Genomic DNA, 72,089 nt, shown 5'->3' with positions numbered 1-72,089 from the left:
AGTAGAGATTTTTATGGTCAGTGAATACTTGGAAGATATCTCCACTCACAAAAGGCCAATTTCATTACTAGCAACTCCCTGTCCCCAATGGAATAATTTTTCTCCACTGGTGAGAAGGTCTTGGAGAAAAAGAAGCAAGGATGCTTCTGACCTTGAGCATCCTTCTGAAAGAGGAAGTCTCCAGCACTGAAGGAAGAAGCATCCACCTCCATGATAAAGGGTTTATTGACATCGGGGCAATGTAAAATAGGAGCGCTAGTGAAATGTGACTTTATAGACAGAAAGGCCTTGGAGACCTCCTCCTACCATAATTTGGGGTTAGCTCCCTTCTGTCATGATCCAGGCGTGGATCTGTCAGATTAAATGGACAAAGTGAACGTTTTTTCCTTTGGCAAGGTGACGTGATTGCCCCCGGTGGCCATTGGAATTATCACATGTGGTGTCATTCATTCTGAGTTGCCCCGGTGGTGGTTAGTGGTATCGCACGATAGTTTGGGTTTAATATGTACGTAATTATGAATCAGGTGTGGGGCTCTATAAATGAGTCTCAGGGTGTGCAATCACTGCTGGTGATATTCATTCATTTGACAAGGAAGCCTGGGTGAACATGAGTCCTGCGCAGTCAGCCAGAGGGGATGAGTGGCAGCTAATGGTGTCTGCAGGAATTGCTGGCATGACGTGGAGGAGTCGCAGTTTATGGTGTCGGCGGGAAGTGCGTGCATGGCTTGGTGGAGTGGCGACTATGGAGAGAGTTGCACTTGGCATGCTCGACTTGGTTGCTGAGAGCAGGACTCAAGCATGCTTAGATTCTTGGCAGAGGCTGACTCATCCTTGGGACTCTGTTACAGGACTGCTGCAATTGGTGGTGGAATCTGCTCCAAGGCTGCACTACGGTGAAGGATCCAAGATGGTGATGGATCCGGGTGGAGGAGAAGATGCACGCAGGTGGTGGGCTCTGTTGCTAGGAGCGTACGCAACAGAGCAAAGCTAAGTGGTGTTTCCCCTGTATTGTCCTCTTTCCTCATGTGTGTTGTTAGTGCAGTGGTGGGATTAGTTTCTGCACCGACCAATTCCCTAGTGAGGGTTTAGGGTCAGGGCGAGCAAGGGCTGTGAGGTACGCGTGCCGCGCCCGGTGCGGAACCGGCATAGGGAACGTTAGGAGTGCAGGGACACTGGCTCAGGGGAGCTCAGGAGGTCTCCACTTCCCTATTCCTTATTGCAGGGCCCACCATTGTTAATGTTACCCAGGTCCCCCTTATTATTTAATTCACCTTACTGGAGGCGGGGTTTCCAGAATGTATGTATATCGTGTAATTCCTAAATTCGCTAGGTGGAGGCGGTGTATCCATCTGCACGTTTTATTATTTAAATTCGCCCCACTGGAGGCGCTGTATCCTGGGTCACGTGTGTTATGGGTTCACCTTGCGGTAACCTCTGTGTCCAGACACACGTGGCCGTGACACCTTCTTGGTGAGGGCAACCAGGGGAGCTACCAAAGCTGAAAAGTGGGGAATGAAATGGCGATAGTAGTTCATGATCCCCATAAAGCGCTGCACTGCTTTAAGAGAATGGGGTTCTTGCCATTTCATTACAGACTCCAGTTTGGCAGGATCCATGGCCAATTACTGGGCCGAGATGATATAGCCCAGGAAAGGCAAGGATTCCTGCTCAAAGACACACTTCTCAAGCTTTGCGTAGAGGGAGTTAGCCTGTAGGAGGTCGAAGACTTTGCAGACATCTCTTCGGTGGGAGTCAATATCTGGAGAGTAGATGAGAATATCATCCAGATAGACTACGACCGAGGTAGATAACAGATCCCAGAAGATGTCGTTAATAAAGTATTGGAAAACGGCAGAAGCATTACAGAGCCTGAAGGGCATCACTAGATACTCATAATGACTGTCCCTAGTGTTGAATGCCATCTTCCACTCGTCCCCTTACGGATGCGTATCAGGCTATAAGTGCCCCACAGATCTAATTTTGTAAATACCCTCACTCCCCACAACTAATCGAAGAGCTCAGAGATTACAGGCAGAGGGTATTTATTTTTGATGGTTATAACATTGAGACCACTGTAGTCTATGCATGGACGTAACTCCACGTTCTTCTTCTGCCAGACCCTGCAGGTGACACTGACTTCCTAATGAATCTTCTTCCAGGTTCTCCTTGATGTACTGAGACATTTTCTTCATCTCCTGGAGAGATGACGGATAGACTCGACCCCGGGGAGGTTCAGCACCAGGCAAGAGATCAATAGGACAGCCAAAGTGGAGGTGAGGCGGAAGGGTCTCCGCAGCTATCTTGGAGAATACGTCTGCATATTACCAATAGTGTTTGGGGAGAGAGGATAGATCTGCGGGCACTGCTGTAGAGGTCACTTGAACGCACTCCCTCTGACATCTACCCTCACAAGACTCCCTCCACCCCAATATTCTCCCAGATGACAACTCAATATGAGGAGAATGGTAGCGTAACCAAGGTACCTCTAATAAGACTTCATCAATATCTTCGGGTATGACTAATAGGGAGATTATCTCCTGGTGGGCTGGAGACGTGGTGAGAGTAAGTGGGATGGTCTGGTGTGTGATCTGTGAAGGCAAAGTTGACCCATTTACCACTCGGACGGTCACTGGCTTGGTGATCATCACCAGGGGTATTGCGTGCCATTGGGCGAAGGCTGAAGACATGAAAAATTGCCCTCCACCCTAGAATCCATACAAACCTCTACCGCATGAGTGGATGGGCCTATTGTGAGTGTCCCCTTGAAGGACAATTTGGAAGAAAAGGCCGCTGTGTCTAGTGAGCCTCCTCCAATAACCACTAGACGTGGACGCTTTCCAGACCGCTGAGAACATCTGGAGGCAAAATGTCCAGACTGCCGACAGACATGGCAGACCATGACAGAACAAGCGGTCCAAGACTTAGATCCTGCTCGTGACACCTCCATGGCCTCCTGAGGGTCTGACGCTTGGACCGGAGATTCTAGAGGCTCGGAGAAGCTATGAGTCAACTGAATCCTCTGCTGACACTGGGCTCACTCCAACCTTCGCTCAGAGATTCGAAGGTCGATGCGAGTAGAGACTGTTGTGGCCAGAATCTCCCTTGTTGCCAGAGCATCTTTCACATGGTCAGCCAGCCCCCTCCAATAGACCGGGATGAGGACTTTATCCGGCCACTCCAGCTCAGATGATAAAGTCTGGAAGTGGACAGCAAAGAGACTGACCATGGATGAGCCCTGTGACAATGCTAGCAGTTGGAGCGCCGTATCATGGATGACCCGTGGTTCCAAGAAGACTTGCTTCAGAGTGCTCAAAAACTACAGGGCACTCTGCAACACATGATTGTCGCGCTCCCACAGCGGCATAGCCCACTCCAACGCCCTGTCTGACAGCAGTGAAATAATAAACCCTACTTTAGTCCATTCTGAGGGGAAAGTGCAGCCAGTAGCTCCCGGTGTATCGCACACTAGTTCTCGAATCCCCTACACGACGAGGTGGGATAAGGTCGGAACAGGGGTGGCAGCGGACATACGGTCTGCAGCCTCACTAGCTGCCTGAACAGCTACTGCAGTCACATCCACAGCTAAGGTTGTACACTCAAGAGCTGACAACCTGCCCTCCAACTGCTGAATGTACTGCTGTAGTCGCTGTTTGTCTGCCATTACTAACCAGAACCTGGAGCTAGTATAATGTTAGGGCTGGCGGAATGCACCAAATAATATAAAGATGGTAATAAGGTGTGTTTGCAGCCCGGGGTCCACCTTGAAGAGATGTTAACTGCTGCTCGGTAATGGCGGACACAAAATGGTGGTATCGCACTGGACACACATGGGTTTAACACCTCCCAGGGTGCAGTTGCGGCAAGCTCTGTTACTTCACAGAGTCACGGAACTGCAGAGCTCAGATACCGTACCCTGTCAACTGTCACAGGGCACAGTTGAATCAGCACTAGTGTTCGGTCTGAAGACTCAGCCCCAAGGACACGGAATGAGAGCCTCTCTTGACCCACTAAGTGCACGGTGGAACCAAACGCATAGCATTAGCCTGAGCAAGATACTGGGACTGATGTCTCTGCTGAGCAGGAACCTCTGGGGCTGAAGAAGATAGAGATTGCAGAGGACATGGCTTGAGATTCCCCCTGTGTAGGAGCGGGAACTCGATGCCTAACAGTAAGGGCCCTGCTTGTAATCGTACAATCTATAAGGAAATAAAGTGTTAGGCGTTGGGTTCCTGCCTCTGCAGAGGAGGAATCCCGAGCCTTGCCTTTTGCGGTCTCCCATTCAGTCCTGACTGCAGAGGAGGCTGCTCAGCAAAGGCGTCTTTCCCGGCGTCTTCCTCAAGCTAGTGCTGTCAGGTTGGCTGCTGCTGCCACCTCTGGTTCAGCTTTAGCAATCCGCACTAGCCAGCATCGAGCAGCTTCAGAGGCTAAGTCCTTTTTGCAGCCTACTGAGCATGCCCGTGGGATGACCTCTCATTGGAGGTCGAGGTCACATGCTCAGGTTCTCAAGCAGCTCGGATTGGACCATCAGGAAGGTCCCGGAAGGATGCTGCTATAAAAGGTTCACATGGCCACTCAGCCATGCCCTAGTATAGACTTTTTATGCTACTTGTGTGAATGATGATGGATGCATGAAACTGGTGACTGACTCATTATAACACCCCTCTCTTGGATACACATGTTTGTAGGGTTTAGGTTTTAGAGTCAGCACCTAGTAGTGGCATTGTCTATGCGTCACTGTGCACCAGTACTCTGCACACACTAGCGTCTGATGGTGTCACCCACTGCAGGGCACTATCATACCGTGGCAAGTGGCAGTGACCACCTGTGCAGCGCCGTGTGCAAACCTGTGCGCTTATCTGGCCCAAACCTTGGCGATTAGTGGCGTCCGCCTGAGCGGCACTGTGCACACTTGCATGATTGTCTGCAATTCTATCCCTTGCTGGCACTGCAGTCGCGGCACTGAGCGTTGATTGTCTAGACTCTAGAGGGACTCTATCCCTTGTCTCTGGGGCAGAGTCCTGTGACCATTTAGCAGCGCTCCGTCTGTCGGGTCCTGTGAAGTTGACAGGCTCCGGTGTTTATTTCTTTGGCTCTGTGAGGTAACAGAGTTCGTTTCTGTACACACCGGGTCAGTGGTTACCCCGCCGGTGTTCAGTTAGTGCTCCGCCATTACTGAGCAGCAGTTTTCCATCTCTGCACAGTGGACCATGGGTTGTGATCGCACTTCCTTATATTTTATATTTAGTGCAATCCGCAACCCTAACTTTAAGGGGGACATAATAGGTAAAAACTCCTTGTCGTGCATGGTGCAGCCATCATTCTAAATAGGAGAAATAGCGTTGCTCTGCTGGGAACTCCATCAGAGTGCATGCAATTTTCCAGCCTGAGCTCTGTTGGAGACAGCGCACGTAGCATCTATTGCTGCATATACTGTAGATTAAAAAACGGCAGCTTTGCTGGATAGAGATTCTGGATTAGGTGAGCGTAAGATTGTTTTTGTTTGTGTTTACTATACCTGGGTTGTAGGAATTTAACAAGAGGGGGCTAGCTATAGGAAAATTGCAAGAGTGGCTGTGAGGGCCATCATATTGTATTGGAGACTTTGGGGGACATTATACTGGGGGCTGAGGGGGATCATACTGTATAGGTGTCATTGTTCTGGGTTTGACCCCTTGAGTCTTTGCTTTGTTGTCAGCTTCTATGACAGCCGAGCTACAGCACATAAAGTGGCATGACAAAGTTTGTGCACCCCTGGTCAAAATTACCGTTATTGTGAACAGTTAAGCAAGTTGAAGATGAAATGATCTCTAAGAGGCCTAAAGTTAAAGATGACACATTTCCTTTGTATTTTAGACAAAACAAAATAGTTTAGGCAACTTTGGAGATTTGTGTGCTCAGACAACTTTGACCAAAGTTTCAGACCTTAGTTACGCTGTTAGGGTTATGGCTTGTTCACTATCATCGTTAGGAAATGCCAAGTGACAGAAATTTTACAACTTTATAAAAACCAGTCCTCCTCTAACCTTGTGCTAAAAATCAGCATCCATGGGTTCTTCTAAGCAGCTGGCTAGAACTCTGAAAATGAAAATGGTGGAAGCACACAAAGCAGGAGAAGGCTATAAGAAGACAGCAAAGCATTTTCAAGTAGCACTTTACTCAGTTTGTAATGTAATTAAGAAATGGCAGTTAATAGGGACAATGAAGGTCAAGAGAAGGTCTGAAAGACCATGCAAAATTTCAGTGAAAGCTGTTTGTAGGATTGCTAGAGAGGCAATTCAGAACCCCTGCTTGACTGCAAAAGACCTTCACAAATATTTAGCACACTGTAGAGTTGTGGTACATTGTTTTACTATTCAGAGACACCTGCACAAATATGGCCTTCAAGGAAGAGTCATCAGAAGAAAACCTCTCCTGCCTCCTTATCATAATATTCAGCATCAGAAGTATGCAAAAGAACATCTAAACAAGCCTGATGCATTTGGGAAACAAGTCCTGAGCACCGATGAGGTTAAAATAGAACTCTTTTGCCACAATGATCATTGCCAACCATTAAGCATGGGGGTGGATCAATCATGCTTTGGGGTTGTGTTGCAGCCAATGGCCCAGGAAACATTTCACAGGTAGATGAAAGAATAGTTTCAATTAAATTTCCTCAAATTCTTGATGTAAAGATAAGACAATCTATAAAAAAAGCTGAAGTTTAAAAGAGAATGACTTCTACAAATGTATAATAATCATAAACACACATCAAAATTCTCAGTAGACTAACTTAAAAGGAGCAAGCGGAAGGTTTTACAATGGCCCTCAGAGTTCCCTGATCTGAACTTCATTGGAAATCTTTGACAAGACCTCAAAATAGCAGTGCATGCAAGATGACCCAGGAATCTCACAGAACTGGAAGAATTTTCCAAGGCAGAATGGATTTTCTAACTAGAGATGAAAGACTATTGGCTGGTTGCAAAAAGTATTTACAAGCTGTGATACTTTCAAAATGGGATGCTACTAGTTACTAATCATGCAGAGTGCCTAAACTTTTGCTGTGGCCCTTTTTCCTTTTTGTAATTTTTAAACTGTAAAATGTGAAAATATACTGTACACTTTTTTTTTGCCTAAAATACCAAGGGAATGTGTCATCTTTACCTTTAGGCCTTTTAGAGATCATTTAATTTTCAGCTTGCTTAACTGTTCACAATATGTGTCCCAAATTTTCTATTTTGTAGTTTGTTTTACTCACTCTGGAATCTCTTTCTATTTGAGCATAGTTTTCCCTTCTGTAGGTAACTTGCCCTCTGCTCTTCCATCCAGTTCTTACCTCCAGTTCTAGTCTGTTGTTAGGGCTATCTCAGCTCACACAGAAACCACTTGTCGGGACTCAAACCCAGAACCTTTTGTGCACCAGGTGTCAACTTTTCTCTCTGCACTATTCAGCTTGCTAGACAGTTTCTTGCTAACCCAAATAATAGTACCTGTGTTGTTTCTGATTGTCTACACCCTGAGTTTGTGATTGTCTCCACCTTGAGTTCCTGATTGGCTCCACCCTACTGAAACCTGGCATTCCTGACTAGGCTCCCTGCCAATGCTGACTCTACTAGTTGCAAATAGAGATGGGCGAACCTGAAAGTAAAATTCGGCCTCTGTACCGAACACCTACTGTTCGGGCATGGACACTGAACATGGACTTCACCAAGTAGTCAGTGTTACTGTTACTTAACACCGGGTGTTCAGGGGAGGCGAACATATACATAACAGCGTGGCCATCACTGCTTATGATCGGTAGTAAAATCATCACTGCCGGTCAGACAGCTGTGGTTCCCATGCTGTCAAATGACAGGGTTAGCCAACAGCAGTGAGCGGAGGTATAAAGTTTCTCTGGTCACTGGCATAGGCTAATGGAACTACTGCTTCCATCATCTGACACCTGTTGCCACTAATAACAGTGAGAGCAGGAGCAGCTGATGGGAGTATTCACCAGCCAGTGCCTGCTCTGTAAAAGAATAATAAAAAAATGGCTCGGATTCCCCTGTATTTTTGATAACCAGCAAGGCAGAACTCACAGCTGGGGGCTTCAACCCTCAACTGTCAGCTTCAGCAAGGTTGGCTAGCAAGAATAGAGGAGTCCCCACACCATATTTTTAAATAATTTAAATAAATAATAAAATAAAATGAAGTGGAATCCCTCATCTTTGAGAACCAGCCTTACTAAAGCAGGCAGCTGGGGGCTGGTATTCTCAGGCTGGTAAGGGGCCATGGATATAGCCCCCAGCCTAAAAATAGTGGACCTCTGTTACCCAGAAAAAGCGCATCTATTAGATGCACCAATTCTGGCACTTTGCCCGACTCTTTCCACTTGCCCTGTAGCGGTCGCGAGTGGGGTTCTTATTTGTGGGGTTGATGTGAAATTTGTATTGTCAGGTGACATCAAGCCCACAAATTACTAATGGAAAGACTTCTATAAGAGACCTATAATCCTATAGTTATATGGTAAATAAAGACACAGCCAGAATAAAGTATTTTATAAAGTATTTTATTTAAAAACAGGGAGGAAATGGTTGAGGAGGTAAAAGTGGCTGGGACCCTAGGAGGTAGCGACCATGCTATTTTAGAATTTTGGATAACTAGAGGAGGAAGACCTGTGAAGACTCAGACGTCAAGGTTAGATTTCAGAAAGGTAGATTTTAAGGGATTCAGAAAGAGAATTGGAGGGATCCAATGGCTGGATATCCTTAAGGACAAAAATGTCCAGGAAGGATGAAATTCTCAAAGCACAATTGTTAACAATTCCGAAAAGAGGGAAGAATAGGAAGCATTTAAGGAAACCAGGATGGATGAACACAGAACTTAAGCACATGCTAAAAAGGAAGAAAGAAATGTTTATAAAATGGAAAGAGGGAGGCATATCTAAAGAAGAATATAATGCTGTCTGCAGAACTTGCAAGGCACAAATCAGATTACTAAAGCTGACAATGAATTGAGGCTTCTAAGAGACGTCAAAAGCAATAATAAAGGATTTTGGGGATATGTCAAAAGTAAAAGAAAAGTCAAAGATGCTATAGGATTTTTACAGAATGAAAATGATGAAATGGTAAGACAGGATGTTGAGCAGGCCGAACTTTTAAATTTCTATTTTGCATCTGTTTTCTCTCAGAAAGAAAATGTAACATCAACTGTTCTTCACTGTCCTATTTAGGGAATAGAATAATCCAGGATATCTATAAACAGAAAGATAGTGAGGAAACACTTAGCTAACCTAAATGAATTCAAGTCTCCAGGTCCAGATGAATTACACCTCAGAGTACTGAAGGAGATAGCAGAAGAAATTTGTGAACCACTCTCTATAATCTTTGAAAATTCTTGGAGAACAGGAGAAGTCCCAGAAGACTGGAGAATAGCAAACATTGTTCCTATCTTCAAAAAGGGGAAGAAGGTGGACCCAGGATACTATAGGCCAGTGAGTCTGACTCTATACCAGGAAAGATCTTTGAACAATTTATTAAACAACATGTATGTAAGTAACTGGATAAGAATGAAGTGATTAAACAGAGTCAGCATGGGTTTGTAACTAATAAGTCATGTCAGACTAACTTAATTTCCTTCTATGACAGAATCACTGATTGGGTGGATCAGGGAAATGCTGTAGATATAGTATATCTTGACTTCAGCAACTAGTATTGTGAGGAAAGAGGGAGACACAAGCGCAATATAGGGTCTTATCCCACAAATAAAGTAAACGGTTTGACAAAAAACTGCTCACCTGGTAGTAGGTATTCAAAGCATGTATAGATAAGGGCGGCTGCAGATTCACAAGTCGGTCACCGACTATCTGAAACAGAACTCTGCAAAGGAATACGTGGATTTCGTCCGTGCTGCCCAAATGATGAAATTCCAGAAGGTTAATAAGGTTTGACAGTGGTTTATTCTACGCGTTTCAAGGTTTTTTGCAACTTCCTCTTCAGGAAATACCACCACCGTAGAATAAACCACTGTCAAACCTTATTAACCTTCTGGAATTTCATCATTTGGGCAGCGCGGACGAAATCCACGTATTCCTTTGCAGAGTTTTGACTTCAGCAAAGCATTTGACAAAGTATCTCACACAATCCTTATTGAAACAATGGCAAAGCATGTAATGGACAAGGCAACTGTTAGGTGGATTCATAACTGGCTTAGTGATCGGACCCAAAGAGTGGTTGTAAATGGCCGCACATCCAGTTGGAAGAATGTCTCAAGTGGGGTACCACAGGGCTCTGTCCTGGGCCCTGTATTGTTCAACATCTTTATCAACGATTTAGATGAAGGAATTGAGGGTAAACTGATTAAATTTGGTGATGACACAAAGTTAGGAGGGATAGCTAATACTATGGAAGAGAGAGAGAGATTCAAAAAGATATAAATAAACTGGAGCAGTGGACAGCAACTAACAGAATGGTTTTTAACAGGGAAAAATGCAAAGTACTACATCTGGGCAATAAAAATGAAAAAAGCATATACAGAATGGGAGGAATAGGGCTAAGCAACCGCACATGTAAAAAAGACTTGGGTATACTAATAGATCACAGACTGAATATGAGTCAACAGTGTGATGCAGCAGCAAAAAAGGCAAATGCAATTCTAGGATGTATTAACAGAAGCATACAGTCTAGATCACGTGAAGTCATTATTGCCCTCTACTCCTCTTTGGTCAGACCTCATCTGGAATACTGTGTCCAGTTTTGGGCACCACATTTTAAAAAATGCATCAACAAACTGGAGCAAGTTCATAAAAGAGCGACCAGAATGGTGACCGGTCTACAAACCCTGTCGTATAAGGAAAGGTTGCAGGATTTGGGAATGTTTAGCTTGCATAAGAGAATACTGAGAGGAGACTTACTAGCTGTCTACAAATATCTCAAGGACTGTCACATTGTAGAAGGATCATCTTTATTCTCATTTGCACAAGGAAAGACTAGAAGCAATGGGATGAAACTGAATGGGAGGAGACACAATAGATTTTAGAAAAAACTTTTTGACAGTTAGAGTGATCAATGAGTGGAACAGGCTGCCACGGGAGGTGGTGAGTTCTCCTTCAATAGAAGTCTTCAAACAGAGGCTAGACAGACATCTGTCTGGGATGATTTAGCGAATCCTGCTTTGAGCAGGGGGTTGGACCAGATGGCCCAGGAGGTCCCTTCCAACTCTACGATTCTATGATTCTAAAACAAAATGCTTTTACTTTTTATTTAAAAATAATGCCTAATTCCACTGAATACCTCGTCTCTTGTAATAAAACAAAAATAAAAAACAACAATATCCCTCAACTGTCCATTATTCTGTCCCACACCATAATCCATATCTGGGGAATAAACAGTTTTGAACCTGGACGGTGCCAAAATGCAACCATCCAGGCTGAGAACTACTGGTGAATGAGCTGCTGTGAGCGCAGCATCAGTGACTAATGGTGACATCTTCGAGGTTCAAATTCACCGAAGTGAAATTCTCCCGGTGAATTCACCTTTGCACCATGAGACTTTCTCACAGTGCTAGTGGGGATCTCATCGAGGTCACCGCATTTTAGCCTGGTTGGGAATGCAGCTCAGTGACCGGAAGTAACCTCAATGACGTCATCGCTAGTCACTGACAGAGGGCATTTTAATCTAAATGCCACTGGTGCAGAGGTGAGCTCACTGCAGTTTACTGGGAGAATTTCACTGCGGTGAATTTGATCAGCGGTGAACGTGCCTCTGCACCGTGCGACTTTCAGAAGGGATCTCATCTCTAATAGATGCGTCTTTTCTGAGTGGGTGTGGGTTACTATTTTTAGGCTGGGGGGCCAATAGCCATGGCCCCTTACCAGCCTGAGAATACCAGCCCTCAGCTGTCTGCTTTAGCAAGGCTCGTTGTCAAAAATGGGAGGACCTCACGCAGTTTTTTTAAATTATTCATTTAAATAATTAAAAAACACGGCACGGGGACCCCACTATTCTTGAAAACCAGCCTTGCAGGGTTGCAACCTCCAGCTGAAAGTTTTGCCTGGCTAGTTATCAAAAATAAAGGGGAACTCATGCCGTCTTTTAAAAAAAATATTAAAATATTTATTTACAGCACAGGCGCCGGCTGATGAATACTCCAATCAGCCGCTCCTGCTTTTACTGTTATTAATGGTAGCAGGCGTAGGCTGATGGGAGCAGTAGTCCCATTATATGACTCCAATGAACAGAGGTAAACTTTATACCTTTGATCATTTCTGTGTGCTCACGCTGTCATTTGACAGCATGAGAACCACGTCTATCTGATCAGCTGTGATGATTTTACTGCAGATTAGAAGCAGTGTTTGCTGCACTATCATGCATATGACAGCGCGATAAACACCCGACCAGTAGCATGGAAGTCCGTGTTTGGTGTCCATTTGGTGAACTTTACTGTTTGGGATCGCCCATCTCCATCCATGAACCTAATTTAAGATCCAGTCCTGAATCAATGAAGTTGGCAGCAGACTCACAGTCAATGAATGCAAAGGCAGATAACCACAGGTTCTGGAAACATAGTACCACGTTCCATGTGTAACAGCATTTTATCAGATGAGTAAAAAAGTGCCTGTACGTCTGGGTGACCTCTTTAACAATCACCCAGACTTAGGCATTCTCTGCCACCTTGATTGTTTGAGGGCGTATAGAGCAGTCTCAAAGAAAATGTTCAGCATCACCACAGCAAAAGCAGATTCCAAGATTGCGCTGATTTCTTATCTCAACAACTTGAGGACTGGCAGCTCCAACTTCCATCTGTTCCTCCTCAGGTAATTGGAAAGTTTCGGGATTAATGACTGAACCCCCTCTCACTAGGTGTCTGGTACGAACTCGAACTTTACCGTTCAGGATCGGTCATCCATAGTTCTGAAACAATCAGAAATTTTAGATTTAGCAATGCAGCAGGGCTGAAAAAGCTACCTCCTTCCACACCAGGCTCTGTATGTACACTGCCTATAAACAGTTAGCTGCTTATCAGAGGAGAGGGCAGAGTCAGAAAAGAGCTGGCATGCCATCCAGTCACTGCAATGATAAACACCATTGATAAAACCCTCAGTCTAAGTAAACAACACACAGTGTGACATTACACATTGTTGAATTTTGTGTTTTAAACCCTACCTCATGCTGTCTTCATATTAGATAGCAAAAACCTGCTGACAGATTCCCTTTAAAAATTAATGAACCTCGTGGATTTGTGAATTATTTTGATTGGGCACCAGTATAGATGTGTAGAGGCTTTGAATTGCCTAAACATGAGAGACACACTCAAAGTGACCTCATTTTGGAAATTACTGTCCTCAAGGAATATACGTAGGGGTGTAATGAGTATTTGATCCCACAGGTGTATCATAGAATTAGGAACAAATGGGCAGTGAAAAACATATATTTTATTTGCATTAGCTCCAAATTTCACCTCACAAAGGGTAATTCGAGAAAGCATCCAAAAAATTGTTACAATAACGGCAATACACCATGGGTTTTCATAAACTGCTGTTTGGTGGCACAGCAGAGCTCAGAAGGTAAGGAGCAATATGTGACTTGTGGAGCACAGATTATGCTGGAATTTATTTCAGAGGCTTTGTTGCATTTGCAGAGCCCCAGAGTCACCCCATTTCCAAATCTGCACCACTCAGAAAATTAATTTAGAGGTGTAGTGAATACTTTAACTCCATAGATGTTTGACAGTCAGGGCCGGACTGGCCATCTGGCAATTCTGGCAAATGAAAGAAGAGCCTGTCTGGTCATGGGCTGTCTTGTCTGATATGTTGCTAACAGAATATGTGTTCTCAAGATACCCATACTGTTAAGAGTAGTGATGGAGCACAAAGTTGCTGACTCCGTCACTCACCCCAGCAGGCCACGGGTATCATTAGAAATATTGGTCTTGTAGAAAATCTTCCTTTCCTCCATCCAGGGTAATATTAGTAATAAATCCCATTTGGTTCATGGAGACGGGGACAACATGGGCCTGTGTTATTTCAAATGCCAGGGCTGAATTTCAGCCCCAGTCCGTACCTGTTTACCGTGTTATGGGCTCGCCTGATCAGGTAGATTTGCTAAGCCAAAGGTTAGGGTGAGCAGCATTGACCGGAGGTGTTGATACTGCAGCACTGGATATGCAAAACACGTGGAACAGAAGTGATTTCAACACAGGAATTGGAATGTGAAGCAGGATTTTCTGGAAGGCACGTTGTATTGCCAGTAACAGTAGAGTTTGATTTGTGAACAAGAACCATGAAACAGCAGAATCATGCACACAGGCAGGCTCAATGATACAATAGAGCCAAATGCTCAAACAACACCTAGGAATAGTTGAGTTGTGTAGAAAAGGCACTTGAATGCAGCAGAGCCAAATGTGCAGCTAGCACCTTGTAATATCTCAGTCATGTAGATGATCAGGTAGCTTGATAGAGAGTCAAGAGTGCAGACAGCACCCAGGAAAACCAGAGCTGAACTGGCAGAAAGGAACCTTGAAGTAGCAAAGCCAAGTATACAGACCGCAACCAGGAACAGCAAAGTTGAGTATGCAGTCAGGCACTTAAAGTAGCAGAGTTGAGTGTTCTATGAGCATGCAAGAACAGCAGAGCTGAATTGGCAGACAGGTATCGTGAAGTAGCAGAGCTAAGTGTGTAAAAAGCACTGAGGAATAGTAATTGTAGTAACAATGCTAAATGCCCAGACAGCTACCAGGAATGACAAGCAGCCAAATAACTTGAAGTAAGAAACATGGTGTGTTGACAGGCAAAGTTGTGGTTGTCACATGGCACTCTTTGGGACAAGTGAAGCAGAGACCAGTGAAAAGCATAGCTGGGTTAGGCTGGTTTCACATTTGCGTCTGTGTGTGCAGCGTTTTATCCGCATAGATTCCCATGTGTTATGCATACATATATTTAATATGGTGCACGCAGGGACCTGCGTTTGCATGCTTTTGCGTACGCATGAGTCATTTCGCAGTGCACGGCTAACGCAACATGCTGCATTTTTTGTGGCGTCAAGAATCCGTCAAATATGCGCAAGAATGCTCATGCAGATGAGTGCGTAAAAAAAACGCATTACTGTCTATGGGACTGCATAAATATGCAATGACATGCATACGCATGCGTTCCATATGCATGCATACTTCAGAATGAGCTGCCGTTTGTCCTGGTGCTGATGTCTCTCCTGATGCTGACATCTGTCCTGGTGCTGCTGTCTCTGCTGGTGCTGACGTCTGTCCTGGTGCTGCCATCCTGGTGAGGACAACACTGTCTATGTAAGTGTAGGATTCAGCCAGGACAGTAGTCCCGGCCGAGGACACCAGGGCCCAGGTGTCCTGGCCTCCTCCCACAGAAAAATTGCAGCTTCTGCCAGCATGCCTCTTTGGGGTTCTGGTTCACCATCAGGGATCCCACTGCGGTACTGCACCGCTCCTTTACACTCAGTTTCGGTGCATAGGGTGGAAAGAACGGACACAGAAACCGGTTGTTGCCAAACCAACGTCTTTACTTTTCAATGGTTCCAGGCACATTAGTGGCATTACAGTCCACATAGCATTCCTCCTGCACTTTCCTTTTCCTCAATTCTTTGTCCTCATGCACATCACTCGTTACTAGCGCCCTAGGCGGTACCGTAGCATCAGTTCTGTATTCTGTAGGACCTCAAAACACAGGGGATCACGCTCATCCATTTTGCTGCAGACTTACGGGCTTCAGCCCTATTCAAGATCTGCCACATTGTGACTATTCTGTGCCCTGCACGACTTTTGGACCTTGTCATTCTCTCCTTCACTCGCTGCTGTAATAAACCGTAACTGCCAGGGTGCTCCGGTCTCATCCAGCACCCGTCTGACTGTGCCTGTGCTGTTTTTGTTTAAGAACGTTATGTCGCTGCTATGTCATCCTGGGCCTAGAGCCCTTGTGGACTCTTCGGGCGTGCTCGCCCTTCTAACCTGTTCCTATATATTACACTCACTTATCCCATAGCAGCTCCTCCTATGTGGTTAACCCCTACCTAACTCTTGTTACAGACTATAACAAGTATAAACTAGAATACCCACCATCTAGTGTCCACCCATTAGAAGTACACTCTCCCTATGCAACACGGTAATACAAAGGTTCGCATATTTTGGTAATACATCTTAGGATGCAGCAGTACTAGTCAGACAAACAATGGTAATACACTATAAGTGTAGCAGTGCCATAGAATAATTACATCTGTACATTATTTCAACATATTTACATTAGGACTTCTTAGGCTAAGTGCACACGTACCGGAACTCTCGCGGAAATTACCGCGAGAATACCGGAATTCCATTCCGCGGGAAAATCGCATTTTAAATTCCTGCGATTTTCCCGCGGAAAAACTAGCATTTTGCAAGCGTATTTAGCTTGCAAAATGCTAGCGTTTTCCAAGCGATCTGTAGCATCGCTTGGAGAACTGATTGACAGGTTGGTCACACTCGTCATACACAGTGTTTGACGAGTGTGACCAACTTTTTACTACTGAGGCCGCCTATGCGGCATCAGTAGTAAAAGATAGAATGTAAAAAAAATAAAAAATGGTGTTATTCTCACCTTCCGACGTCCCGCGCATCCGTTCCCAGTAATCCTTTGCGAAAATGCCCGCGATGACGTCCGTTCTCGCGGGATCGCGATGTCTCACGTTAATTCGCGATGACGTCGCGCGAATGACCGCGAGACTTCGCGATCCCGCCAGAACGGACGCCATCGCGGGCATTTTCGCAAAGGCTTACTGGGACCAGAAGCGTGGAGAGAAGCGGGAATGCTGCGCGGGACGCCGGAAGGTGAGAATAACAATATTTTTTATTTTAAATTCTATTTTTTACAGGGATATGGTACCCAAAGCCCAGAGGACAGTCTCCTCTCCTCCGGACCATGGGTACCATCCGCAATTGTTCTGCTTACTTAACGCATGTTGTGCACAGCCACATGCGGGAAGTAAGTGGAACAATGCATTCCTATGGGTGCGGGATCGCCGCGATTCCGCAAATTAATGAGCATGCTGCGTTTTTTACCACGAAGCGATTCCGCCGCGGTAAAAACCGCAGCATTAGCACAGCATTGCGGAATCCCATAGGAATGCGTGGGATGCTTATTTTTCGCGGCAAAATCACGCGGTTAAAACCGCCGCGGAAACGCGAAAAAAACGCCACGTGTGAACTCAGCCTTAAGAGGGGGGTGACATTAAAGGGCATCTTCCTTCAATCCTCTTCATAAGTATAGAAGCTTTGAAAATGTCTGTCTCTCTTAATTTTTTTTTCTGTTCCTTTTAGACTGGTTGTCTCCTGGTGCTGTCATCTCTCCTGGTGCTGCTGTCTCTCCTGGTGCTGCCGTCTCTCCTGGTGCTGCCGTCTCTCCTGGTGCTGCCATCTCTCCTGGTGCTGCCCTCTGTCGCTGTCCTGTGCTGACTGCTGTGCTGTTGGACTACTGCCTGTAATGTAAGTATTGGTGTCCATTGTTTTTTTTGTTGTTTTTTTTTTGCCTACATTGTGTTTGGCTCTTAACAAGTTTAATTTTTGTTATCTTTTTTTCTGTAGTGTTTCACTTTACTGCTGCCTGCTCTTCAACCATGTCCTCAAGTGAAGAACTGATTTCTTCCCAGGGTGGACACGACAAAGATTATGTAATCACATTTGCCATACTGATTGGTATGTAGTGACTGGCAATACTATACATGTGTTAAATCATGTAATTTCTTTACAGGTACCTTCCACTGATGAAGAGCAGGAGCAGTTGAGTGGAAATGATTATTCCCAGGGTTTTCGGGCTCATGTGTCTCAGGAGGAAAGGCAGGGTGTAAGTATTCTTTTCATCAAAGTTGTAATTAAATTTTTTTTCAGTTTTACATAAAATTGTTTTGTTTTATTTGATCTATAGGTTCTACAATGGGAAGAAGCCAAACAGGACATTGACAACGATCAACTCATTAACCTTGTGCAAGAACGAGTACCGTTGTGGGACACCTGTGATCGTTAGCACTCCAACACTGTTGTGATTCAACGACTATGGGAAAAAGTGGCCAGATTGCTGTTGCATGATAGGGAACGTGCTACACCACGTACCATAAAAGATTTTTGAAAGTATTGCAATGTGGTGTGACGTGCCATTGAAACTGTAAATGTAGGTGCAGTTTAAGAATTATTTTTTTCCTTTTTTCCCCTTTCACAGTTAAGAGAATAAGAGTCCATTGGTGCTCGATGAAGGATCACTTCAAGAAGGACATGGGACAGGAGAACCAGGTTAAAAGTGGTGCTGCTCAAAGGATAATAAGAAAATACAAATACCACTGTAACCTTGCTTTTCTGAGGCCTGCACTTGCTCAGCGAATGTGAGTATATTTTGTGTTGTCTTACTGTTGTTTAACCTTTTTTTTTTTACTAATGTTTTTCTTTTAATTTCACCACAGAACCTGGTGCAGCACAGCACAACCTGGATCATCCTCTGTTGAAGCGGCCTCTCATCGACCAGACAAGGAATAGACACAGTCCCAATCATCCATCAGTGATGTAGCAACCTGTCAGGCCTCACAGGCTGAGGAACAGACAGCCGCCGGTCCATCAGGTTTTCCTCTCTCCCAGCCCTCTGTCGCTGCTTTTGTTGGGTCTTCTCGTCAGCGGCAGAGGGCCTGGGAGAGGTCACTCATGCCCGAGTTTATGCACTTAAGCTCGGTCTTCCAGGATGGGATTAAGGTGCTTGGTGAAAGATAGAAGAGTGGGTTCAACCAACTGAACACACTTATACAAAATCCATGCAAAGAGAAAAGGTCGCAGTCATCGAGATGGAAGTTTCACTGATTTCTTGACATATCATGAACATGTCAAGTCGGGGGAGTGACATAAGGAGTGCAAGAAAGGCTGACAACGGCCGTTTCGCGCTGCTCGAGCACTTCAACGGGTCAAACAGTGGGGGGAAGTGCCGGGTTCATATGGAAATCACATCACTCCGTACCTCCTCCCTCCACAGCTGCTGTCTAAGTGACATTAGTGAATTAAAAACATGCTGAGATGCATTACAACATACAAAAGCATAAATACAACTTGCTGCACAAGCAGAAAAATGGTTACATCGAGAGATAAATTACAATGCATATTCATATATCAAAGACTACTGTTATTTTCATATGTCGAAAACTACTATTTTTTTCCTTTTTTCTTTTTCTTATGGAAAACATCTACAATCATATGTATCCAGAGACCAAACTGTCTCACTATTATTGAACTATTAATATACTCACAGGAAGAGAAAAAAAAAAATGTCACTTAGACAGCAGCTGTGGAGGGAGGAGGTACGGAGTGATGTGATTTCCATATGAACCCGGCACTTCCCCCCCACTGTTTGACCCGTTGAAGCGCTCGAGCAGCGCGAAACGGCCGTTGTCAGCCTTTCTTGCACTCCTTATGTCACTCCCCCGACTTGACATGTTCATGATATGTCAATAAATCAGTGAAACTTCCATCTCGATGAGTGCGACCTTTTCTCTTTGCATGGATTCCCAGGATTGACTGTTTCCAGGTCTGGACCCAAGATTCCCAGCTGCTGGGCTTCTGTATGCCGCACATCATTTGAAGTCAGACGGTAACAGCGGTGCTGTCCGCTTTTTATCTTGAGTTTTTTGACACTTATACAAAATGTCAACAAACACCTTGACCGTCTGGAAACCGAACTTGAGAGACCGCCGCAACATATTTTTCAGCAGTAGAGCGGGAAATGTCAGAAAACCTTATGCCTCAATTCCAGCTCAGTGTCATGCAGGCCTGCCAGGCTGCTTACAGCCACATATTGCAGCAGCAGCAGTAGCAGTCCCAAAGCTACAATCCACAAGCCGGAGGATTTTACCAGCAGCCGAACATATACTTTACAACTCCCACAGCACCGAACTATCCTCCGCCACCACCGCCTCCAGTTCAGAGATCCACCACGCTGCCGACTTCATCATCCCTGCAGCCAGCAGCATCCACAATGCTTCTAAGTTCATCATTCCTGCAGCCAGCAGCATCTACTACTCTCCCAAGTTCATCATCCCTGCAGCCAGCAGTATCCCCCACGCTCCCAAGTTCAGCACCCCTACCGCCAGCAGCATCCACCACGCTGCCCAGTCCAGCAGCACTCCAGAAGACTGCTACAGAGGCCACCACTCCCACTCGACCAAGAAAACAATGGACAAAAAAAAACAGATTACCACCAGTACGAAGACCCGGAGGCAAAAAACCCTGCCAAAATTATACCCACCACCTCCCCCCTCACCTAGCAATGTGTCTCTGTTGTAAAATGTGTCACTACCTTCCCTTGTGTCTGTACCTTCCGGTTTGTCTATCCATTCCCATGATTCCATCCATGATCCAATCCTTCAATTTGTTGCCCCTTCCCCTGTAACCCCTTCCTCATCAACTACCATCCAATCCTCACAACTCCACACCCCCAAGGTCCACCCCATCTCACCCTCAGATAGACCCCAATCCTAAACCCAATTATTTTTTTGCTAAATAAAATTTTTATTTTTGTTGCAATATCTGTGTTTTCTGTCTCTTTAAGCGCCGCCGCAAACACACACATGTAAAAGAGAAATACCCTAAAGCATAGAATCCAGAGAATTAATTATCAGACAAGGGATGTATTCAAATAAAATATATATTTTTATTTATATACATATTCAATAGAGTTGAAGTATATTAAAAACAAGTGCCTGTGCACGGATAAACAAAATTGTAGCAATAAATATATTTTATAAATGCATCAATGGTGGCGCAAAAAAAGAGAATAAAAAGTCTTTCATATATAAATATATATGCCACCAATGGTATTATATAAACCAGGTGAAAATATCAAGGCTTAAAATCAATGTGAAAACAAAAAAATAATATTTATATTCCAGTGCAAATTTTAAGAGGAGGAACGCATCAATATAAAAAGATGATAATAAAGTGCCACAGTGCAAAAAAGTATGTATATGGCAAATAGCCTAAGCCATAAAGTTCAGGGTGCTAAGAAAGTGTACAATGTTAATACCAGGTGGGTATACCTTTAAGGGTCCGTCAATGTGCCAGCACAGCGCACTCCCCATTGCACTTTTTCTCTCTGTGTTATCAGTGGTCTCACCTAGGTCACGACAGTTAAGGGGTCATGGAATGCAGCCTCAGCGACTGGTGAAAACCTCAATGATGTCACTGCTAGTCATTGATGCTAAGCTTGCATCAGCTTATTCCTCAGTGGTTCTCAGCTGGGAAGGTGGCATCTTGGCACCATCTAGGTTGAAAACTGTTTATTTCCACATTCGGCATGGGACAGAATGACGGACAGGTAAGGGATATGGTTGTTTTTCATTTTTGTTTTATTACAGGAGACTATGGCTTCAATTAAATGGGTGATGTGAGTATGGTTAACAATAGAAGTCTGTGTTATTCTTTCAATTAAAGGACTTTATACTGGCTGTGTGTTTATTAATAATATAACAGTAAACAGTAATGGATAGTCGTCTTATAGGCTTGATGTCACTGGAGAATACAAAGGTGACATCAACCCCACAAATTTGAACCCCAGCTGCAACTGCCGAAGAGCCGGGCAAAGCGCCAATATTTTCTGGAGCAGCTGTGGGCTGGTATTGTTAGGCTTGGGTGGGCAATATCCATGGCCCCTTACCAGCCTGAGAATACCATCCCTCAGCTGTCAGCTTTAGCTTGGCTGGCTGTCAAAAATGGGGGGACTGCATGCTTTTTGTTTAATTATTTATTTAAATAATTTAAATAATTTACTGATGACAGACAGCTGCACTCAGCACTTTCTGCAGGGCCACTCCCATTCCAGGCCTCTCCACCCATTTTCAGGCATTAGATGGGAAAGGGCGAACGTCCGTCTGTACATACCACTCCTTCCAGGGGCAGACCCGACATTGTTGACAGCTCACGTTTGGCACCATCCAGATGCTGGCAAGCCCACAAAGTGCACCTTGTTAACAGGGACAGTCCTTTATGGTGCCACAGCTCTCCATTTTGGTGGTCGCCATCTTGGGGTCCACAGGATCACTCTCCAGCTCTTCCTTAGTAAAATCCGGTTTCTTAATCACATTCACTTTCACTTGCCCATCGCCAGAGTCTTCAACTTGTACTCTACAGGGCACTGCCAACACTTTCACTTTTTCTTCTTCCTTCACCGCCGCTGCGGTTTCACCACCATATGGGGCAGTGAGATCCTGCCGACTACTCCACTTGTAATAATATGCCCGGTGGGTAGACACATCAGCACAATCTGTACTCACTGTGCTGGCAGCTGCTTCTTCCCTGGTGCATCCCACATTCTTCCTGGAGTTCAAAGGACTGGAGACAGAGCCCAGGATAACTTCAAACAATAAAGATTTATTCTTTTCAGGACACAGCACATCCAATACAACTTTAGCACACTTGACACGGTACCAGCAATACATCTTCATCAGCTTTCCCTAGCTTCGTCAGTTACACCAGAATGGACCACAAAGTCACTACGGGATGAGGAGCCCAGCCAGTGAAAACTGTACTTTGACCTATCTCCCTGGAACCGACTTCAGTCCAGACACGGAAACAATCATCTACTAGGTCGTCCACCCACTTTTGGTTATCCTGCCCGAGTACTCGCTGGTGGCCCACTCGACTACTTCATCACCCAGACTTCATCAGTGACTCCTTCACTGACCTCTTCACTACGTTGCTGAAGGTACCATACTCCACTTCACACATTTGTGTGGCAGCTAAACAGCTCAGGAACAGGAACAGGAACATCTGAGCAGCACCATGGGCTACCCCCGACTCACTATAACCAGGAAATCTCTCCAGCTAATTCCCAGTTACCACTCCTACAATTAACCTCTAAAGTGTCCTATAACTGTGCTCTATTATGCAGTGTACTCAGTGCCCCATCTAGTCTCCTTTCTACTAACTGTACTGTTCCTATATATCATGCACAGATACGTACATACATCACAATAATATATATACATGACATATACAAATATGGCAATCATATACAGGTCACTAGTAGCAACAACATTTACAGGGCTATGCCCTGACCCTCTTACAGTAGTCTGACAAGGAAACATTTTGGAAGATGGTAATTCCTCTGTGCCATACAGCTATTGAGTATCCAAGCTGGATGGACACCTAGCATGAACTGGCCCTCTATGTCTTGGAGGTGCTGTCCTGACCTGCCTCTATCATTTTGTCACAGCAGGTTTTTATTGCCGCCAGGAGCATAATACCTCATAGGCGCATCCACTAGCCAACGGAAAATGCTGACAGGCTGACTTACCAAAATGAACAAGGCCTGGATTGGCCCAGACTTTTCAATCCCACCGGATGACAGCAGTGGAACATGAAGCCAATTCAAATGATAATTTTTCCTTTGGTGTATTCCTATGCATCCCTTCCAACCCAGAAAGGTATATGGTTCATGGTTTCTTTTTCTTATCCTCCTTCTCCTCCTCCTCCACCACCATATCAACAAGGTCACCAGGCAGCCCTCGCTCCAATTTATTACAGGGTCATCATGTGGGCCTCGCTCCCAATTTTTAGAGCACCATCATGCAGCCCTCGCTCCAAATTTCTACAGGACTATCATGCGGCCCTCACTCACATGTTAGCTACCCAATCAAATTATATATCCCGGACAACCCATTTAACCCATAACTACCCTAGGCCACCATGCATAAAAAAAGCAATGACTAACATATCATCCTAAACCAGCAGAGATGGCCTAACTATGTAGGAACTGTTAACCATTACAAAGGACTAAAAGTAATGGAGAAACAACATCTCTTACCGTGTTACTACTCTATACAAAAATGTGTATTGTAATGCATGTAGAAATCTGACCAAGTGAGTATATTTAGATGATGTATGCTATCTATGTCATGTACACTGAAATATATTGGAATGTAGTGATAGCAGAGCTGTAGCTATGGTTTTGGTTCAGGGGAGGCGAAACTTCTCAGTGGGCCCCTAACCATTATAATAACTCAGTGACGCACCATAATAGTGGATGTAGGAGAACCTCAGCAGATGACTACACTGTTACTGAAAATAATCTCTATATAAAGACCAACATGGATATTACTGCCATGTGGTCAGTGGTAGATACCAGTCATATGGAACATGTAAAAGATTATAGCACAGTTATAGATGGTGACTTACAGCTGATGTTCTGATGGAATTGTTCACTTTTCCCATCTTTTCCCTCTGGCCCAGACCAATATGAAAACTTCTTTGAGCCAGGACTTGGCTGCATAGTTTACAACAAAGACACATTTCACGTCTCAGCACAAACTCCTCATCCTGCTGGTACCCCAATGTTGCTGCTGTATGTGTCTCCATTACTGTGCCCTCTAAATTCTAAATCAACACTTTAGAACATAGTAATGCCAGATGCAAGAGCCCTTGAAAACAGTGCCCACATTTCATCCCCTAGAATGTGATAATGCCTTCTGTGTACCCCTTTCACTGTCACAGTAACCCGAGTTCCCCTATAACATTAAGGTCCCACTTTACATTTAATAATGTCCCAAGTCTCCTCCTATACTGCTCCCCTTTATGCAGTATTATGCTCTCTTATACACAGTATAATGCACCCTCACCCTCACATATATATATATATATATATATATATATATACTAAGCTCTTAGTATCCCTCAAACTGTTTTTTGGCTCCAACACTGCATGATGGCCCCATCACTGTAATCTCCACTCTGTATGATGGCCCCCTAGAAAGCTTCCATATAGTATAATGCACCAGATAGTCCTCAATATAGTATAATGCACTCCCCAGGCCCATAGGCCTCCATATAGTATAACACACTCCTCATAGACCTCTATAGTATAATGCATTCCCCATAGGCAGACTCTATATAGTATAATGCACTCCCCATAGGCCTTCATATAGTATAAGGTACTCCCCATAGGCAGAATATATTGTATAATACATTCCCCATAGGCAGACTCTATAATGTATAATGCACCCCCCATGAGCGGACTCTATAGTATAATGCACCCTCCATATGCAGACTCTATAATATAATGCACTCCCAATAGGCCTCCATATAGTATAATGTACTCCCCATAGGCTTCCATATAGTATAATGCACTAGATAGTCCTCAATATGGTATAATGCACTCCCCATAGGCCTCCATATAGTATAATGTACTCTCCATATGCCTCCATATATTATAATGCACCTTATAGACCTCATTATAGTATAATGCACTCCTTGTAGGTATACTCTATATAGTGTAATGCACTCCCCATAGGTAGACTGTAATATAATGCAGCCCTCCATAGGAATACTCTAATATACTGTAATGCAATCCCCCATAGGCAGACTCCAATAGAATTCAGACCCGCATAGGCATAGTCTAGTAGAATGCAGCCCCCTATTGGCAGACTCTAATAGAATGCAGCCCCCCATTGGCAGTCTCTAATAGAATGCAGACCCCCATAGGCTGACACTAATAAAATACAGCCTCATAGGCAGACTCTGATTAAATGAACCCCCCATAGGCAGACACTAATAAAGTGCAGCCCCCCCTAGGCAGACTCTAATAAAAAGCAGCCCACCATAGGCAGACCCTATGTTATATAATGCAGCCCCTGATAGGCAGACTTTTCAATAATGCACTCCCTTAAGCGTCTATGGTAAATTGCACCTCCCTAAAAGAAATAATTCCAATACTCACCTTTCTTCCTCCTGCTGCTCCGACTGCCCACACACCTCCAGACAGTAGGTGCCGAGTAGTGACGTCATTGCTCCCGCTGTCAGTGTCTGAGTCAGGGACGTCAGACGCTGACAGGGGTAACGCTCCTTCTCTCATCAATGCGGTCACCTGTATCGGCATCCAACCGATACAGTTGAAAATGTGATGACAGGCAGGGGGCCACTGCTGCCACGGGGGACCCACTGCTGGCACCGAGCCCCTTCACCTGCTCAGGGGCCCCATGGTGGCCGGGTGGCAGAGCAGGGAGATCGATTCTCCCTGCTTCGCCGCAGAATGTAATGTGATATGGCTACAATAGCCTAGCGTGCGGGGCCTGGGCCGACCGCCCCCTCTGCCCCCCCGGTAGTTATGCTACTGAGTGATAGATAACTTTTACCCCTAATTTAACTATCAAGACCATCTATTCAGTTAAATCTTTGTAGATTCTTGAGACTGATAAACATTGATATAAAGAATCATAACACAAAGGTAAAATTTATCATCAAATCTAATATAAAAGTGCAATTTAATGTGTTCAATGGTCATCACACTTGGAGCCTGGATGGCTGTGAGACAAACCACACTAAGTTAGACACAGCTTTTCATAGACACTTTATTTTAATACTCTCATTATTTTTTTTGAAGGGCTACAGCTCTTCCTGCACAAGTATGTAGTTATAACCACCATGTGAATGACTGTGTGCATGCCAACATTTTCAGGCAACATAAATGGATCTAATATATTTACCTAGTGTAATTTAATTATGAGTTGGTGCCACAATTGACTAAGAGTAACATATTATGTACTAGAGCAGTTGAAAAAAAAAGGGGCAGACCACAGGATACTGTATATAAAAAGTTATATGTCTTCCTTTAAAAAAAAGACATTTGGCACATTTTGTAAATGCTTGCACTGTGTTTTCATTGACCAACAATTCAGAGAGTAGTTTTGCAGAAGTCCTTATAATTGAAGCTCTCTATATAAAAAGGTGATATTCAGGTTATTTAAGAACTGCTGCTCTGTGCGGTAGGAGAAACTAACTGTACCATGTTTCACACATAATCAAATTATATATTAGTCTGTAAGGAGCCAAGTTAATATGTGTATTAAATATACCTCTTATGATACATAAGCATGTAAGACTGGCACAAATCAATGTCTAACCAGGTTCACATACCAGTTCCATACAGATATGTTACAATAAAACTATGTTGGTTGGTATAAACATCAGTTCAACTCATGAACTCCTTTTCCAGATGTGTTAAGAAGGAAATTATAGCAATAAAGCACATCTCTACATGGGAAGTTCCCTGGACAAAACATCTATCTAAAATATTACTTTTCATTTAAGAGACAACTGCCATATAAAAGATATTCTAGAGCTACTGTTCAACTAGTAGGGGTGGTGTTAGGAATTGGATGTTTTGGGAATTTGAACCCCAAGACTAAACTAAAAACAATCTTTCTTATTTAGCTGTGTTAGTTATTAAAATTTTTATTAAGACGTTGTTTTAGGCTGTGTGCACACAGTGCGATTTTGATGTATTTTCGCAGCGTTTTTCTGCACGGAAATGAACCAAAAGCACTATGGAATCCTTATGCAAGCTAATTCAATGACAATCCTGAAGTGTTGTGTACATACAGTAATCTGTAAATTTCCTTTGAGTATTTGAAGTGCATTTTTTTCTGCAGCATGTCAATTCTTTCTGCGTTAATGCAGCGTTTTTCACATATTGACTTCAATTGAGTCAGTCAAATACGCAGCAAAAACGCAGGTATAAAAATGTTTGCAGATCTGCTGAGTTTTTGTTTGTGTTTTTACGGGCTTCCTGTGATGTTTCCCACACAGTCATCTCTGTGACAGCATGGGAAAATCGGCACGGTAGTTCTTACTGGGGGTAACACTACTGCTGGTAAGACCTTCGGTCAGAGCACTGTGGGGTCATGATGTCAGATGTCAGCGTGACCCCACAGCTGTGACTGTGACCTGCAGCGGTGACCACCGGTAAAATGATTATTGCAGATCAGTAGATGTAGGCTGATGACACAACTGCTCCTATCGGGCTACGTCTGCTGTCACTCATAACAGTGACAGCAGGTGCCGCTGATGAGAGGTGTAGGCCGGCAGATGAGACTATGTCTCCCATCAGCAGCACCTACTGTGACTGTTATCAGTAACAGCAGACGTAGCCCGATGGGAACAGAATTCTCATCAGCCTGTGCTCACAGTTAAAAAAAAAAGTAAATAATTGCATACATATTCACATAAAAATAAAAAAAAATTATACTCACCTAACACTAAATCCCTGATGCCTTCATCTCCTAGAAATAATGCAAAATAAAAAAACACCATATACTCACCTCCTGTCCACTGTAGTCCACATATTTCCGAGTGTCCCATGGTGATTTTACGTGTAGAACAGCCACATCGTGAGTTGTGACTGCTTAACCGGCTGCCATCAATACACTGACAGGAGGTAATCCCTCCCATAGTGTATCACTGAGCTGCCATGACAGAGTTCACTGGAATTCATCAGCTGATCAGCTCCTATGCGGTCACAGCACTGCTGGGTGAGAACTTTCTCACGGCAGCTCAGTGATATACTGCGGGAACAATTACCTCCTGTCAGTCTATCGCTGGCTGTCTTTGAGAGTAGCCACTGATGTGACTGTGCTCAAAGTAATCAGAATCGTTGTGAGACTTTATGAATTATATTCTCTGTGGACAGGTGAGGAATATTGTAGTTTACTATTTTATTTTTGTTGCAAAAGACATCGGAGTCAATGGATTTGGTGTTCAGTAAGCATGGTTTAATTAAGATTCATTAAAGGAGTCTGTGTCATTATTTCAATTATAGGACTTTATTCTGGGTGTGTGTTTTTCATATAATATCACTATGGGGTTCCTAATGGATAGGTGTCTTATAGACGCCTCTCCATTACTAATACAATAATAATTATAAATGCAAAGGTGACATCCACTCCACAAATATGAACCACACTTGCCACTGCTACAGGGCAAGTGGGAAGAGCAAGGTTATGCACCAGATTTGGCACATCTTATAGATGTGGCTATTTTGGGATGGCTGAGAGCTGATGCTTTTAGTCTGGGATGGGGCCAATATCCATGGCCCCTTCCTAGGCTATTAATATTAGCCCACAGCTGTCTTCCTAACATTTGCTGGTTAGATTTTATAGGGGAACCCTATTTCAATTTTTTTCTGGGGCCCCCCTGTAAACTAGCCAGTAAAGGCTAAGCTGACAGCTGTGAGCTGATATTAATACCCTGGAAACCTTTATTGCTATTGGCTCCTTACAGAATGTTAACATCAGCCCTCAGCTGTCGGCTTTCCCTCTGCAGGTTATTAAAATTACATGGAAGCCCACACAATTTTTTTTTCTTTTTTTATTCTTTAAAATTAACAGTTGCTGTTTGGTTACAGCCTATGTACGTTCGTTCTGCTATCGCTCCTACATGGGCTGGTGACAATGTGTGTGTGTTTGTGTGTGTGTTTTGTGTTTACTTATCGGCTTAGTAATGAGGGTGTCATGTTGACACCTTTTCATTACTAAGCCTAGGGCTAGGTGTCAATGACAGCTGCTAACAGTGTGGCACTTCTTTGTCCAAAATCCTACTGATGAGGCAAAGGTTACCTGTAAGAAGTGCGGAAAGACCTTTAGCCGAGGTAAACAACTCAGAAATTTGAATACCAGTTTCATGCTTAGGCCTCTTTCACACATCAGGTTTTCGCCTTCAGGCGCGATCCGGCGCTTTTGACAGAAACCGGATCCGGCGAAATGCAATGCCGGATCCGGTTTCCCCCCCCATTGACTTGCATTTGCGCCGGATCGCGCCGGATGGCCATGCGTTTCATCCGGTTTGCGCCGGATCCGGCAATGTGTCGCAATGTGTCGCGATCCGGCGTCTGGAAAAAACGTCTACTGTAACGTTTTTTGTCTCCGGCGAAAAAGCCTGACACGCCGGATCCGGCGCGTCCGGCTTTTTCACACAATGAAAGCCTATGAGCGCCGCAATGTGCCGGATCCGGCAAAAGCCGGATCCGGCGGCCGGATCCGGTTTTTTGGTCTGAGCATGCTCAGTAGCTCTGCCCACAAGACATATATAAAAGCAAGACAGTGGGACCCACAGCCACACCCAACATGCCACCCAAGACAGCAACCAGGCGCAGGAGAAGGCAGGAGACATCTGCAGCAGCACCATCAGCACCACCCCAATTGGAGCAGCATGCTGAACAACGGGAGGGGAGTCCAGCAGCAGATGAGAGACGGTAATTATCAAATCACCCATTCCTCCAAACTAGGGCTATTGAATATCAAGATATTCATTGGCCCTTTGTTTCTCTTTATTCAACAGCCGCCCAATAGATGCAGCAGCAGCAGCAGCTGGAACACCACCCACAGGCATGGAGTGTGGCCACCAGGAAGACAGCACATCATCTTCTGGGAGCCCTCCCTCGCATCGTCAGCGTTTGACGGTAAGTTTTTATTTCCAAAATCCATCTTCTCTGTAATATATGTCTATTCATGGCCTTTTATTTCAAAACAGGAATCACAAGATGAAGAGGAGCTCCCAGAAGAAGAAGGAAGGGGTGGACAGACACCTGGAGTGGGCTCACAATTGGTAAGTTTTTTGCATCAAACGCAGAAACACAACATCACACTACACATAGAAAACAATGTTCTGCAGACCACACACAGCAAACAAATGCCTACATCCAAAGACATAACTTTTTTTGTTTTCTTCTCTAGTCTTCCCAATCTGGTGCTTGGCCAAGAGGTCCTCGCAGTGCCTCCCAGGGTCGTCGGCGACAGCAACGCGGCGGTCACCAGCGTGTAAGTATAAATATTTTTGCTTTTTTTTTTTGCACTTATTTCATTTCTTTTGTGGAGGCTAATTATGTTATTTTTGTCTTTTTCTTTAACAGCCTTCACAGCGTGCTCCCGACTCTGACGTTGAGGATGGAGGGATTGATGTGGACCGCCTCATCGATCTCGTCAGAGAAAGGGAGCCGCTCTGGAATATGGCTGACCGCCGCCACGCTGACCTGATCGTTACCCGACGACTCTGGGAGGAAATCTGTTCGCTCCTTGTGGGACGCTGGGAGGACCTCGATGTTCGGGCCCAGATTACAGAGCGTAAGTATATACAGTACCGGTTGCTTGATTTAAACCAGTGTTTCCCGAACTCCAGTCCTCGTGGTCCCCACGGATCATGTGTTCAGGATTTCTATTTACTATGGAAATCCTGAAAACATGACCCCTGGGGACCATGAGGACTGGAGTTTGGGAAACACTGATGTTGTATACTAACCACTCCTTTCTCGTTTCAGGGAACAGAATTGTGAATCGGTGGCGGTCTGTGAGAGATCGTTTCAAGAAGGAGTTCAATAAAGAGATGCGGGCCCCAAGTGGATCTGGAGGACGCAGGAGCAAGTACAAGTACGCAGAAGCCCTGTCGTTCCTCCGGGAAACAATGGTCACCAGAAGGTAAATATTACACACCACATGTGAAAAAAAATGTTAGATGTAAATTTTTTTTTCAGCCAGGGCCATACCATGTCAGTATTTTAATTGTTTTTTTTTCTCTTTATTCCACAGCACGGTGAGCAGCACTCGGGAGCCGGCACGATTGGACCCTTCTGAGGCGATCCCTGAGGAGACCAGCACCGAGGGACACTTCGACCGCCCCGGTACATCTGCACCTTCCCAGCCTTCCAACACATTCGACCCATCTGTCCCATCCACCAGCACAGGAGCATCGTGGCCGCCTACATTACATGAAGCTGCTGGTGAGGAGATCGCTTTCCCTTTACCCCACCCTTCTGCCCCTGCCACCTCTAGTACACCTGCGGGTACTGGGCGGCAGCGGCAGAGGGGTCAGGAAAAGACTTATGCGCCAGAGTTCTTGCATCTGAATGCATCTTTCCAGAACTGTCTAAAAGTCTTGTCAGAGCAAATCTCCGCAGGCTATCAGCAGATCAACTCCAGCATTCTGGAGGTGAAGACACTTCTGCAAACCATGCATTCAGAAGCAAGATCTTCGCCAAACCACACCTTTTTCAGGTCTGTTGTGGAGCGCATGGAAACGCTCTCTCCTGCCCAGCAGATGCATGTAATGCATTCATGCCACGCTGCTCTCCAGCAAGTTACCTCCCAACCTCCTCCTCCCACCACAGTAGTTCCTCCACCTGCACCCCCTCCAGCCACTTTCCATCCTCCCCCTCCTATTACATCTACACCCCCTCCAGCCACTTTCCATCCTCCCCCTCCTATTACATCTACACCCCCTCCAGCCACTTTCCATCCTCCCCCTCCTATTACATCTACACCCCCTCCAGCCACTTTCCATCCTCCCCCTCCTATTACATACCATCCACCTCCAGCCACTTTCCATCCTCCCCCTCCTATTACATACCATCCACCTCCCCAGCACCATCCACCTCCCCAGCACCATCCACCTCCCCAGCACCATCCACCTCCCCAGCACCATCCACCTCCCCAGCACCAGCAACCTCCACAGTACCTGCAAACTCCCCAGTACCAGCAACCTCCCCAGTACCAGACATCTCCCCACTTCCAGCAACCTGCCCCGTACCAGACATCTCCCCACTTCCAGCAACCTGCCCCATACCAGACATCTCCCCACTTCCAGCAACCTGCCCCATACCAGACATCTCCCCACTTCCAGCAACCTGCCCCGTACCAAACTCCTTCCCCATACAACTTGCCATCAACATCATCTGCTCCTACAGTCCCTGCCCAACCCTCCACTCCACCACCCACCACCTCTTCTGCTTCCCACATGTCCACCCATTCTGTAGTTTTTTCCACACCTTCACCTCTAACTGTTCCTTCCCCACCACGATCCCAGTCCTCTCTCCACACTCCCAGTGTCGAAGTGTCCCGCAGCCCCTACAGCAGTATTTCCACCACACACTACACAGAATTATAATGTGTGTATTTAAATAAAAATGACCAGTTTTATGGTTTCAGTTTTATAGTTTCAAATTTTTATTAAACATGTTTATTAACATTTTAAAAAAGTTTACTAAAAAAAACATTTTTCAATAAAAGTTAAATTATTTTACACTGGTTGTCTGTCATTTCTTTCTGCGGCGAAAAAGGTTAAATACAGGTTATTTAAAAGGTGAAATGGTATTCAAAACTAGGTATATAACTGTGGGTAAATTTTAGCTTTTTGCCACAGTTGTGTTCCTGGTTGTGTTTGAAGCAAAGTATTTCACCTAAAAAGTTGTGTTTATTGTTGGTGATTTCCTAACAATGTACACAACTTTTGTTAAAAGGTGAAATACTTTGCATAAAACACAACCAGGTACACACCTGTGGCCTAAAGCTAAAAATAGAGACCATGACAAGATAGCCAACTTTGGTTGGCAAAGGTATATACTGTTGGTACAGAAGGTACACAAGTTTGGTTAGGGCACAAATCTTTTACACTCTGTCATCCTGCCAGTGTACTCTGCCTTGAGGTGACATAAAGTATAGTGCAAAATTGTCCCTCATTACTGAAACCGTCACAGAACTTCTAGTGGTAATGTCATGGTAATCTTGCAAGGTGGTTTCTTCAGAGGTGTCCTCAATGGAAATGGGTTCCTTGCAGATAACAAAATTGTGGAGTACCACGCACGCTTTGATCACCTCATCCACAGTTTCTGTCTTGAGGTTGATCGCAGTCAATAGGACCCGCCATTTGGCTGTCAGAATACCAAAGGTACATTCAACCATTCTTCTTGCTCTTGTGAGGCGGTAATTAAAAATGCGTTTTGGTCTTGTCAATCCTCTGCTAGAGTACGGTTTCAAAAGGTGTTCTGACAGCTGGAAGGCTTCATCCCCTACACAGACAAATGGCATAGGTGGACCAGATGTTTGCGGCAGTGGTCTAGGTGGTGGGAACTGGAAGGTGTTTCCATACAGTTTACGCCCCATGGCAGACAGTTTGAAAACTTGAGAGTCATTGGAGCGGCCATAGGCCCCAATATCAACCGCAATAAATTTGTATTCCGCGTCAGCGATGGCCATGAGGACAATTGAAAAATATTTCTTGTAATTGAAATATTCCGATCCCGATCCAGCTGGCTTTACAATGCGGATATGTTTCCCGTCCACAGCGCCCAAGCAGTTTGGAAACTGACATATCTGTTGAAACTTGTCAGCAATTTCAATCCACCTCTCTGTTGTGGGCTCTGGTAAAAACTCTTCAGCTAAGGAGTCCCACAGTGCACGGCATGTGTACTTCACAATTCCAGATATGGTGGAAATCCCGAGTCTGTACTGGAAATGCAGTGACGAAAGGGATTCTCCAGTTGCAAGAAATCTGTGGGGAATTAACAAACAATAAATTAGTTTTAAATCACAGCATTACATACCAAAACTGACCTATAACACTTGGAGATACAAATTACCACCAACAAGATTGCAGTGAAAGTGTGCTCTGATGCGATCACATCCAATAAATGTGGCTTACCTTAAAGTCACCATCAGACGCTCTGCGGGTGAAACAGAGAAGCGGCAATAGGTGTCCGCTTTTCTTATGCGGTGTGCAATGCGCTCCACCAAGTAATCAAAATTCTCCATTTTCATCCTAACATATCCAAAAAATTTATCCGGGTTTCATCGAAGGTCCATGCAGAGTGTAGAATAGACCCCACGCGTCATTCTCTTGGCTGTGATGGGGTGGATCCACAAACGTCATCTACGATGCCTGATGCGCTGCTGTCTCGCTCTCTCCTTCTCCAGAACAATCACCCTCAAACGATTTGCCTCCGCTATAAAATCCGCCAAATTCTTCAAAATATTTCCAATGACAACATCCATCTTCGCCAGTAACTTGCTCTTATCTCCAACCTGCACTCTCTCCTCTACAACCTGTCAAAGAAGGGCTGTAGGAACATGCTATATATAGTTTTCCAGTAGCCAATCCCGTTCGGAAGGCCACAAGGGTCAATTTTAAAAACCGGATCCGGCGTAATCCGTCGAAAAACGGATAGAAAAACGGATGAACCGGATGAGACGGATCCGGTTTTGTCTGTCAAGAAAAAGACGGATCCGGCAGAAAACCGGATCCGGCACATCAGGTTTTACTAAACATTTGCCGGATCCGGCGTTCCGGCACGACGCCGGATCGCGCCTGACGCCGAAAACCTGATGTGTGAAAGTAGCCTTAGACATTTAATCAACATGCACTTGCAAGCGAGGACGGACTACAAAACCTCAGGTTCCACATGTGCACCTGCTGCGACTGAAGGTAGCCAGCAACGCTCCATCGCTTCCTCCACTGTAAGGCCCCCCGCCACCGTTAAGCACACCACCAGCACTAAATGTGGAGGTGTCATCGCAATGCCAAAGCACTCAGGGAATCACAATGGTTTTGCAACACAACATTGAATCTAGGCCATCACCACCAATACCATCACCAACCCCCTCTCACTCCGTCTGGTCCAACGCTACCTTCCCCCATATGCAGCTCTCCAGTCCAGCTCACCCTACCAGACACTCTGAGTAGGACAAGTACTCATCTTCTCATCCGCGTACACTGTGTTTGAGCGCCTACATTGCCAAACTAATCTCATTAGAGATGATGCCCTACCGTTAGGTTGAAAGCAAAGCTTTCCACGAGCTCATGGCCTACATTGTCCCACGTAATGACCTACCCAGTCGGCACTTCTTTTCTCGAAAAACCATCCCTGCCCTCCATCGGCACGTGAAAGACCGCATTGTCCATGCACTCAGACAGTCAGTGAGTGGAAAGGTGCACCTCACAACAGATACATGGACCAGTAGGCATGGCCAGGGCCGTTACGTGTCCATCACTGCGCACTGGGTTAGTGTGGTGGATGCAGGGTCCACAGGGGACAGTGGCGGTGGAACAGTGCTGCCTAGCCCACAGTATAGGAAACAGTTGGCTGTAGGCTTTCGACCCTCCTGCTCCTCCTCCATAAGCGAAAGCTCGTCCACAGAGTGCAGTCGCACGAGCACTCCATCCGCAGCTGCCAGTGTTGCACACGAGGTGTCCCACTATCGAACAGCTAGTGGTAAGCGTCAGCAGGCTGTGTTGAATATGATGTCTTTGGGCGACAACAGACACACCGCGGAGGTACTGGCCGACTACTTGCAGCGACAAACTGAGTCATGGCTGGGCAGTCTACATCTTGAGGCAGGCAAGGTAGTCAGTGATAACGGACGTAATTTTGTGGCAGCCATAGCCTGTGCAAAACTCACACACATACCTTGCCTGGCTCACACTTTGAACCTGGTGGTGCAGTGCTTCCTTAGTAATTATCCGGAGTTAACATCACTGTTCCATAAGGTGCGAAGACTGTGCTCGCACATCCGTCACTTGTCCGTACACTCCAGTTGTATGCAGAAGCTGCAGCGATTGCTCCACCTCCCCAAGCACCGCCTAATCATAGACGTTGCAACAAGGTTCAACTCCACCCTGCACATGGTTGAGAGGCTGTGCGAACAGAGGCAGGCTGTAATGCATTTGTGGGAGGATACACGGGCAGGCAGTTTGAGGGAAGACATGGAATTGTCAGGTGTGCAGTGGTCAAAGCTGAAAGACCTCTGTAAAGTCCTTCAGAGCTTTGAGGAATGCACACGCCTGGTAAGCACAGATGACGCCATCATAAGCATGAGCATCCCACTTATGCATCTGCTCATGCAAAGTTTGACGCACATTAAGGTTCTGGCATCTGCAGCGGAGGAGGAACAGGAGGAGGAGGGAAGCCTTGCTGACAGTCAGCCATTGTCTGGTCAGGGAACTGTCCTGGACGAGGTGGAGGAAGAAGAGGAAGAGGAGGAGGCGGAAGATGAGGGGGATGATTTTTTTTGGGCAGGAGGATGCTTCTCAGGTGGGCAAGAGAAAATGTTGGCATTCCAAGGTCAGGAACAGTGTTTGTGCGTGACTGTAGGGATGTGGATTTGCCAGAAAGTGCTCCTCCACCCCGCAGTGCCAGTGCATTATTGACACCTGAAACATTGGCCCACATGTACGATTATGCCATGCGGATCCTAAAAAGGGACCCCCCGCATTGCCAAAATTATGAAGGATGATGACTACTGGCTGGCAAGCATCCTCGATCGACGCTACAAAAGCAAATTACACAACATCATGCCACAGGAGAACCTAGAGATAATATTGGCTAACAAACAAGCAACTCAGGTAAAAAGTTTGTTTGAGGCTTTCCTAGCACACAGCAGCAGTGCTGGTTCTCTCACAAGCCGTAGTGGGCACAATGGAAGAGGTGTTCGTGGTGCACACAGCCGAAGTGGCGTTGGAGACAGGGGTTTAATGACCATGTCGTGGAATGATTTCTCAAGTACCCCTCACACGACTGCTAATACTGCATCGATTAAAAGTGACAGGAGACAGCAGTTGTCAACTATGATTACAAACTACTTCTCCTCCCATATCAATGTTCTCCCTCACAGGTCATTCCCCTTTGACTATTGGGCCTCTAAACTGGACACCTGGCCTGAATTGGCACACTATGCCATACAGGAGCTCGCTTGCCCTGCTGCTAGTGTGTTATCTGAAAGAGTCTTCAGTGCTGCTGGATCAATCCTGACAGAAAAAAGGACCCATCTGTCGACCCAAATGTTGATGATCTAACCTTCATTAAAATGAACCATGCATGGGTTTCAAAGGATTTTGTCCCACCTTCCCCTGATGACACGTAGTTTGCCAGAAAACTGCCTCGCTTTGGTCCTCCTCTTCCTTGGACTTGCCCAATTCCGCCATTTGCAGCAGCTGAATGTCCAGCCCACACATCAACATATGCCATTTTTTAAACCTCCCTAACTGGGCTGCCCACCCCCCCAAGGGCTGGGGTCAACACCTGGTGCACCCGGGCAAGTGCCGTTGCACTGAACAGGTGGATGGGCCCACTGATGGCCGACGGCACTGGCACAGGGCCCCTCATAGTACAATACAGTGTCTCTGATGGTGGGGGGGGCCCACTCGCCGTCAGACACACCAGCGTACTATGAGGGGCCCTGTGCCACTACCGTCGACCACGAGTGTGCCCCCCTGCTTGGTCATGGCCACAGCACTTGCAAGTTGCAATACTTACCTCTCCCTTCTCCACCGCTGTGTAGTCTGGGCAGTTAAATCCTTCACAGGGACGGCCACTAGAAATTTGGTGTATTGATCGATGATAGTTAAGATGTAGCTATGGCCTGTCCTGCTGGCCTCTACCTTCAGATGATCAATGGCTACTATTTGTAATGGACGTCAACTTACAAGCGGATGCAGTGGTGCTTTATGATCACCTTTCACAGTTGTGATAGTCACAGATGTGTGACATTCCTGCCAGCATTTTTCAATGTCTCCTCTCATGCCTATCTAATAGAATCACCTACGGCCTGTGGCTCCTGTCTTTTGCACTCCAAAATGACCAGACACATCATGATAGGCAGTGAGGACCATGTCTACATCTTTCCCTGTGATCACAATTTGATGGAGACGCGTAACGGTGATGTGATCCACGCTACTGCGATAAAGCAATCCTTTCTTCACAAAGAACCATTTTCGCTGTCTCAACAGACACAGTAACTGAAGGTCTGCATCGCCTCTGCAAATCTACCGGGAGGTTTTCCTGCGATGAGTAATTCCCAAATTTCTGCTAAGGCCTCTTTCACACTTCAGTTTTTTCACGTCAGTCATAATCCGTCAGTCATACTTTTTGAAAAAAAAGGATCCACCAAAAAAGGGGCGGATTGTATTTTTCCCCCATAGACTTGGCTCCAGGGCGGATGAGACGGACACTGCAACATTTTTTCTTCTTAACGGTCCGCTATTTTCATGTACGCATGCCTGGAAGCTTTGCTCCGGGATCATTTTTAACCCAGAAATGCCGTTCCGGGATCATAAAAAAATTCTCTCTCTCTTTCCCTCGTCACGGGTTCCTTTAAAATTCAACCTTCGCCGGATCCGTCAAAACAACGGTCCGGTGCCACACGTTGCTGTCAAACCGCCGATGGATCTGTTTTCCGCCATTTTTGCGGATTACAACTGATCTGAAAAATGGAAGTGTGAAACAGGCCTAACACTCAACTTTCCATCTGTACTTGTATCTATGTAGTTTCCAGTAGCGGAGAGTCTGGACTGGCTTACTGAGATTGAAATATTAACGAAGATTTAAAAGTACCACAACACTGTATTCTGTTGTACGCTTCAAATACCTTTTCCTTTTTCTACTTTTTAAATTCTGGTGTAATATATAGTGAGCCTGTGAGTGTCTGTGTCTGACTCCGGAAGTATAGACGGAAATTTACAATTACCCCTAGACTGGATACACCTGGTATGTGCTGACACAGTACCTTTGTTAAAAATATGTTATTACGGTATCATCCATTGGGAGTGAGCGTGTGTGGTTTATGCCTTCTATATATACGGTGAATCGGAGATACCAATTTTTACCCTATACTCGATACAGCTTGTATCTTGTTATACAGTACCTTTGTTCAACATTTAGTATTACAGTCAAATCCATATAGAGAAAGCATCTTAGAGTGACTACGGGACTATGTATACCGAGATTTCAATTGTACCCTATAATATAATATATATATATATATATATATATATATATATATATATATATATATATATATATATATATATATATATACATACTTGCTATCTTGTTATCCAATACCTTTTTTACAACATTTTTTATTAAGGTCAAACCCAAACTGAGTGAGCGTCTGAGGGTGACTCCGGAAATATATACCGAGATTTCAAATTTGGCCAACACTGTATACAGCTCTACACTCCTGATACAGTAACCTTTTTTGCTATTTAGATTCTGGTGTAATCCATAATGAGCCTGTGAACGTCTGTCTGTTACTCCGGAAATATAGTTGGAGATTTAAGATTACCCCAACACTGTATACAGCTGTACGCTTGTGTTACATTACCCATTTACAACTTTTCATGTTCTTGTGTAATCCATACTGGGCCTGAGAGCATTTGTGTCTGCATCTTGAAATATATACAGAGATTCCTAATGTTTACACTATACTATATATACCTTGTATCTGGTGATACTGTACCCTTTTTCAACTTTTTTTTTGTGTACTCCATACTGAGCCTGTGAGCGTCTGTGTATGACTCATGAAATATATAGGGAGATTTACTGCTATCCCTAGACTGTATAGAGCTGTACGCTTCTGATACAGTACCATATATCTGCTGGTATTTTGGGTCCATTTTCCAAAACATGAGGAAGTATGGTGGAAGAGGACACAGACGTGGACATGCGGCGCCACCTGGTACTGATGGTGGTGCATCTGTTGGTAGTACCAAAAACACAATAGCAGCTAAGGCAGGAGGTGAGCCTGCATCATGGTGTAGCTCTGTAAGGCCTGTAAGGCTCCCTTTTCTGGGAGTAGGTAGACTGCTTTTAAAGCTGGAGCATCAGGAACTGTTTTTACATTGCTGAAACAGCCTCCAGCTCTATCGCCTCCTCTTCTGAAGTTTAAAAAAATGCAAGCAATGAGTCATCAGTGCAGGCTTCTGGTCAGGAGCAACCCCTTTCCTTGTGTCCTTCACCCACATCAAATGTGAAGAATGCGGCAGCACACACTTCAGATTACTCCATGGATCTCTTTTCACATACAGTTGTGGCCAAAAGTATTGACACCCCTGCAATTCTGTCAGATAATACTCAGTTTCTTCCTGAAAATGATTGCAAACACAAATTCTTTGGTATTATTATCTTCATTTAATTTGTCTTAAATGAAAAAACACAACAGAGAATGAAGCAAAAAGCAAAACATTGATCATTTCACACAAAACTCCAAAAATGGGCCAGACAAAAGTATTGGCACTCTCAGCCTAATACTTGGTTGCACAACCTTTAGCCAAAATAACTGCGACCAACCGCTTCTGGTAACCATCAATGAGTTTCTAACAATGCTCTGCTGGAATTTTAGACCATTCTTCATTGGCAAACTGCTCCAGGTCCCTGATATTTGAAGGGTGCCTTCTCCAAACTGCCATTTTTAGATGTCTCCACAGGTGTTCTATGGGATTCAGGTCTGGACTCATTGCTGGCCACCTTGGAAGTCTCCAGTGCTTTCTCTCAAACCATTTTCTAGTGCTTTTTGAAGTGTGTTTTGGGTCATTGTCCTGCTGGAAGACCCATGACCTCTGAGGGAGACCCAGCTTTCTCACACAGGGCCCTATATTATGCTGCAAAATTTGTTGGTAGTCTTCAGACTTCATAATGTCATGCACACGGTCAAGCAATCCAGTGCCAGAGGCAGCAAAGCAACCTCAAAACATCAGGGAACCTCCACCTTGTTTGACTGTAGGGACTGTGTTCTTTTCTTTGAATGACTCTTTTTTTCTCCTGTAAACTCTATACTGATGCCATTGCCCAAAAAGCTCTACTTTTGTCTCATCTGACCAGAGAACATTCTTCCAAAACGTTTTAGGCTTTTTCAGGTAAGTTTTGGCAAACTCCAGCCTGGCTTTTTTATGTCTTGGGGTAAGAAGTGGGGTCTTCCTGGGTCTCCTACCATACAGTCCCTTTTCATTCAGACGCCGAAGGATAGTACGGGTTGACACAGTAGTACCCTCGAACTGCAGGGCAGCTTGAACTTGTTTGGATGTTAGTCGAGGTTCTTTATCCAGCATCCGCACAATCTTGCGTTGAAATCTCTCGTCAATTTTTCTTTTCCGTCCACATCTAGGGAGGTTAGCCACAGTGCCATGGGCTTTAAACTTCTTGATGACACTGCGCACGGTAGACATAGGAACATTCTGGCCTTTGGAGATGGACTTGTAGCCTTGAGATTGCTCATGCTTCCTCACAATTTGGTTTCTCAAGTCCTCAGACAGTTCTTTGGTCTTCTTTCTTTTCTCCATGCTCAATGTGGTACACACAAGGACACAGGACAGAGGTTGAGTCAACTTTAATCCATGTCAACTGGTTGCAAGTGTGATTTAGTTATTGCCAACACCTGTTAGGTGCCACAGGTAAGTTACAGGTGCTGTTAATTACACAAATTAGAGAAGCATCACATGATTTTTCGAACAGCTCCAATACTTTTATCCACCCTCTTTTTCATGTTTGGTGTGGAATCATATCCAATTTGGCTTTAGGACAATTCTTTTTGTGTTTTTTCATTTAAGACAAATTAAATGAAGATAATAATACCAAAGAATTTGTGTATGCAATCATTTTCAGGAAGAAACTGAGTATTATCTGACAGAATAGCAGGGGTGTCAATACTTTTGTCCACAACTGTACCATGCCTGGGTTAATTAAAAATGGGGCCCATCATTTACTGGAGCATTCCAAATGGGGGACATCAGACACTGAAGCAGCATTTACGGGGCTCATTATACACTGGAGCATTAGAAATGGAGCCCATTATATATTGAGCATTATTAGGGCCCATCATACAGTGGACCATCATCCATGAGGCCCATCATATACTGGAGCATTCCAGATGGGGGACATCAGACACTGGAGCAGCATTTACAGGGTCCATTATACACTGGAGCATTACAAATGGGGCCCATTATATATGGAGCATTATTTGGGCCCATAAGACACTGGACCATCATCCATGGGTCCCATCATATGCTGGAGCATTCTAAATGGGTCTGATCACACACTGGAGCAGCATCTATGTGGAACATTATACACTGGAGCATTACAAATGGGGCCCATTATATATGGAGCATTATTTGGGCCCATAACACACTGGAGCATCGTCAATAGAGACCATCATATACTGTAGCATTATGTGGAGCTCATCATATACTGTGTGGAACATGGGGCTCATTATTCTGTATGGCGCACAATGTGGTGGCCATAATACTGTATGGAGTAATATACTGTCCTTTTTTTAGCTATTTTACAATTTAAAATAGATCAGTCATGTCATGTAAGCAGTGAAGTATATGTCATTATACTATACCTATATTTCTGTGCCGTACCGGAGCATCATGAGTTGTGGTATGTGTTAAAGGGGCGCACTGACACTCTTTGGCCCAGGGCACATAAAAACCTGGAGCCAGCCCTACCCCCCACAACTTTAGCCAAATAACCCCCAGTTTTCAATGCGTAACTATTATTATGAAGTAAACTAAGGTTGACAAGCTTCAGTAATAAGAATTGATGTTTTTGGCATTGAAATGGGCACTGTAGGTGTGTTTACTGTCCTCCACTCCCTGCCGACTTTGCTTCCCTATTGACTTGTATTGGGTTTCGTGTTTCAGTCAGCCTCCGACTTTTCGCTATAGTCGGCCGATTTCGTTCGACCCGACTTTTGCGAACGCCGGGTTTCATGAAACCCGACTCAACCCTAAAAAAGGCAAAGTCGCTCATCTCTACTACTAAGGCCTCCCTCACATGTTCTGGTGATTCCTGTACAGGAAAAATCAGCACTGGTGACATCTGTGCTCCATTTCCGTATGTACATATGTGACATCTGTGTATCTGTGTTTGTATTCCTTGTGTCAGTGTGTCCATGTGTTACATCCGTGTGCCATCCATGTGTCCATGTGACACGTGCCAGTGCCTGGGAAAAGCAGTACAGTTTGCGCTGTTCCCAGGTGCCGGATGCTAAATGCAGTTCTCATCATTTACTCCTGCTCGCGCTGAGATCAACACAAACAGAAGACAATGATGGGTGTTGTATTCAGTAGCAGATGGGAAGGGCAAGTGGGAAGAGTGAGGCTAAGTGCCAGATTTGTTGCATCTTATGGATGTGCCATATCTGGGGTGGCTGAGGGCTGATATTGCTAGCCTGGGAGGGGGGAGCAATATCTCTGACTCTTTCCCAGGCTATTAATATCAAATCACAGTTGTCTGTTTTGCCTTTGCAGATTTAATTTTATAGTGGGAATATGTCTTTTTTGGAAAGGCTAAGTAAGTATACAGCTGTGAGTTGTTGTAAATAGCCTGGGAACCTTATGTGGTATTAGAGAAAAAAACGTGGCACAACCGAGAAGGTGCTCAAGTAGGGTCCCAAACCAGTGAATATAGAATTTAATAAACTTGGCACTCAACTTAAGTATCTTTGGTGAAAAAAGGTTTAATGCAATCCAGAAGTAGTACAATCCAATCGTTTATTGCTGTGAGCAATAAATTTGTTGGCATTTATGGATGTAGCTTAAGAAATGTCCTATTTAGGTTTAACAATCATATATATATATATATATATATATATATACACACACACACACACACACACACACACAGTATAAGGCATGGGGTGTAGGAAACCGAAGCCCAATAATGTTGGGACCTATTATTTGCAGGGCTATTAGCCAAAAAAAATAAGATCCCACAAAATAAAAAAGTTATATCTTTCAGAATATGGCGATGCAATAACAAAATAACAAATAATATTTTCGCAAATCATCATTTTAGCATGTAAATGATAAAATTACTTAATAACCATGACATAATTGTACTTACCCGAAGAATAAAGTCGTCTAATCACGTTTACTGTGCTAATAATCTAAAATGGCATAAAAAAATTAAAGGCAATTCTTGAATTGCTTTTTATTTTTTTTGTAACTGTAAAGGAAAGTGTAGCAGATAGCACTTTCCTATACAGGGGGACACTGCAAAGACATATACTGTATACCATGCAGTAACATCACTTTACAGTGGATCCCTATCTGGATGAATGCTTCGAGAGCCATCCTGACAGTGCACAATGATAGGCGCATACCTCCTGAACGTATGCACCCAACAGTGTCCACAAGCGCAGTGACCTATCCTTAGTTCGGGCCGATGCTGGAGCAATTTCAGCTGATCGTGAGAGTGACAGACCGCCACCAATCTTATTTTGAGATGAGTTGCCAATTGTTGGGTCCTGGTCGACAACCCTTTTAAAATCCTATGCAACACATGTCTCCTGAAACACAAGCCGGGCACTATGCATTGGGCACTAAAATGGCATATTTGCAATTTTCGGTCACTGCGAGACTCAGAAGGGATGGAGTGCTCTTGGCTCACCGTATGGCTAAGCAGTACTCTGCAGTGACATTTCACAACAAATTATATGCTGTAATTTTTCCTGTTACTCTTGTGAAAATGCAAAACTTGAGGCTAAAAAACATTTTTGTGGGGAAAATGTGATTTTTTTATTTTCACGTTATAAACTTCTGTGAAGCACCTGGGGGTTCAAAGTGCTCACAATCAATTATGGTCACAGCTGGCTCACAGGTCAGATGGTGTTAACAGTGCCTACATCTGCCTCATTTATTTCATTATAGGGAATCTTCCGAAAAGGTTCCATCTGAATCATATATTTCAGAGATTTTTAAGGAAACCTCAATGTAAGTGTGGCATCCCAGAGTCCGGTTGCCACGGTGACATTGCCTCCCTCTAAGGAGTGCTCTCATGCCTGGAGGCAGGGGGGTCCCAATGCCAGGTAACACAGTGTACATGACAATTCCTGCTTCAAGCCAGAAAGGGAGCTTCCTTATAAATTCAGGCCAGCAGGTGGGGTTAGTGAGTCAGAAAGAAGTCAGCTGAAAGAGTAAACAGGGGAGTTGTCATGGAAATGAGAGCTAGCTGGAGCTTGTGACAGGACAGTGAGAGAGGAGAGTTGGCAGTTGGTCTGTTGAGAGGGAAGGGACAGGAGCAGAGGCAAGAGCTCAGGGGGATAAAAACTGCATATAGCTTACTCCAGAGTGGAGCACTGACAAAAAAGGATGCCAGAGTCCTTGGCTGGGCGGGTGCTCTACGTCGTGACAGCCGAATCTGTAGGGCAGGGGACTGCAAGCTTCCTGGCCAAACCAAACATCTGAAGGCATGGCAGTAGACCAAGAGCCTGGGGCTGACAGTGAAAAGGACAGTGCCCAATGATATAGGCTCACTCTGTCTGCCATACAGGTTAGAAATCATCAGGAGAGGGCCACAGCTTAGCTACAAGCAGCAGGGACCCGAAAAGAGAGCGCAGAAGGAACGTCCCAAACCCCACCTGGCAAGGAGGATCCCCTGAATGCCTCCAGGCAAGCCAGACTCAATCCGTTATCTGTAATTGGTAGCCCAGATTGCATCTACTTTCAAGTAAAAGTGTTATGAATGGGTCACCGAGGAGAAAAAAATCAAAACAAGCTAAGTTACAGAAAACCAGAGAGGTTGGTAACTATGCAGATTGCAGATCCCTGATCCTACCACACAACTAGCAGCAGCCGTGGAGCGTATCTACGATGTTCCTAGATGCTTCGTCCAAGCTGGAGGACTAAATAAGCCTGAAGCATGAAAAGGGGAAAACTAACTGCCCCAGAGCAGACCCCAAAGGAATAGATAACCCCCACACATGTATTGACTGTGAAACAAGATGAAGGCACAAACACAGACAGTAAAATAGGGTGAGCAAATGATGGGGCCCAAACTAACTAGAGAGGAAAGGAAAGACACTGTCTGCAACCGGCAAAAAACCCTACAAAAATAATGTCCAACACTTCTGATAGCAAAATTAACCCTGAAGTCACTAGACTTCTCCCACTATGTCAGCACTCTGAAATATTCTGAGACAGAGCAAAAAGATGAAACTAGTAAGGGACAAAAAGCAAATTGGCAAAATACTGATAAATAAGAGCGGAAATTCAGCACAGCCCCCAGCCGGGGCTAGCTGACCACACCAAAAAACTGAATAGATCAACAAAATCAAGTGTGAACATTAGCAGAAAAACTTAGCTTTAGATGACTGGAACAGAGCTGAAAACCAAGAGCTGACAAGCCAAAAGGAATCACCAGCAACTGAATAGGGTGTCGGCTGTCTTAAATCCAATCTGAGACTCCTGAGGTCCAAACATCATCCTCATTCTCAGGTGGCTGATCTCCACCGATCAAATCAGCCTCACTACCTCCTGTTGCCACCAGAGGGAGTCTGGAAGGAGAACTCACAACTGGTGAACCAGAGAATGAACTCACAACATAAAAGGTAAAGAAAACTGCACCTCTCTGTGTCCTTCACTTATTCTCTACACCCCAACGTTCACCACTATCTGAACAATCAAATATATTTTCCCTGGGGCCCCGCTCTACCCGTGAGGAGCTGAACCATCTTTGCTGCGTCACCATCAGCCCCAGTGGACCAAAACCGCAGCGTTGGCCACCTATTGCCGGACACCACGGGTGGCGTCACAATTAAACACCACATAATTATCCTCTATTTTATGACACGGCCAGGGTCACAGAAACGGATCACGGCCCCGTGACCTCCCCCATAGAACTATCTGGTCCAATTCCGGGTACCCCACGGCCCTGGTGGGCGCGTCATAAGCACTCAGCGTAGAGTGCAGGATAAATGTGTGATGAGCCTTACTGCAATCTTTGATAGGCAGAATGAAAAAAATCAACAGCAGGTGAAGAATTGGTTTTATTTATTTTTTACGCCATTCCTCTTGTGGTATAAGTGATTAGATGACTTTATTCTTCAGGTCAGTGTGATTACAGAGATACCAGATTTATAATCGGGTTTTTATGTCTGGCTGCTGTCACACACTAAAAGATGAATTTTTTTTTTTTTAAAAACTAGTTTTTTATTATTATATTTTGAGAGCTATAATTTTTCCATATTTCTGCAGTCATGTGAGGGCTTGTTTTTTGTGGGACAAGTTGATGTTTTTATTGGTACAATTTTCAGGCACATTTTTTGCTCGCTATCTATTCTAATTTTTGGGAGGCACAATAAACAAAAACTAACAATGCAGGAATTGTTTTTTTGGAATTTCTTTTAATGCCATTCTGCATGTGCTAAAATTGATAAGACAGCTTTATTCTTTGGTCAGTAAGATTACAGCGATACCCCATTTAAATTTTTTTAATGCTTTAGCTCTTTTACACAATAAAAACCATTTTATATAAAAAATTATTATTTTTGCATCACTTTATTCTCAGAGCTATAACTTTTTCATTTTTCAGCTGATGGAGCTATATCACAGGTTGATCTTTGTGGGACAAGATGACGGTTTCAGCAATACCATTTTTATTTACAGTACATTCATCTTTTTGATCGTGTTTATTTTTTCCACTTTTGTTCGGCGGTATGATGATAAAGCATCGTTTCTTGGGTCGATTTTAATTTATTTGTTTTACAGTGTTCACTAAAGTGGTTAACTAGTGGGTCAGTTTTATAGCTAGGGTCGTTCTGGATGCGGCAGTACCAATTCTGTGTACTTTTCTTGTTTTTTTATTTTCATAATAATATTTATTTATGGGTACTTATACAGTGGGAACGGAAAGTATTCAGACCTCTTTAAATTTTTCATTCTTTGTTTAATTGCTGCCATTTGGTAAATACAAAAAAGTTAATTTTTTCTCACTAATGTACACTCAGCACCCCATCTTGACTAAAAAAAAACTGAAATATGGAAATGTTTGCAAATTTATTAAAAAGGAAAAACTGAAATATCACTTGGTCATAAGTATTCTTCAGACCCTCATATTTAAGTCACATGCTGTCCATTTCTTTGTGACCCTCCTTGAGATTGTTCTACTCTGTCACGCCGTCTCTGCATACACACCTGGCCACCGCTCCCACGCCGCAGCCCCCTGCCGCCCGACATCCACGGAGATCACCTCTGACAGGCTTGCGGCGTCTCTGTATGCAATGCGCATGCGCCATAGGCGCCTCCCTCCTGCTTCTTGTGCTCCGGGTATGCTCTGACCCGGGAGCACCCCCCTGACCAATGGCAGACCAGACAGGGGCATATCAGGCCGCTTCCCCCTGAGGGAGGCGCCTGATCATTGTGTTTCCTAGCACACTGGGCATCGCTTCATTGTGTGCTCTCTGCAGTCCTGCAGTCCCGTTCACATCTGCTCCCTGCAGCAGCCTCTCAGTCCTGCTATCTGTGTTCCCTGCTGCATTCCGCAGTCCTGCCTCCGGTGCTCCCTCCGTCCTACTCCAGTCCTGCCTCTGGTGTTCCTGTTCCATCCTGCTCCAGTCCTGCTGTCCTACTCCAGTCCTTCCTCCGGTGTTCCTGTTCCATCCTGCTCCAGCCCTGCCGTCCTACTCCAGTCCTGCCTCCGGTGTTCCTATTCCATCCTGCTCCAGTCCTGCCGTCCTACTCCAGTCCTTTCTCCGGTGTTCCTGTTGCATCCTGCTCCAGTCCTTCCGTCCTACTCCAGTCCTGCCTCCGGTGTTCCAGTTCCATCCTGCTCCAGTCCTTCTGTCTTCCTCTAATCCTGTCTCCTGTGTTCCTGCTCCAGCCATTCCTCCATGTTCCAGTCTACTGTCTTACTCCATTCCTGTCTCCTGTGTTCCAGCTCTGTCCTGTCATCTACACTTCAGTCCCTCCACGTCCCAGTCTACAGTCTTACTCTACTCCTGTGTTCCAGCTCTGTTCGGTCATCTACACTTCAGTCCCACAGTCCTACTCCAGTCCATCCTGAGCCGCCCCTCTCGGTACCGGCTACCGTGGTACTCGAACCCCTGGGCCTGCTCCTAACGGTCCCTGTATAGGGGTCGGTTCCACCTGGCAGCTCGCCCGGGGCCCCTCGGGGCCACGACCCAGAGGGTCCACTCCTGGAGATTCTGGCTTCAGACCAGCCATGCTAACATACTCCTCCAGTGGAGACCATCTGTGTTTAACTAAACTGATAGCACTTGATTTGTAAAAGCACACACATATTTATATATGACCTCACAGCTCACAATACATGTCAGACCAAATGAGTATCATGATGTCAAAGGAACTGGCCAAGGAGCTCAGAGACAGAATTGTGGCAAGGCACAGATCTGGCCAAGGTTACAAAAGAATTTCCACAGTAGTCTGCACAGTGGAATCCATAATCCTTAAATGAAAGAAGTTTTGGACCACCAGAAGTCTTCCTAGACCTGGTCGTCCAGCCAAACTGAGCAATCGTGGGAGAAGAGCCTTGTTGAGAGAGGTAAAGAAGAACCCCAAGATCACTGTGGCTGAGGTCCAGAGATGCAGTAGTAAGATGGGAGAAAGTTCCACAAAGTCAACTATCACTGCAGCCGTCCAAAAGCCAGGCCTTTATGGCATAGTGGCCTGACGGAAGCCTCTCCTCTGCACCAGACATGAAAACCCGCATAGAGAGTGCTAAAAAACACATGAAGGACCTCCAAACTATGAGGAATAAGATTCTCTGGTCTGATGAGATGAAGATAGAACTTTTTGGTGATAATTCTAAGCAGTATGTGAGGAGAAAACAAGGCACTTTCCCAATACAATCCCAGCAGTGAAACATGGTGGTGGCAGCATCATGCTATGGGGGTGTTTTTCAGCTGCAGGGACCAGATGACTGGTTGAAATTGAAGGAAACATGAATGCAGCCAAGTACAGAGATATCCTGGATGAAAACCTCTTCCAGAGTGCTCTGGACCTCAGACTTGGCCGAACGTTCACCTTCCAACAAGACAATAACCCTAAGCACACAGCTAAAATAACAAAGGAGTGGCTTCAGAACAGATCTGTGACCATACTTGACTGGCCCAGCAAGAGTCCTGACCTAAACCCAATTGAGCATCTCTGGAGAGACTTTAAAATGACCACTGTAGCCCAGTGCTAAGAGTGGCAGAGACCTCCAGAGCCACAAGACCCCTGCAGCCCAGTGGAAAGACTAGCAGAGACCTCCAGAGCCACAAGACCCCTGCAGCCCAGTACTAAGACATATGGAGACCCCCGGAGCATCAGTGCTGGAGCCACGGGGGATATATCATTTCATACTAATTATTTTTACATTATCAGAAAACCCCTGTAGTGTCTGTTCACACCCATCATTTTTGCTGCAGATTGATCTACAGTGTTAGCAAGAAATATTCAGCGTTTTTGCAGCCATTTCACTTGCATTTTTGTGTCCCATTCATTTGAATAGGGAGAAAAACGCTGCAGAAAAGCTGAATGATGACAGCAACAGATTTATAAAGAAATAAAGTCTCCTGCTTGGGGTCTGTGTCTGGCTGGTGTTTGTGTCTGGCTGCTGCACTGGGACAGCACGGAATAGTATAATAGACTGCAATAATCCACACAATAGTATATTAAGCCCTGTTCACAGAGCACTTCTGCAGTGCGTCCGGGGGCTCTGCCTGAATCCCCCTAATTTAGGTTTCAAGTAAATCCCCAACGGGGCCACAGACGGCACTGACACAAGCAAAGGTCAAATTTATTTATTTTTTTTCTGAAATTGACTGATTTATTTTCTTAGGCCGGGTGCACACGATCAGGAATTGGCAGCGCTTTGGACGCAGCACATATCCGCAGCCAGATATGGAAAGCAGACGACTCCCCATGTGATTACTGACCCATGCAGATTCACTGCGTCCAATAAATTGTACGAGTGAGATTTATCGCGTCTCCGCAAGAGAAATAGACTTGTTGCAATCTGGAAAGATGCGCCACATGTCCGTCCCTGCAGGTGAGTAGCGGGCATCTGTGGACGCATAGTGGGCATGGGATTTCTTGAAATCCTATCCACTATGCTGTAACATCTGGATGCTTCACAAGTACACAGCGTCCAATCCACAGTGATTACTGATCATGTGCACCTACCCTCAGAGTCTGTTTTCTGTTTTTCGTCTAAAAGTGTCCACTTTTCTGTGGCTGTTGGAACACATGGAAACGTTCAGAAAAAAACATCACATGTAGGATTCATGTGAGCTCCATTAGTGTCATTGCAATCTATGGCTCTACACAAGATTCAGGCAGAACCCACCGAGAGCAGTAAAGAAAGACCGCGTGAACAGGCCCTAATGTAAGACACAGGCATCAGACATTAACTGCTGATCCCCATTATGGCGACACTAGAGTTACAGAACCATATATGCAGCACATGTACGCAGATACACACTATACATGGACAGACATTATATATTCTTTATAAATATAGAAACGTACACTACATATTGTATATACAGTATACAGACACATACACTTTGTACAAGGACAAATATAAGGTATATACACACAGAAACATTCAGTTTATATACAGTATATACAGTATGCTCACATACATATACACTATATACAGTCATGGCCAAAAGTATTGACACCCCTGCAATTCTGTCAGATAATATTCAGTTTCTTCCTGAAAATGATTGCAAACACAAATTCTTTGGTATTATTATCTTCATTTAATTTGTCTTAAATGAAAAAAACACAAAAGAGAATGAAGCAAAAAGCAAAACATTGATCATTTCACACAAAACTCCAAAAATGGGCCGGACAAAAGTATTGGCACCCTCAGCCTAATACTTGGTTGCACAACCTTTAGCCAAAATAACTGCGACCAACTGCTTCCGGTAACCATCAATGAGTTTCTTACAATGCTCTGCTGGAATTTTAGACCATTCTTCTTTGGCAAACTACTCCAGGTCCCTGATATTTGAAGGGTGCCTTCTCCAAACTGCCATTTTTAGATCTCTCCACAGGTGTTCTATGGGATTCAGGTCTGGACTCATTGCTGGCCACCTTAGAAGTCTCCAGTGCTTTCTCTCAAACCATTTTCTAGTGCTTTTTGAAGTGTGTTTTGGGTTATTGTCCTGCTGGAAGACCCATGACCTCTGAGGTAGACCCAGCTTTCTCACACTGGGCCCTATATTATGCTGCAAAATTTGTTGGTAGTCTTCTGACTTCATAATGCCAAGCACACGGTCAAGCAGTCCAGTGCCAGAGGCAGCAAAGCAACCCCAAAACATCAGGGAACCTCCGCCATGTTTGACTGTAGGGACCGTGTACTTTTCTTTGAATGCCTCTTTTTTCTCCTGTAAACTCTATGTTGATGCTTTTGCCCTAAAAGCTCTACTTTTGTCTCATCTGACCAGAGAACATTCTTCCAAAATGTTTTAGGCTTTTTCAGGTAAGTTTTGGCAAACTCCAGCCTGGCTTTTTTATGTCTCGGGGTAAGGAGTGGAGTCTTCCTGGGTCTCCTACCATACAGTCCCTTTTCATTCAGATGCTGACGGATAGTACGGGTTGACACCGTTGTACCCTCGGACTGCAGGGCAGCTTGAACTTGTTTGGATGTTAGTGGAGGTTCTTTATCCAACATCCGCACAATCTTGCATTGAAATCTCTTGTCAATTTTTCTTTTCCGGCCACATCTAGAGAGGTTAGCCACAGTGCCATGGGCTTTAAACTTCTTGGTGACACTGCGCACGGTAGACACAGGAACATTCAGGTCTTTGGAGATGGACTTGTAGCCTTGATATTGCTCATGCTTCCTCACAATTTGGTTTCTCAAGTCCTCAGACAGTTCTTTGGTCTTCTTTCTTTTCTCCATGCTCAATGTGGTACACACAAGGACACAGGACAGAGGTTGAGTCAACTTTAATCCATGTCAACTGGCTGCAAGTGTGATTTAGTTATTGCCAACACCTGTTAGGTGCCACAGGTAAGTTATAGGTGCTGTTAATTACACAAATTAGAGAAGCATCACATGATTTTTCGAACAGTGCCAATACTTTTGTCCACCCTCTTTGTTATGTTTGGTGTGGAATTATATCCAATTTGGCTTTAGGACAATTATTTTTGTGTTTTTTCATTTAAGACAAATTAAATGAAGATAATAATACCAAAAAAATTGTGTTTGCAATCATTTTCAGGAAGAAACTGAGTATTATCTGACAGAATTGCAGGGGTGTCAATACTTTTGGCCATGACTGTACATGTTTCACAATATACTGCACGTATGCAGTATACATACTGTATATAATATACAGAGACACACATACTATATACTGTATGTACATGCATATATACTGTATATATATATATATATATATATATATATATACACACACACACACACAAATGCACCACAGATATACACAATCATACTATATACTGTATATATGTACACACATACTATATACACATATACACAACAACCTGACAAAAGCCGGAATCAGGAAGATGGTAGACGAAGGCCAGGAGAGGTACGTAAGTGACTGGAAGAACGACATCATCAGCTCACAGAAACTGACCATGTACCAGAGTCTACAGAGAGACTACAGACTGGCTCCATACCTGGAGAAACTCCCGGACCCCAAAGACCGCAAGATCCTGAGCCGGTATAAACTCAGTGCCCACAGTCTGGCCATCGAATCCGGCCGACACAGGCAGAGCTACAAGCCCAGGGAGGAAAGACTGTGCCAACACTGTGACCAGGAGGTCCTGGAGGATGAGACCCACTTCCTGCTACACTGCTCCAAGTACTCAGCATTGAGGGACACTCACTTCAGGAGACTCTCACATCTCTTCCCGGATTTCACAACCATGAAGGAGGAAGAGAAAACATATATCCTGCTGGGGGAAGAAGAGAGAGCAGTGGAGATAGCAGCGCAATATGTGAGCGAATGTCATAGACTGCGAGAAAGAGAACTATGATATGCCATTGACTTCTATGGCCCCCACCCTGGATATGCCCCAACCCCCCATCCACCTTCCCTATGCCATGGACTTCTATAGCCTCATCCTGGATCTGCCCCATCCACCTTTTCTACAGCCCCTTCCCAACATCCCTACAGTCCCTATCCCTATTCCCTTCTGTACACTTTGGCAAAACTAATGTGTATTTAGTCCTGCCAATAAAGCTTCTTTGAATTTTGAATCTATATAGACATACACTGTATACTACCCATGTACACACAGATGTACATATCTACTGTATGTATACTTTCCAGATCCTGATGTCATTTGTGCAGATCTCAGGACAGTGATGTAGGAGCAGCCATGATGAGGATGAGGGAACACACACACAGGGCTGCAGACATGTCCTGCCCCAGAGGAAACCAATAATAGAGTAAACCTCTTTGCTCTTTTTGCTGTTTTATATCCCAGAGAAAACCAAAAAACAAATATCCTAAAACGAAAAAGTAAAAAATAAATTGCAAAAATTGCATGAAGGTAGTAATAATAATAAGGGTATTTAGTAAAGATAATTTTAATCAAAAGAATGTACAAGCCATCCCGCCACATCAAGGCAACCCTTGTGGGGCACTTCTAACTCTTGTATTTAAAACCTTTCCACTTGTCCAGTGACGTAAATGTGAACAAGGACCAAGTGTCATGGGGTGACTTGCCCAGTGTGATCCGACCTGACGATCGGTCGGTCACAAAAACAACGAAGACAAACAAGGGGACACCGGGGAAACAATTACAATGGTGGGCCCTATAATAGGGAATGGGGAAGTGGACACCTCCTGCACTCTAAGGAAGAGCCCTGAACTCTCCTCAAATTCCCTATACAGGTTCTTTCAACCTGTCACCAACCAGGATACCTAGGTCCCTCACTTGCCCTGCACCTATCCCTTACTAGGGAACTGGCAAGTGCGTACACTGGTACTAATAAGACACCAAGGGAAATAACAGACAGGGAAAAAAACAACCACACTTAGCTTGCTCTGCACTGGACCGCAGAGCAAGGCACCCAAACACAGCTTCCAGCAGGAAAACCACTTCTCCAGATAAGCTGCAAACACCACTGCTCAAGATAGCTTCTCTCCTCAGAATGGTTGGCTTCCAAATGAATAGTATTACCAACAGGGAGCTGCAGCAGCTGATGACCTTTTATAGGAAGGAGGGGGGAGGTCGCCACCTGCTGACTAATTAAACATGTAGTAACACCAGCGGCCACTGGGGGCAAAAACCCATATTAACCCCCGAGGGCCTGAAAGGAAAAAGGTTTCTATAAGAGAATCCAGACTCTTCCACAGATCCAAAAATAGATCGTGACACCGAGGGACTGAACTACCAGTAATAGCATAGGCCAGACAGGATGGATTTTCCAACAAAGAAACAGGGCGGTCACACCCTTATATGCACAGAATGCACATTGAACTAAATGAGAAACTAGGAGTTGAAAAAGTAAATTAATGTGTATGCAAAATATAAATGCATATGAACACATGACCTTTACACAGAGAAAAAACAAAAAACAAATATCCTAAAATAAAAAAGTAAAAAATAAATGTCAAAAATTGCATGAAGGAAGTAATAATAAGGGCATTTAGTAAATATAATTAATGTGTATGCAAAATATGTGTTTATATGCATTTATATTTTGCATACACATTAATTTACTTTTTCAGCTCAGACCTAGTCAAAACAAATTGAACAGGAAATTGGATGGTCCATTCTCTCTTGTTGTTTCCCTTGTGAAAATGAAAAATTTGGGGATGTGAGCTTCATGGTGTTGGCGTCCATGGCAGAACAGCAATACTCACATCACCAACCATAATGCCAATGTATCAGATAGAGTGGTGTAAAGCTTGCTCCCACTGGACTCAAGAGCAGTGGAAATGTGGACTGATTGATAACAATTTTTACATCTCTGATAGACTATTGGTTTGGTGAATGCAGGAGAACAATACCAATGCCTGATTGCATTGTGCTGACTGTAATGTTTGATGTAAGGATAATACCATGTGGTTATTTTTCAAGGCCCATTACATTCAGTGAAGGGGAATCTTAATACTTAGGGCTAACAAAACATTTTGGACAATTGTATGCTAGACATTTTTCAGCATGATTGTGCTCCAGTGCACAAAGTATAGTCCGGAAAGGCATGTTTGAGCGAGTTTGGTGCGGAGGAAGATCTTAATTGGCCCACACAAAACCTCAACCTCATTCAACATGTTTGTTTTGAACTAGAACTGAGATTGTGAACCTGGCACTCTCATTTAACATTAGTATCTGACCTCACAACTGCTCTTCTGGATAAACAGGCAATATCACTGTTCATGGAAGCCTAGCAGCTGTAAACAGAGCTTCCACAGACAGGCTTAGTGCAAGCCACACTGATTATCAGATTCCAAAGGTTGCCCTGACCTTCACGCTTTAACCCCTGTACAGGCACCTGGACTTACACAAGAACCTCTTGGCTGAGGCTACTGAGAGCCCTGGGCTCTTAGATACCAATGAACTGCCAAGTTGAGCACACGTGCCAAGCCTGGTGCATGTGTGAGCTTGCCAAGCTTCACAGCTGCCACCAGGTTATGGCCATTTTAACACACTACTGTGCCTGGTTGTAGATTCAGCGGCAAGAGCCACATATGGTCTGGTCTGTTATTCCTCTTAATAACTGTGCCATGGTTTATGGTTTATCTCCCAAACAAATTAACTTCAGCAGAGCCTGTTGCAGCTTGGCTGAGGCAGTGCTGCAGAGATTCCAGCTGATGTGGAAGACAAGCTCTGAGATAGTACCTCAGAAATGGAGGAGGAGGAGGAACAGGAGGGGGTGCATGTTATGTCTCATGAATGAGACACTTTACAGACTGTCCTGTACATTTTACATGCTGCATTGCAGTCTCTCATATTGTCTATTGTTTCTATGTGTTCCTGTGCTTTGCATAGCTGAAATCCTCCCTTTCCATCAAGTTTGTCCCTTCTATCTCCCCTTCTCCCTCTTCTGGGTGTGATGTCACTTCCTTCTTCTTCTCCCTGTGTCTAAATCTCCATCTTGGCTTCATTAGAGGCACATGTGCTTTCAGCTTGTCTGAAGAAAGTCTTTTTTACCTGCTGCTGTTTGTATGCATTCACCAAGAATTCTTAAAGAAATCAAAGTCTCTTCTGGATTCTTCACATCATGTTTGCCGGCAGCTGAGTTAAGCTATCTGCGACCATTGTCAATTGTAAGTAAGGTGAAGAGATCCAGCATCTCACAAAGCCACAGGCTCCGGGAACAGAATAGTAAAAAAGACTTACCAGATTCATCTGTAAAGCCTTCCCAGCTTCTATAAAGCTTCAGAACTTCCTGCAGAGCACCCACTTTCAGCATAAAAGAGACTATACAGCTCCCCTTCTCCCTGTGAATCAGGATGGCTGAAGGAATGACTACATGGTCTCTGCCAGACCCTTTTTAGAGGAAGAGTGCATAGAACTTGATCCACCATCTAGTGAGAAGAGGATTAGCGACTAGAGGATTTCCCAAAGGTATCTAGTAAAGACAGTACAAGGTTCCAAGAGCTCAGCGACCTCCTGTTAGAGCTTCAGCTGGCCAAAACAGACCCGTACCTGCCTGGCCTCAGCTACCTGGACACTGCTCATGGGGTAACCCCAATAATTTCCAAGTTGCCATCCAATATCCAAAATAACTGGGCCATGCTTGGATCAAAATACAAAATGGAAAACCAAGTCTCCATCCCTCCATTTTCCTACTTCTGCGAGTTCATTGAAAATATTGCAGAGTGTAAGACCGAGCCAAGATTTTCCTATGGAGAACACAGCGACCCTGTTTCATCTCCTATACACGACAGTCCATGTCTTAACTACAGGAACCGCCAAGCTCCAATGTCCATCAAGAAGACTGATGTTCTTCCCACACCTTCTGTATCACAAGATAAGAGCGACAAAAGTGAGAAGGTTGAGAATCCTAATCGTATGTGTCCCATTCACAAGAAACCTCACCCCTTAAAGAAGTGCATCGGCTTCAGAATGAGACCTCTCCAGGAACGCAAAGAGCTTCTGAAGAACTTTGGGATATGTTACAGGTGCTGCACTTCTACTGAACACTTTGCTAAAGACTGTAAAGTATCTTTTAAGTGTTTGGAGTGAGACCGTGAGGAGCATGTGCAAGCGCTCCATCCATCCCAATCTAACACTGCACACCTTACGCCTTCCCCCACCACAAGGCAAGGCGGGGAGGATGCTGTTCAAACAGTGAGTTCTATCACAATATCTTCTTCATGCACAGAAGTCTGTGGAGAAGGCCTCTGGAACAAGTCGTGTGCGAAGATATGCCTGGTGAATATGTATCCCAAGGGTCAACCAAAGAAAACCGCCAGGGTGTATGTTATCCTGGACGATCAGAGCAACCGGTAACTTGCTAGGTCAGAGCTCTTTGACATGTTCGATTTAAAGGGAAACTCTCACCCCTACATCCTGGGCACCTGCAGCGGTGTTATGGAGGTCTCAGGGACAAGAGCCAAAGGACTCATGGTGTCTTCTCTTGAGAACAATGTGGAGATACCCTTACCCACTCTGGTCGAATGCAACCAGATACCATCCAACAGAGAGGAAATTCCAACTCCAGAGGCTGCACTCCATCACCCTCATCTAACGACTTTGGCAGGCAAGATACCAGCTCTTGACAACAGTGCAAACATCCTGATCCTGCTTGGCAGAGACATTCTGTGACTACACAAGGTATGTCAGCAAATCAACGGATCACATGACGCTCCTTTTGCTCAACGCTTAGACCTAGGCTGGGTTATTATAGGCAATGTCTATAGAGAAAAGATGAAGAGACCCACAAGGATTTCCTCATTTAAGACTCACGTACTACCAAATGGTCGCAGCACTTACTTTCAACCATGTCCACATCATTACTGCGTGAAAGAGAAGATAAGCGACAATAAGTGGAAGAAAGAAACCTCCGACGACACAAACATATTCCTGTCCTGTAATGATAACCTCTGGTCAACAGTGTTCAACTCTTCAAGAGAAGACAACTATCCAGCACCTGCAAGGGAGGACAAAGAATTTATAATGGATTATGGAAAAGGAATTCGCCCAAGACGATTCAAATAGCTGGGTAGCACCTTTACCTTTTCGCTCTCCAAGAACAAGGCTACCTGATAATCTGCAACAAGCGACGGCAAGGTTTTCATCCCTAACACGCACCTTAAAGAGAAGGCCAGAGATGGAGAAACATTTTGTCGACTTCATGCAGAATATCTTCGATAGAGGTCACGCGGAACCTGCACCCCTGCTAAAAGAAGGTGAAGAATGCTGGTATCTTCCATCCATTGGTGTCTACCATCCTAGCAAACCTGACCAAATTAGAGTGGTGTTTGACTCCAGTGCTCAGTATGAAGGCATTTCCCTAAATAGCCTGCTCCTCACTGGGCCTAAACTAAACAACAGCCTTATAGGAGTACTGATTCACTTCAGACAAGAACTTGTCGCAGTAATGGCCGAAATTCAACAAATGTTTCATTGCTTTATCGTGAGAGAAGACAGCACAAACTACCTCAGATTCCTATGGCACAAAGACAACAACATCCACAACAAGGTCATAGACTACTGGATGAAGGTGCACGTCTTCAGGAACAGCCCCTCGCCTGTAGTGGCCATCTATGGACTAAGATGGACAGCACGGGAAGATGAGAGAGAGTATGGGTCTGATGCTCGTCTATTTGTGGAAAGAAACTTCTACGTAGATGATGGGCTTAAGTCTCTTCCCACAAGTGAAAAGACTGTCGATCTGCTCTCTAGAACTCAGGAAATGCTGTCACCAGCAAACCCTAGACTCCACAAAATCATCTCCAACAGTAAAAAGGTAATGAAAGCATTTCCATCTGAGGCTGACGCTGCTGGTGTAAGGAATCTTGTTCTGGGTTCTGACGTTCTTCCCATGCAACACAGCCTCGGTCTTCTTTGGGATATTAAACAGGACACGTTCATTTTTTCAGGTGTCAGCTTGTGATAAACCTTTCACTAAACGAGGAGTCCTATCTGTTGTGAACAGCATCTATGATCCTCTCGGGTTTATCGCACCCATCACCATTCAAGGCAAGATACTGTTGAGACAGTTGACTGCCGACAGTATGGATTGGGACACTCCGCTACCATCCCAGAAACAACAAAGGTGGGAGGTGTGGAAGAAGTCTCTGAAGGTCTTAGAGCATTTCCAAGTCCCACATTGTTATTCCCCAGGCACCCTTTCATCCACCATCAGAAGAGAAGTCCACATTTTCTCCGACGCTTCTACAGAGGCTATAGCTGCTGTAGCCTACCTGAAGACTTTGGAAGAAGGTAACAAGGTGCATTGTGGATTCATCCTCGGTAAGGCAAAACTAACACCAAAACCTGCTCACTCTGTTCCAAGACTCGAACTTTGTGCCGCCATTCTGGCAGTGGAGTTAGTTGAAGCTATAAAGGATGAAATGGACATTGCTATTGATTCATTTACCTTCTACACAGACAGTAAAGTGGTACTTGGCCGTGATAAGCGCAAGACCATTGGTACCAGTAACATCGGACCCTGATGCACCAATGATCCTTACCCCTGCTACACTTCTTACTCAGAAGGTTGGAGCTGCGGCAATCCCTCCAGGGAAGTTTGTGGAAGGGGACATTTACAAACGTCAGTGGAAACAGGTACACCACTTGTCCAATGTCTTTTGGCACCACTGGAAAACTGAATATTTGCACTTGCTTCAAAGACGTTACAAATGGCAGACTGCAAAACCTAATCTCCAAGAGGGAGACCTCATCCTCCTTAAAGATAAAGAAGCTCATTGCAATGACTGGCCAATGGGTCTTATTACCAAGGTTACACCAAGCAATGACAGGAACATCCGTAAGGTAAAAGTCAAGGTTACGAAAGGCAGTTCAACTCGTATTTTATTCCGTCCAGTCACTGAGCTTGTGCTACTTTTACCAAAGGAGGACATCACATGAAAGTCGTTGTTTATGGACACAGCTCACGGCAAGGAACCTACCGCCATATATTCCTCCAGCTGTGTGGTGAACATTCTAACATTTGAACTTTCTCCAGCAGTTTGTTGGGTTGGTGGAAGTGTTTGCACATTGTGGCTTCCCCAATCTGAAGATAGGTTTACGTTTGGACTCGGACTATGCCGCTGTTGAAGACTTCATGCCTCCAACTGAAGAGTGGACCGTGCCAATTAGACTACAACTGTTGTTGTTATTATCTGCATGCTTGTTTTCCCTTTGTTTTTCAGGTTTACAGTGACATCCCCAAAGGACATTATAAGAATTGTGAAATCTAAAGATTTCAGACGGGGAGTGTTATGTCTCATGAATGAGACATTTTACAGACTGTCCTGTACATTTTACATGCTGTATTGCAGTCTCTCATATTGTTTATTGTTGCTATGTGTTCCTGTGTTTTGCACAGCTGAAATCCTCCCTTTCCATCAAGTTTGTCCCTTCTGTCTCCCTGTCTCCCTTTTCTGGGTGTAATGTCACTTCCTTCTTCTCCCTGTGTCTAAGTCTCCATCTTGGCTTCATTAGAGGCACATGTGCTTTCAGCTTGTCTGAAGAAAGTCTTTTTTACCTGCTGCTGTTTGTATGCATTCAACAAGAATTCTTAAAGAAATCAAAGTCTCTTCTGGATTCTTCACAACGTGTGTGCCGGCAGCTGAGTTAAGCTATCTGCGACCGTCACCAATTGTAAGTAAGGTGAAGAGATGCAGCATCCCACAGAGCCATATTTGCAGCCACAGGCCCCGGGAACAGAATAGTGCAGGAACTAGGAACCATGAATTCAGGCTGCAGAAGACAATATGCATATTTCTGGTGCATTCTGGGAAGAGTGTAGAGTTGCTGCAACTCTGAAGATCTTTGGGTGTAGCTGGATTGAGCTGCTAGGAAGACATTGCCAAACTAGGAATTGAAAGCTGTGGGAAATAACTGGGGGAGAATCCTTACAGTGATTCTACAAAAATGTGTTTTGCTTATTATGGAGAAAGAGATTACCCATATGGTGTGCTGCAATTTGTGCTATATGCTTACAGATTTTCCAGAGGAAGAGACAAAATGTATGTGCTAGAGATGCAGTCTTGTAACTCTGTTAGCGGAAAAGTTGCAATTTCTTCAGGAGAAAATAGCTACACTGAAGCTCATCAAAGAAGAAGATGAGGATTTCCTTGACAGAGGAGGAGAATCTCTTCAGAATGTTCCAAGAAAAGAACTTCTCAGTGTTCCTGCAGAAGATAATGACAGAGCAGAAAAATCTGCTCATAATGTTCGAAGTGGAGCACCATTCAATATACTTGCAGAAGAAGAAAATTGGAAGCATGTGACCCAAAGAAGCAGGAGGATGAGGAGACAGTCAGCACCCATATCGCTGAAGAACTGCTACCAGGTTCTCACTCAGGACAACTATGAAGATGTACATCAAAAAAAGTGCTTTGCCCATAAACAATACCCCAGTAAGAAATCAGAAGCCTCTTGAAGGAATAAAAAGAAGTTCTGTGGAGAAGAAGAAAAGGATAGTGGTGGTCGTGGGGGATACGCCACTGAGAGGAACAGAAGCTGCTATCTGCCAGCTGGACATTACTTCACGACAAGTGTGCTGTGCTGTCTTCCAGGGCCCAAATTAAACATGTGTCTGATAGGGTATCAAGACTCTTCAGTGCTATCCATGTAGGAACCGTTAAAATGCCTGCACAAGGAGGGGACCTAGATAAATTATTATTAAGAAAGGAGGCTAGATGGATTATTCGGACTCATGCTCAAGGTCCATCAGGTTTCAATGATAAAATTGACATGGCTGTGTTTTTGTGATTTTTTTATTTGTCTTTTTAAAAGTCTGTCTTTTGCAATTTTTTTTGCTTTCCACTTTTTCATAATTAAAGAGATGCTGTCACCTGATGTTTGGTGGGTAGGACAAGGGCAATGGTTGCTTTTAAATATTTTGCGAGCTTTGTCCTACATATGACCTGTTGAAGTGCAATGTAATCGCGAAACGATCGTCATCTGTCTTGCTCCATGGTTTTATCTGCCTGCTGTTGGTAACTTGATGCCACAATAAAGGATTATTTTGCGTGGGACGGAATGTGCCTATCCACTTTCTTCTCTATGGATATACAGACGTAGGAACAAGCGACACAGCAAGAAAGGACTTGGAAACTATAGTCAGAGACTTTGAATACCTAGGCTGGAAAGTGAAGGAACTGGGAGCGCAGGTCATCTTCTCATCCATCCTCCCAGTGGATGGATATGGATGAAGGAGATTGGACAGGATTCTACAGGTGAACAACTGGCTACATCGATAGTGCCATGAGTAACGTTTTGGGTCTCTTGACCATGGAGTGAATTATCTGTATGATGGACTCCTTGCTAGACATGGGTTGCATCTTACGAAAACAGTAAGGCTAGTTTCACACTAGCTTATTTTCCATGCAGCGCTCGGCGCCGCTAAGCCCCGCCCCCTGCCAGCTCCCTGCCCGCTCCATCCGGTCATCGCCGCCTACTATCGCACACGGCTGCATGCGATCTGCGCACCCTATCTTTAGCAGACCATGTGCAGACCGTGCGCTAGTAGGATTTTAGCGTGCGCTGTGCACTTTTGAAGGTGCGACGGTGTGCGCCGAACGCACCATGTTGCATTTTGGCGTGCTCGGCGCACCTTCAAATGTGCGCAGCGCACGCTAAAATCCTACTAGCGCACGGCCAGCACATGGTCTGCGCACCCTATGCTAAAGATAGGGTGCGCAGATCGCATTCAGCCGTGTGCGATAGTAGGCGGCGATGACCGGATGGGGCGGGCAGGGAGCCGGCAGGGGGCGGGGCTTAGCGGCGCCTAGCGCTGCATGGAAGATAAGCTAGTGTGAAACTAGCCTAAAACACATATTTGATAGATGCCTTGCTACACTCATCAGGAGAGCTTTAAACTAGAGCAATATGGGATGGGAAATATACGGCAAGGAAGAAATTTGCAGCTAATTAATTCTTTTGAGAACCCTGCGATATTAGAAGTGGAATGGAAGAACAAAAACAACAAACTATGAACAAAAATAGAGGAGTAAGAGAAGCCGACTACAAACTAAAATGTGTCTATATAAATGCACTGAGCATGGGAAACAAACAAGGAGAATTTGAGCTGCTAACCAGAGGAAGAGAGATATGATGTCATGGGCATCAATGAAACTTGGTGGAATGATACACATGCTTGGAATACAAACCTTGAAGGCTACAACTTATTTATTAGAAACAAGAGTAACAAGGAAGGAGGAGATGTTGCATTGTATGTTAGGAAAACGTATATATATCAACAGAGATACAAAAGACAGAAAAAACTGACGGCACATCCTAGTCTGAATAGGTGCATACCAAAAAACAACTTACATATCAAAATAACGAAATGGTTGCACTCAATTGCATTAAGGTATATTAAATATGAAATGTGAATAGCCTAATGGCTTTTGGAATTTAGAAAAACATATGAGATACTTAGCACAAAATTTGGCCAAAAGATGTGAGCCCATTCACCAACGTCAAGGTGATCTCATTGAACGGGTCCCTATACTAACTGCCTAATGTGAACTACTATAAAGTAGATATGACAGGCTCAAACCCCAACTTAGGTGCTCTGGGAAAAAACAAGACTAAAGTATAGGAGTAACCCCGGCACACTAATAACATGAAAGTAAAGTCTTCTCAACGACAGTCTTTAATTGTTGTGATTTTATTGATTGTGAAAAAAAAGGGGTGGTGTTACAATCCAAAAAAGGGTGGTGTTACAATCCAACGTTTCAGCTCTACATCTTGAGCTTTCATCAGGGATATGACTACAATATATACAATAAAAGAACAAAAATCAATAAATAAACTTTATAAAGTATTATAAAACCAAAAATCTAGTGATAGGTGATACATAAGGTGGGGACAGTGTCAAACATCCTTTGTGAAGGTGTGTATGGATCTATAATGATGTGAGGCCAGTGAGTATGTATTGTGGTGTGATACGGTGAACATGTGAGAGGTTGAACAGAGGAATAGAGTGAAGGTGTAAGGAGTTGAAAAGCATGAATGTGTAGGTAGTGTTGAGAAAGGGCATTAGGGGACAGTGAAGTGGAGTGGGAATAAAGGTGAGGTCATCTAAGGAGGCAGTGTGTAAGAGGTGCTCTTGGAAATGTTAAGGCATAAGGTATAAATACCTAGATCCTTGGTTTTGAGGTGTGTGCATAAGTGGTATAGGTTTGCCTTTGTAATCCATCTGCTGGAACGGTACCTATAGTAACCACTGAGAAAAGGTATAGGTTAAGGAATAGCAAGGTATAAAGAAAGAAAAGATATAAAAGAAAGTTTTAGGGGTCACATACCGATGTGTAGGGTCAGCACGTGACTCCCGTCCTAAGGACAAAAAAGCAGGTCAATAAGCTGAGATGGAGAAAGGAAACCCAGTCTATGAAGACTGTAGGGCACCATTACCTTGTGTCCTAAATCTAGTCAGGTGTGGAGGAGGCCGGAAGTGCATGTGGCTTAGTGCAGTGATGTTAAATACTGTCAAGAACTTCCTGATTGGGTGGGGAAGGGGTGGGAATGGGGGGAAGGGTCATCGCCATCTTAGTGAGGTCAAAAATGTCTGAATGAATGTACTGAGCATGTGCAGGGCGGGGATAGAGAATGAGCATGTTTTGACTTGACAGGAAGTGATGGTGGCAGTCGCCATCTTGGTGAGGTCAAAAAATGTCAGAATGAATGTACTGAGCATGTGCAGGGCGGGAATAGAGAATGAACATGTTTTGACTTGACAGGAAGTGATGTTGGCAGTCGCCATCTTGGTGAGGTCAAAATTGTCAGAATGAATGTACTGAGCAGGTGCGAGCCATCCAGGAAATGAAGTAAAAGAGGGAGGGTTGTGAGGAAATGTCACATGCATACAGGCGGCCATTTTAACGGTGGGACTGTGCTGAATTCATGCACGGTGATAATTTCAGTGCTGGTTGTGCCTATCAGGTTTCAGAGAAACTTCCTTTTCCTGCCTAAAAACAAAGAAAGGTAATTAGAGCAAGGTTTACATACAAAGAGTAAAATGGCGTTCATATTAACACACTTATGTCAGAAATATCTCCTATAAACCAAAAAACGTTATGTAGGAAAAGAACTTATTTGGTAGTGATTTTAAACTCCTGATGAAAAACAAAACTAATTCACTATGAAGTGGAATTTAGAAGGGATTAATAATACATTTCAGATTCTCTATTGAGACCGTGTGGATGGAGGGTATTTAGGTGATATATCCAATACGCTTCACGCTCTTTGAGCGTTTGGATTCTATTACCCCCTCGTCTGGGTACAGGGATTTGTTCGATAACCTGAAATTTCAGTTGGCTTACAGAGTGTCTATTTTCCACACAATGGGCAGGAATTGGTAAAAGTGTGTTCTCACACCGGATGGTTAATTTATGTTTGGAAATGCGGTCTTTCACATGCTGGGTGGTTTCCCCAACGTATCCTAGGCCGCATGGGCATTTGATTAAATAGACGACAAAATTTGAGTTGCAGGTAAAATAGCCATTGATCTTGTACCGTTTGCCGGACCTCGGATGAGTGAATGAATCACCTTTACTAACATTCGTGCATTGTGCGCAACCCAAACAAGGGAAGGTTCCGTTGCGCACCGTGCTAAATGTCTTCTGCCTGAATGTCTTGAAGTGGGAGCCCATGTCGGCTCTAACCAAAGTGTTTTTTAGGTTCTGAGCCCGCTTATGGCAGATGAGAGGAGGATTTTGGAAATTTTCAATCCCCGGGTAAGCCTTTTCTAGTAGGGGCCAGTGTTCAAGGACTGCTTTTTTGATCAGAGGAGAGAACTTATACACACACCTCAAAACCAAGGATCTAGGTATTTATACCTTATGCCTTAACATTTCCAAGAGCACCTCTTACACACTGCCTCCTTAGATGACCTCTCCTTTTTTCCCACTCCACTTCACTGTCCCCTAATGCCCTTTCTCAACATTACCTACACATTCATGCTTTTCAACTCCTTACACCTTCACTCTATTCCTCTGTTCAACCTCTCACATGTTCACCGTATCACACCACAATACATACTCACTGGCCTCACATCATTATAGATCCATACACACCTTCACAAAGGATGTTTGACATCACAACAATTAAAGACTGTCGTTGAGAAGACTTTACTTTCATGTTATTAGTGTGCCGGGGTTACTCCTATACTTTAATGTGAACTACTGGCTAATAACAAGATAAAGCCTATATTTATAGGAGGATAGGAACCAAAAAGTGATTGGATGTAATTAAAATCACAGCATGGTGAAGGGAGGATTGCTCAGTCAGAAAGCTAACATACAAATGACAGAAAAACTGACGGCACATCCTAGTCTGAAGAGGTGCATACCAAAAAACAACTTACATATCAAAATAAGGAAATGGTTGCGCTCAATTCCATGAAGGCATATCAAATATGAAATATATGAAATATATAGGCTTTATCTTGTTATTAGCCAGTAGTTCACATTAGTGAATGGGCTCACATCTTTTGGCCAAATTTTGTGCTAAGCATCTTATATGTTTTTTTCTAAATTCCAAATGTCATTATGCTATTCACATTTCATATATTTCATATTTGATCTACCTTAATGCAATTGAGTGCAACCATTTCCTTATTTTGATATGTAAGTTGTTTTTTGGTATGCACCTATTCAGAATAGGATGTGCCATCAGTTTTTTCTGTCATTTTAATTACATCCAATCACTTTTTGGTCCCTATCCTCCTATAAATATAGGCTTTATCTTGTTATTAGCCAGTAGTTCACATGAGGCAGTTAGAATAGGGACCCATTCAATGAGATCACCTTGACGTTGGTGAATGGGCTCACATCTTTTGGCCAAACTTTGTGCTAAGTATCTCATATGCTTTTTCTAAATTCCCAAAGCCATTATGCTATTCACATTTCATATATTTCATATTTGATATGCCTTACTGCAGTTGAGTGTAACCATTTCATTATTTTGATATGCAAGTTGTTTTTTGGTATGCACCTATTCAGACTAGGATGTGCCGTCAGTTTTTCTGTCATTTGTATGTTAGTTTTCTGACTGAGCACTCCACCCTTCATCAAGCTGTGTTTTTAATTACATCCAATCTCCTTTTGGTTCCTATCTTCCTATAAATATAGGCTTTATCTTGTTATTAGCCAGTAGTTCACATGAGGCAGTTAGAATAGGGACCCGTTCATTGAGATCACCATGACGTTGGTGAGTGGGCTGACATCTTTTGGCCAAATTTTGTGCTAAGTATCTCATATGTTTTTTCTAAATTCCAAAAGCCATTATGCTATTCATATATTTCATATTTGATATGCCTTAATGCAATTGTGTGCAACCATTTCCTTATTTCAACAGAGATACAGGCATCAGAGACCGGTAGGTCTGTAGAAAGTGTTTGGGTAAGAATTGAAGGAGAGAACAACAGAAAGCACACTATTGTGTTTACTGTATGCCGCCTAGACTGACTGAAGATATGGATGAACTCTTTTTACATCAGATGTCTCTGTTCTCTAAAAAGTACGACATAGTGATCATGGGAGATTTTAACTTTCCAGATATTTATTGGGAATCTCTCTCAGGCAAAAGTACTGGGTCCAGAAAATTCTTATCTTCCCTTGATGACAAATTTATCTTTCAAAAGGTAGAAGAGAGTACAAGAGGATCTGCAATCTTGGACTTAATTTTTACCAACAGGAAGGAAAAGGTTTAGGAAGTAAAGGTGGCTGGAGATTTAGGAGGCATCAATCATGCTATCCTCAAATTCTGGATTACAAGAGGAGGAAGACCAGCGAGGATTTAGACTTTAAAGTTGGATTTCAGAAAGGCAGATTTTAATGGATTTAAAAAGAAGGTAGGGAAGGTCCAATGGCTGGATGTTCTAAAGAATAGAAAGGTCCAAGAAGGATGGGAGATTTTGCTAAATAAAATTCTTACCACACAATCAGCAACAATCCCGAAAAGAAGGAAAAATTGGGATTCTTGAACACAGAATGTAATCTCTCGTTAAAAATGAAAAAAAAATAAATGTATATCAAATGGAGGGGGGCATAGCTAAAGAAGAGTATAATGTTTGCAGGGAATGCAGGGCAAGAGTTAGAAGATCTAAAACCAGTAATGAAGTAAGGCTTGTAAGGCTAAGTGCACAAGTACCGGAACTCTTGCGGAAATTACCGCAAGAATTCCGGAATTCCATTCCGCGGGAAAATCGCATTTTAAATTCCCGCGATTTTCCCACGGAAAAACTAGCATTTTTCAAGCGTATTTAGCTTGCAAAATGCTAGCGTTTTCCAAGCGATCTGTAGCATCACTTGGAGAACTGATTGACAGGTTGGTCACACTCGTCAAACATAGTGTTTGACCAGTGTGACCAACTTTTTACTACTGAGGCCGCCTATGTAGCATCAGTAGTAAAAGATAAAATGCAAAAAAAATAAAAAATGGTGTTATTCTTACCTTCCGACGTCCCGCGCAGCCGTTCCCAGTAATCCTTTGCGAAAATGCCCGCGATGACGTCAGTTCTCGCGGGATTGCGATGTCTCGTGGTAATTCGCGATGACGTCGCGCGAATGACCGCGAGACTTCGCGATCCCGTGAGAACGGACGTCATCGCGGGCATTTTCGCAAAGGATTACAGGGAACGAGAGCATGGAGAGAGGCGGGAAGCCTGCGCGGGACGCCGGAAGGTAAGAATAACAATATTTTTTATTTTAAATTCTATTTTTTACAGGGATATGGTACCCAGAGCCCGGAGGACAGTCTCCTCTCCTCCGGATCGTGGGTACCATCCGCAAATGTTCTGCTTACTTTCCGCATGGTGGGCACAGCCACATGCGGGAAGTAAGCAGAACAATGCATTCCTATGGGTGCGGGTTCGCCGCGATTCCGCAAAATAAATGAGCATGCTGCGGTTTTTACCGCGAAGCGATTCCGCCGCGGTAAAAACCGCAGCATTAGCACAGCATTGCGGAATCCCATAGGAATGCATGGGATGCTTATTTTTCGCGTTTTCGCGGCAAAATCGCGCGGTTAAAACCTCCGTGGAAAGGCGAAAAAAACGCCACGTGTGAACTCAGCCTAAGAGAGACCAAAAGTAGCAAAAAAAAGGATTTTGGGGTATGTCAAATGCAAAAGAAAAGTCAAAGATGTTATAGGATTTTTACAGGACGAAAAGGGTGAAGTGGTCAAAGCTGATGTTGAGAAGGATGAACATTTAAATTCCTATTTCTCTAAGAAAACAAATGTAACATCAACTGCTCTTCACGGTGCCATCAAAGGAATAGAGGAATCAATATTATCCATAAACAGAGAGATGGTGAGGGAACACTTGGCTAATTTAAATGAATTTAAATCTCCTGGTTCAGATGATTTACATTCTAGGGTACTGAAAGAGTTATCAGAGGAAATTGCAGAACCGCTAGCCAGCATTTTTGAAAAATCCTGGAAAACAGGAGAAGTCCCAGAAGACTGGAGAAGGGAAAATGTTGTCCCTATCTTAAAAAAAGAAAGAAGACAAAACCATGAAATTACAGGCCAGTAAGCCTAACTTCTACACCAGGAAAGATATTTAAACAAATGATTAAACAGATTGTATGTAAGTACTTGGATGAGAATACAATAATTAACCAAAGCCAGCATGGGTTTGTAGCAAACATATCATGCCAGACTAATCAAATTTTCTTCTGTGATGAAATTACTGACTGGGTGGATCAGGGAAATGCGGTAGATAAAGTATATCTCTACTTCAGCAAATCATTTAATAAAGTATCTCATACTATCCTTATTGAAAAAATGACAAATTATAGGATTGACAAGGCTACAGTTAGGTGGATTTATAACTGGCTCAGTGATTGTACTCAAAGAGTGGCAATAAATGGTTGCACATCAAATTGGAAAAGTGTTTCAAGTGGTGAACCATAAGACTCTGTCCTGGCTCCAGTGTTGTTCAACATTTTATAAATTATCTAAATAAAGGAACTGAAGGTAAACTAATCTACTTTGCACTAGAGAAGACAGAGAAATGATTCAGAAGGATCTAGATAAGCTTGAACCATGGGCAAGTACTAATAAAAATTTTTTTTAACAAGGATATATGCAAAATTCTACATCTGGGCAAGAAAAAAATGAAAATTACAACTATAGTATGGGAGGAATAGAACTAAGCAACAGCATGTGTGAAAAACAGTTGGGTATACTAATAGATCACAGACTGCACATGAATGTACAGTGTAATGCAGCAGCAAAAAAGGCAAATACAGTTCTAGGATATATTAAGAGAAGCATAGAGTCTAGATGATACCATGTGAAGTAATTATCCCCCTTTACTCCTCCTTGGTCAGGTCTCATCTGGAACACTTTGTCCAGTTCTTGGCACCATATTTTAAAAAAGACATTGAAAAACTTGAGCAAGTTCAGAGAAGAGCTACCAGGATGGCGAGCTGACTGCAAAGTATGTCCTACCAGGAACAGTTAAAGGATCTGTGATTGTTTAGCTTGCAAAAAAAGGCTAGGAGGAGACTTAATAGCTGTCTACAAATATCTGAAGAGATGTCACAGTGTGGAGGGATCATCATTATTCTCATTTGCACATGGAAACACGAGAAGCAATGGAATGAAACTGAAAGGCAGAAGATGCAGATTAAATATTAGAAAAAATTTTTGACAGTGAGGGTCAGCCATGAGTGAAACAGGCTGCCATGAGAGGTGGTGAGTTCTCCTTTAATGGAAGTCTTTAAACAGAGGATGGACAGACATCTGTCCAAGATGATTTAGTGAATCTTGCATTGAGTAGTGGGTTGGACACGATGACCCTTGAGGTCCCTTCTAACTCTAATATTCTATGAGTCTATGATTCTATGAACTAGTGTAGGAGGTGGAAGAAACTTTGATAGAAGTAAAGC

General features: G+C 44.1%; 1 long non-coding RNA gene across 1 annotated transcript; it reads right to left on the bottom strand.

Annotated features, from left to right (window-relative positions):
* Positions 1-12,524: 12,524 nt before the first annotated feature.
* Positions 12,525-66,258, bottom strand: LOC141052589 (uncharacterized). Its single transcript, XR_012220850.1, has 2 exons — positions 65,496-66,258; positions 12,525-12,866 (listed from the first exon to the last, which is right to left on the bottom strand). It is a non-coding gene; the product is annotated as an uncharacterized lncRNA (long non-coding RNA).
* Positions 66,259-72,089: the final 5,831 nt, after the last annotated feature.

Source organism: Dendrobates tinctorius, unplaced genomic scaffold (genome assembly GCF_039654945.1).
Source record: "Dendrobates tinctorius isolate UK_male_01 unplaced genomic scaffold, ASM3965494v1 ptg000162l, whole genome shotgun sequence".
Lineage (NCBI taxonomy): Eukaryota > Metazoa > Chordata > Amphibia > Anura > Dendrobatidae > Dendrobates > Dendrobates tinctorius.
This window is presented reverse-complemented; position numbering and strand designations above follow the sequence as displayed.